We start from the raw sequence: 70,716 nt of genomic DNA on the forward strand, positions 1-70,716 counted from the left end.
TTTTTCCACATCCTCCTTGTAGTGTGGGTCCCAAAACTGGACACAGTACTCCAGATGAGGCCTCACCAATGTCAACTAGAGGGGAATGATCACGTCCCTCAATCTGCTGGTAGTGCTCCTACTTATACAGCTCAAAATGCCGTTAGCCTTCTTGGCAACAAGGGCACACTGCTGACTTATATCCAGCTTCTCCTCCACTGTAACCCCAAGGCCCTTTTCTGCAGAACTGCTGCCTAGCCATTCAGTCCCTAGTCTGTAACAGTGCATGGGATTCTTCCATCCTAAGTGCAGGACTCTGCACTTGTTCTTGTTGAATCTCATCAGGTTTCTTTTGGACCAACCCTCTAATTTGTCTAGGTCCCTCTGTATCCTATCCTTACCCTCCAGCGTATATCCTAATATGGCTGCAGGAAAAGGCCTCACCCTTTCAGCACTGGGAATAGAATTCAGGAGAGAGAGCTCCAACGAGGCAGACTTCTGCTACGTGAACCATGCAGAAACTTTATTCGCTACTTAGAATAGTAACAGGTCTAAGGATAGAGACAGGTCTAAGAACCAAAAGGGGTTTTTTGTGGATAAATCCTCTTTTTTGAGAGAGAGAGAGGGAGAGTGTGTGTGTAATTGCAAAAAGGAAGAAAAGGTCAATTTTCAACCCTGCACAGTGGAAACCATTTCAAAATAGCATGATTTTTTACAGTTACGTTTTCTTTTTTTTAATTGGGTCTGTAAAAATGGACCCTGCCCATCTGAGAAAAATCACACTGTTTAGCAAAATTTTAAATTGATCTAGCTAATCCAGTGCAAACCCTCCATGTAGACACACTTAAACCAGTTTAAACTTTGCATATATCGATTTAGCTTAAGTGGGCAAATATGGTTTAAACTCACATTTCTCAGCTCTGGTCTATGCTAAGAATTTTCTATCTATATAGCTATGTGTCTTGGGGGTGTGAAAAATACCTCAGAGAGAGAGAACTAAACCTACCTCACCCCGGTATAGACAGCGCTAGGCCAATGGAAGAATTCATCTGCCGACCTACCTACCTCCTCTGGGTGAGGTGGATTAACTACAGTGACGGGAGAACCCCTCTCGTAGGTAGTGTCTTCTCTCTGCAGCAGGAACTAAACAGCAGAGGTGACTGAGATGTTTTTTTACCCCATTTCTGGACGAAAACAAATGTCGAAATAGCAGGATTCTCATGGGCCGGCCATTCCGTCTCCCAGACAGCGCTATAAACAGGCAGAGAATGCTCAAGGCAGGTCAGATTCATGTCTGAGGCCCTGTCGCCCTTATGGGCCTTCACCGGGGGTCAGGCTGGCTGGGTTTGCCGCAGCTCAGCCAGAGGGCCTTGCCTCCTGCCAGCTGTCATTGGAGGCTCCGGTTCAGCTTTCATGTGTTTTTCAAAAGGAAGGCTCTAGCTCTCCTGGTTGCATCCTTCCAAAGGGGCTGGGCGTGTCCCCGATGTAGAGACGTCTGCCGGAGTTTGCAGACAGCCTGGAATAAAGGGAGGCCTCGGCTGCTTATGTCGTGACACTTCCCGGGCGTGCCAAGGGCTGGGATGCACCTCGCTACCGCCTGCCCTCAGCGTGAGGGAGCCTGGTCTGTGTCTGTCAGGGGGGATCAGCTCACTGACCCCCCCAGCCACAGACACACACGCACTCCCCTCTCAGCCTCCACAGGCTCCGCTGTCCCTCGGCAGGTTAGCAATAAACACACACCAACCCCTGAGCATCCGCCTGCAGCGTCCAGCCTCAGAGCCGCTGAACACTCCCAGAATTCCACAGCTCCCAATAGGGTGACCAGCTGTCCCGATTTTATAGGGACAGTCCTGATATTTGGGGCTTAATCTTATATAGGCGCCAATTACCCCCCACCCTCTGTCCTGATTTTTCACACTTGCTGTCTGGTCACCCTAGCTCCCAAAGGAGCAGCACACGCAGCTCACCGGTGGCACGGCAGGACCCCACTCTCCTTAACACGCAGCACGTAGATTGGTTCATGGTAAAAGCCTGGTGACGTTTATCTAACAAAGGAAGAAATTGGAGAAGCAGCAAAGGGAAATATTGGACTCAAAGGGATACATACAAAGTCAAACCATGACACGCATGCTAGAGCCTAAACTCTGCTAACAAGCTGCCCTCTCGTCTAATACAGGCTGCTTCCCCGAAATGCTCCATTCACCCAGGCTGGCTCATACCAGAGGCACCAACTTTCTGTAGGATTGCCCTCCCTTCCCCCACTGCTCACCTCTCACTGTTAATTTCTTCTCCAGGAGTCCCCACAATCTCTTCACTGGCATTTGACTCAGCGTTCAAATAGATTTCCATTGTAAGCCACATGGTCCACAATGGGCAGCCAGGGAGCTTGTGTTTGTCTCAACTCCTGTCTGGTGGGACCTGTCTTAAAGCATGTACCTCTAGGAGACCTGCCCTTAACTACGAGGTTCTAAGAACATGATTTCCAGTATATGTACATAGCTCCTTGCATATTATCCACACACACATCTGGCAATGAGTATGATGCCCACTGTGACACAGGCGTTTGGTAGATATCTTACATGACACTCTTTGGTGACCTAGTATGAAGATACCAGACCCAGGGGATCCCTGTAACTATTATGCAGCCCTGTGCCCTCTGCCAGCTGGCATTTTGAGGGCCTTTGGTCACATATGTCAATCATCTTTCTTGTGTGCTTTGATTAGCAGTGAAATAATTGACAAGACTGACATGTTACACAGTCATCGTTAGGTTTCAGAGTCAACGTGCTGAGTGGCACCTCATTCTGGCATCACGAGTGAATGGAATTTAAGTTGTGAGTAGAGAGTCACTGTACCATCAGTCATTTTCCAATCCAAAGCCTGTTAAAAATAGCTAGTGATTGCTTCATTATTACAGGGTCATGGGAACTTCCCAGTACTTAAGCCACAGGAGGCAGGTCTCTTGAGATGCCTATTTCACTTCCTAATAACTTTCTAAATAGAGAACTGGAGCTGTAGGGTGAGGTTTCTCCTTTGACGTTGCTGAAGTGAAGCTGTTGCCTTGGGAAAACAGCCACTGCTAATTCACATGTTCGTTCTCCAGCTCAAACCCGCTCAGGGTGGGGCTAAGACGTGATTTCAGGAATGGTGGGCTGTAATACTTCGACTGTAAGCCCCTTGGGGCAGTCTGTGTTTGTACAGCACCGAGCACAGTGGGGTTCCTGGTCCATGACTGGAGCTGCTAGCTGCTGCCACGGAATGCTGAAAATCCTCAGCCCTCTTGCCCTGGCTGTTCACGTTCAGAGGACGGTAATACACATGGCACGTTCTCCTGTGCTGCCCCTTGTGCATGGGAGGAGCGTCCGTAAAAACTCCAAAGCCTCTGCTATCCTCCTTCAAACTCACCTCTGCGGCGATGCCCAAAACACCTCAACAACGGCTAGGCAGTTGTGCGGTAGCTGCCAGTCATGGCAAACCGGCTCGTCTCCCTCTTAGCTTGTCCTCCGCCCCTTTTATGTCCACCTGTTGTTCTCTCATCATAGGCTGGGACTGTGAGCTCTTTGGGACAGGGGCGGTCTTTTTAGTTACATGAGTGTACAGCGCCTAGCGCAATGGGGCCTCAGTCCCTGACTGGGGTCTCGAGGCCCAATGGCAATACAAATCATCAATATTATAAATGCCCTATGCCGGCCTTGCAGTGAGGTTGGGGTGTGTTACTCCTTTAAGCCGTCCATGTGGTTTTTTTTTGGAAGGTCCTAACACGTGAAGCCAGTGTGACCCAAAATAATTCCTCAGAGCTTGGGGGTGTGGGCCTGAAGTGCCTCCACATTGGCAAATGCCAACATTCCCCTTTGTAAAAGGAACAGGAGTACTTGTGGCACCTTAGAGACTAACAAATTTATTAGAGCATAAGCTTTCGTGGACTACAGCTTCCGAAGAAGTGGGCTGTAGTCCACGAAAGCTTATGCTCTAATAAATTTGTTAGTCTCTAAGGTGCCACAAGTACTCCTGTTCTTCTTTTTGCGGATACAGACTAACACGGCTGCTACTCTGAAACCTGTCATTCCCCTTTGTGTTCTCAATATAATGTTCAGAAATGGCTGTTTGTACCTATGGTACTTACCTGGCACTTATCTCTGCATTAGCCAAGTGCCTCATTGCCTTGAGTGTATTTGTCCCCATAACCCGCCTGTGAGGCAGGGCAGGACTATTAACTTCATTGCTGAGATGGGAAACTGAGGCATGGACCTGCTAAGTGACTTGCCCCAGGGCACACAGGCAGCCTGCGGGAGAAGCAAAGACTTCTTCCAAGCCTTTGGTGAGTGCCTTTAATCACTGATCATTCCCATATTGTGGTCTGTGGGGCACTTGCTGGTTCTGGCTTCTCCCCCTTGTTTCACCTGCTAAAACACATTAATAGAAGCTAAAACCACACTTAATACTTTCCTAGTATCACCTTCCCCCGTCAGCAATTGCTGTACCTGTCGAAGGGATATTAGCTGGATGCAAACAGGAGAGAAGGGTCTTGTGGTTAAAGGACAGGCCCAGGCCTCAGGAGACCGGGAATCAGTCTTGGGTCTGACACCGACTTGCGGCATGACTTTGGGTAAGTCACTTAACCTCTCTGCACTGCCGTTTCCACATCTGCAGTGTGTGACTGGTAACCCTGCCCTGCCTCACAGGGGGGTTGTGAGGGTAAATTCATGAGCAAAGGTAACAGGCTCAGATACTGCAATCATGAGCATCTTAGAAATGCCTCTAAATCAAAGAGGAGCTGTCCGGGGCAATCTCGCCATTAAGATCATAGGATGGACGGGACCATGAGAGGTCACCTAGTGCAGGTGAGGCAGGACCAAGTTAAACCTAGATCATCCCTGACAGGTGTGTGTCCAACCTGTTCTTCAAAACCTCCAGTGATGGGAATTCCCCAACCTCCCTTGGACCCATATTCCAGAGCTTAACTACCCTGAGCGTTAGTTTGTTCCTCATATCTAAGATGTGGGAAGACTTAGAGGACTGCTGGCTAACATGAGCAGACACAGTTTGATGGGTTGCATCTCTTGCTATTCTAGCATGCAATGATCCTGGGGGCAAACTTCTCCAGGGAGTTATTTCAAGCGAACACGTCGAGAGCCCTGCCCAGGTCATTGCAAGAAGGTGCAAAGGCTCGGCAGAAACAAACTAAGCCGGTCCCAGTCTGCAAGGTCTCTGGCTCAAGGGGTAACGTTTGCATCGAGAAATCAAGATAAATTCAGAGAAGCAGCAACCAAGAGTCACCAGAACACCTCAGCTCGGGGCTCAACCCAGCTCTGTGACCCTGGATGTAGACTGACCTTCCCAAAGGGAATTCTATCCCCTTTGTTGCCCCCGCAGCCCATCTTCTGTGCCAAGCAATGCTGATGCCTCTCTCCCAGGGGACCCTGTTAGTTGACATGGGTGGTCATTTGTTTTGCTTTGCGAATTTGGGCTCCATAACTATTGCTCCATGCTGGTGTTCTGATGCAATGCCAGAACATCTGTCCCTTGCTGAGCACGTGTGGGGCTGGGCGTACATTAATTGCAGTGCATAGAAAACTGCCTACGGACAGCGCTTAATTAGAGATCTGTCCCTTGTGGCTTATATGATGTTTTACCTATTACCAGCTACGCCCACACGCTTCCCCCAGGGTGAGATCACACCAGTGAGTGACATGCATTTTCTTACCCACAGCACGAGGTGGGACATGTTACTCCAGTCATTTGCCTCCCCCTCTGTCTGCAGATACGTTGCGTTTCTTGCTTTTAATAGTGTCCTTGCCCTGATGCAGTCGCAACTTCCATACGGGGACCGAGTGCCGTGGAACGGTTTGTACAGAGCCATCAAAATGACACTCTAGATTCTGGAGGGATGTAGTTTGGCTCTTCAGTGGTTTGAGCCTTGGCCTGCTAAACCCAGGGTTGTGAGTTCAATCCTTGAGGGGCCACTTAGGGATCTGGGGCAAAATCAGTATTTGGTCCTGCTAGTGAAGGCAGGGGGCTGGACTCAATGACTTTTCAAGGTCCCTTCCAGTTCCAGGAGATGGGATATCTCCATTAATTTATTTATTTTATTTATTATTCAGTAGGGTGACCAGACAGCAAGTGTGAAAAATCAGGACAGAGGGTGGGAGGTAATAGGAGCCTATATAAAAAAAAAGACCCAAAAATCAGGACTGTCGCTATAAAACCAGGACATCTGGTCACCCTACTCTTCAGGGGTCAGTGTTCATCGAATTTGGATGGAATTGATGGACAGGATGCACTGATCTGGATGTCATGCTGCTCCCTCAAACAATCTCTGCTCCCGTCTTTCAGAGCGATTTTCTGCACTTCATCAGCCCGTCCCCTCCCAAGCTCTTCCCACATGTAGGGAGGCTCGACTCACTCAGTTCTTCAGCCTCCCTTTTTTGCAAAGATAGAAAAGGAGACAGCAAGCGGTAAATGGCGTTTCCAAGGTCACATGTGGAGATGGCAAAGCCCAGTTCCCGTGACTCCCAGTCGTGTGCATTAACCCCTCATCTCGTTGGTTGCCAACTGTGAAACACTAGGCACCAGATCTCCCTTGTTGTCTCGGTTACCATCTGACACAGCCATCTGGAAAGGAACCATGAGTGTTACACCATTATCACAAGAACATAAGAACGGCCCTACTGGGTCAGACCAAATGTCCATCTAGTCCAGAATCCTGACTTCTGACAGGGGCCAATGCCAAGTGCCCCAGAGAGAATGAACAGGACAGGTAATCATCAAGTGATCCATCCCCTCTCGTCCAGTCCCAGCTTCTGGCAAACAGGCTAGGGACGTCATCCCTGCCCATAGCCATTGATGGACCTATCCTCCACGAACTTATTCAGTTATTTTTTGAACCCTGTTATAGTTTTGGCCTTCACAGCATCTTCTGACAAAGAGTTCCACAGGTTGACTGTGCGTTGTGTGAAGAAAGAAAGAAATATGGAGATATACCTATCTCATAGAGCTGGAAGATCATTGAGTCCAGCCCCCTGCCTTCACTAGCAGGACCAAATACTGATTTTTGCCCCAGATTCCTAAGTGGCCCCCTCAAGGGCTGAGCTCATAACCCTGGGTTTAGCAGGCCAATGCACAAACAACTGAGCCATCGCTATCCTTCCCCCTTTGTGTTTGTTTTAACTCTGCTGCCTATTTAAAAAAAAAGTCACCTATCTGTCCCTGAGCTGTGGAGAGCTCAAAGATCTTGAACACCTCACTGGTGGACAGTATCTTCTTGTTGCTCAGGCAAATTTCCCTGACTCCGGTATCTTGACAACTTCAGAGTCCTAGCATAGTTGGGGGAGGGCGGAGATCTACAGCTATTACAACATCGCTGCTCAAGAAGTGACGTCCACACCCTCGTGCCATGTGCATTGGACTTGATCTTACAGGTGCCTCCTCCTTCTCCTTTGTTTGCTCTGTCAGACTCCCTGCATTGCTGACTTCTCTTGGCAGAATCTCTTCGTGTGTGCCTGGGCTCTGTGGGATGCCCTGGTCTGGTCCAGCACACATCGGCCCTGCACCCGGCACTTGAATGGTGAGGTTTGATCCGAACAGTTGAGTCACCACCAGACATGGTTCTGTGCCCCAGATGAAACTCCATTCTTTTTACCCCCTCACTTGGAATCAGAGGAGGAGATAAGGATTCATAATACGGATCATGAACAACAACCCTACAGAGCTGACTATGGTGCTGCATCCTTAGAAGAGGGATAGCTCAGTGGTTTGAGCATTGCCCTGTTAAACCCAGGGTTGTGAGCTCAATCCTTGAGGGGGGCCACTTAGGGATCTGGGGTGAAAATCAGTACTTGGTCCTGCTAGTGAAGGCAGGGGGCTGGACTTGATGACCTTTTAAGGTCCCTTCCAGTTCTAGGAGATGGGATATCTCCATTTATAATATAATAATAAAAAGAGGCCCCAGGTTTACAGACAGTGATGTGACCTTGCATCTGAAGAAGTGAGGTTCTTACCCACGAAAGCTTATGCTCCCAGTACTTCTGTTAGTCTCAAAGGTACCACAGGACCCTCTGTTGCTTTTTACAGATTCAGACTAACACGGCTACCCCTCTGATAAGTGATGTGACCTAATCCCTAACCTCTCCCAGCTGCCCCCAGACAGTCAGCAACCTAGAATCCAAGACCAATCCACGCTGGGGACAAGGCGGTGCATGAAAAGCCAGTACTTGGTTCCCATGAGGATTCAGTGCCCAATCAGCCACGTGAATCCGAATGTGTTGTTATTAGTGACCCAGCCCGAGTCAGACATAGACCTTTAAAATTCCTGCCTTCGTAGTCACAAGAACCCCGGGGAGGTCTATAAAGCACCCCTCTGGTGCAGGCTGAGGAATGCAAACCAAGATGAGGACTTGCCTGACTATATTGCTGGCTGCTGTCCTATGTGCTGAGTGAGGTGAGGTTTCCAGGGGTTCTCTTGGGCTGCACAGTATTACACATGCTTGGAAAGGAAGGGACATGGGGCGGTAGCTGCCATTATTCTGAAATGACCTGCGTTGTGGTTTGGAGACCAGCATTTCTGTCGAGGGTAGGATGGTCAGAGCTATTAAGCATCAGACTCTGGAAGGGGGGAATCCCAGAGTCCCTCCCCCGCTCCCAACCGTCCACCCCCGTCCCGTGATGTCTCTCAGCCGTAAGTGAAATAATTCTTTGTGGAGCCTTTCTGTATAATTTATTTCCCCCATTTCTTGCATTGTCGCCGACCTACCCTAATCCCTAAAGCTGGGTTTTCAAACATCCGTGTGCTTCACTTTGCTCATCTGTAAACTGAGACCAATTACATTTCCCTATCTCCGTGGGATGCCTTCAGCCTGATCTAGCGGAGGGTGCTCTGTCTGGGAAACCCTGCGCTCAAATGACTTCAAATTTTACCCACAAACTCTACCCCAGTCCCTGGCTTGACCTACCAATTTTCAGGCCAATCTGTCATTTCTTGGGGGGAGTGTAGAAAGGGTGCAAAATTCAGTCGTAAACAGAAACTGCAGGCTTTGCTCCGGAGAGACTACTGCCACGTTATTGTCCACAGAGTGCTCTAAAGGTGCAGAGTATTATTAAAGCCAATCTCACAGGTATAGACTTGCACAAGTTTCCCTGTTCTTTAGTTGTGGGAGGATTTTCCTGCTAGGAGGCATTAGTGTTGATCACTATTGGCGGTAAGACAGCAAAGTAGAGGGATCTGGCATAGAAACCCCTACGTCATCTTAATTATTTTCTGATGTGTGTTGAAAAGTGAGACAAATCTATTAGAAAGTGGTTTTAGCTATTGTAATGAGGGTTAGGTGTTTATCAGCAGATGGATTGGGGGATGGAGGGACGGGGGGGTATGTGTCGTGTTGCAAACCTTTGTGAGATCTCATCAGAGCATCTCTGTGATCGGCATGGCGTTTCCCTGCCTTAGCTCACTCGCTGAAATGCTACACCTGCATCACAGGCCAGCAATGACCAGTGCATGATCCCCACTGACTGCGCCAACCATGACAAATACTGTGCAACAGTCATCGGGACTGACAAATGTAGTAAGTTTCAGCATTAGTGACTAGCAGAGAGAGTCTGTCTACTGGTCTGGGCACTGGACTGAGAACAGAGAACTCCTGCTTTCTAATGCCACATGCTACATGACACTGACTCTTTCCCTGACCTTGGCCACATCACTTACACTCCCTCTGCCCCGCTTTCCCTGGATAATCAAATCCACTCAGCCTACCTCACTGGGATATTGAGAGGCTTAATTAATGTTTGTTCACAGGTATAGCCCCATAGAATGGCTAAGTATTCTCCTTATTAATAACCAGTGAACGCCGCACTCATTTGGCTTAGCCACACCAGCCTGGGGCGTCAAAAGAGTTCACCTGCTTCTTATTAAGGATCTGTCATGAAACAACGACCTGAAGCTTTCGGTTCCAACTGTTGGGTGTACACGCGTCTGTTGTGGGCAGGAGCTGTTTTGCTAAGAGAGTGAAAACACACACACACACACACACATACACATGCACACACACGCTCCCCCCAAAAAAAGGAACAAGTAAGAACTATATGAAAGTTTGTTGTTGGAAACCCTGAAAATGAGCCAAGGTGCCATAGGGGTGGGGGGCATGAGAAACACCTCGCCAGAGATAGCTCTATGGATCTCAATTGTCTATAGATGCAGTGTGCATCTAAGCCCATTCCCCCCCCTCACGCCAAACAGTCTGCATGGATCATAGTTTGACACTGGCAGTGCTGGGGCCCACCTAGAGCCTGCAAGTCACGAAAGTAAGTGCATGTTCCAAGCAGCGGACGCAGTAAGTCTGGTTTTAGCTCTGAGTTCTGGCTGCCCGAGCCTGGCTGTGTTGGAAACAGGGGAAGAAGAAATGGAGTTCCATCCTTCCCAGGGTACTCACGCAGGAGATTGTAAGAATTTTGAGCTAGCCCCCTGCCTGGGGGGCTGGCTGACATATCTGGTGGTGTTTTCCAACTCCCAGTGTTGAATGGCCAGTTGGGGGGTGAGGTAGCCGGGCATCACCCACCCAATCCCTGGCACCTGGTGGTCTCCAGAGACAGGCACTTGGGGAAAACTAGATTCTGCTCATTTCTGAAGCAGAGGTAAGAACCTGAACAGGCAGGACTGGAGGATGGCATGGACTGAACTCTCAGCAAGTTTGCAGATGACACTAAACTGGGAGGAGTGGTAGATACACTGGAGGGTAGAGATAGGATACAGAGGAACCTAGACAAATTAGAGGACTGGGCCAAAAGAAACCTGATGAGGTTCAACAAGGACAAGTGCAGAGTCCTGCACTTAGGACGGAAAACTCTCATGCACTGCTACAGACTAGGGACCGAGTGGCTAGGCAGCAGTTCTGCAGAAAAGGATCTAGGGGTTACAGTGGATGAGAAGCTGGATATGAGTCGACAGTGTGCCCTTGTTGCCAAGAAGGCTAACGGCATTTTGGGCTGTATAAGTAGAGGCATTGCCAGCAGATTGAGGGACATGATCATTCCCCTCTATTTGACATTAGTGAGGCCTCATCTGCAGTATTGTGTCCAGTTTTGGGCCCCACACTACAAGAAAGATGTGGAAAAATTGGAAAGAGTCCAGCGGAGGGCAACAAAAATGATTAGGGGGCTGGAGCACATGACTTATGAGGAGAGGCTGAGGGAACTGGGATTTTTTAGTCTGCAGAAGAGAAGAATGAGGGGGGATTTGATAGCTGCTTTCAACTACCTGAAAGGGGGTTCCAAAGAGGATGGATCTAGACTGTTCTCAGTGGTAGCAGATGACAGAACAAGGAGTAATGGTCTCATTTGCAGTGGGGGAGGTTTAGGTTGGATATTAGGAAAAACTTTTTCCACTAGGAGGGTGGTGAAGCACTGGAATGGGTTACCTAGGGAGGTGGTGGAATCTCATTCCTTTGAGGTTTTTAAGGCCTGTCTTGACAAAGCCCTGGCTGGGATGATTTATTTGGATATTGGTCCTGCTTTGAGCAGGGGCTTGGACTAGATAACCTCCTGAAGTCCCTTCCAACCCTGATATTCTGTGATTCTATGACTGGCTGCAGGAACTTCCCCGAGGTCAGTAGGACTGCGCTTTCTCAATGCTGGGGGGTGGGATTTTGACCATTTTTTTCTGTCTCCTTGTCTGGACCAGACTGTGACGTGTTGGGAAATCAGGGGCTTGTCTTGAAGAACCTGTGCTGGCCCCCTAAGCACTAGCAGTGCTGTAACAAGGGTGAGGCGAGTGAGACACTTGCCTCGGGTGCGCAAAGCAGAGGGGCGCCTGCTCCAAGTGTCCCTAAACCTCTGACTGACAGAAGCTGGCACGGGTTGACAGAGGATGGATCACTCGACAATTACCCTGTTCTGTTTATTCCCTTTGAAGCATCTGACATTGGCCACTGCCAGAAAACAGGACACTGGGCTAGATGGACTTTTGGTCTAACCCAGTATGGCCGTTCTTATGTTCTAGCCCCAGCTACATTAAAGACCAAATTTTGATCTATGAGCCGCCATGGGAACAGTGGTGCTCTGGGGCTCTGCAGACCACCAAGCCCAGGTTGAACAGCATGAGAGCTGGGGACAAAGTGTTCTCAGCTGAGGGGATGTGGCTATGAACCAATCTGCCAGAGGAGATCAGGCAGCCCCAAAGCGCGGCCATTCTTAGGAACCACTGCAAAGCCCTCCCCTTCGAAAAGGCCTTCCCACCAGCAGAATGGACACTCCCAACCCTGACATCCCTTTCCACCCCCAAATTCCCAACTAACCCCCCAAAAGCCCTAAACAAATCAACCTAGAATCAAGTAAATTAATAAAATCTACAAAATCAAACCCAGAACAGAGTTTTTACTGGGGAAAAAAGAGAAATGGCATCGACTCTGTGGACCACACTAGGGATTTGACTCTTGCTGTTGATTTTACATGGAAGGTGCCCAGATCCCACGGTGATGGGTGGATAACATAGCTGCATAGCCACCATCCCCTGGATGCCAGGCTAGGAACCGGAGAGCTGGGAAGTTGGTCTTGGCTATATAGGGGAGAGACCTGTCACTGTCCTGCCTAAAGATAATTACCCTGGAGCGGGTGGTGCTGTGGTTATATAAGGCCCAGGCCAGAGCCCATGTGGGATACTGTGTGGAGGGCTAATCACTGCTACACGGGAAAGGCAGAGCTGTGGTCAGTTATGTGCTCTTGTCTCTTATCACAGCACCTTCAGTCCCCTCCGCAGTCTTCACCCTGGGTACGTCGACTTCCACAGCAGCTTCCCAATTGCCAGCACCTCGTACATGTTGGCCATTCCTGCCCCATCAACCATATTTGGTGGCTGCAATTGCAAGACGGATGGAGTTTTTGTTCACCCATGAAAAGGAGAGTCAGAGCCTCACCCAGCACTTTGTCCTCTTGGACAATGTATTAAAAGAGGGACTAGCTGTGAGACCCGGGATCAGTCTGATGATCATACGGTAACACTGGCCTCAGCCAGGCTGCAGATGGGAGAGAGACGTGCCAGGCGTGGGAGAGCCCAAAAGGTGACTCAAAGCTGCAGAGATGTTTGCCAAGAGAAGGTCCCTCCTGCAGTATTTCAGTAGAACAGTACATTTCCTAACGGACACGTGGGCGTTCCAAGAACTAATCAGAACACGCTGCAGAAGTTTCTGCAGTGCCCGTGAGATGTAGGCGGTGGATTTAACGTTGTTATTCTCTTGATGACATCTGTAGAGAATATAAACCACAAGGGACAACACCCACTACGCTGCATGATAGATGCACCGTCCAGTTAAGCAACAGATCCTACACTGCTCAGATACCAATGCAGTGTTAAAATGGGCTAAAATCCATTCTTGCAATATTGGCTCTATTGTTCCAGCAGCCGAACCAGGAACAACAGCACCCTGCAGACCTTAGGCATCTGGGTTGGGGCTGTTCCTTCACCAACAAACTTCTCCCACGCCCAGATCAGCTCCTTGTGTTCGTGCGAAGAGCAGGATTTTCAATTACCCCATCAATAAGGGACATACGGACTAAGCACTGTCATTACCCTGCTTCTGTCCAGGTCCTTGTATGGTCTCAAAGTTATATTCATGCAATGTCTGCAGTTTTCTGATGAGCTCCCTTATTGTCCCTCCATCTGACCAGCTCCCTCCAGTGTTCCTCCTCTTTCTTGAAAGATCCTAGTGACACTAATGTCAACTAAACACAGACTCAACCCCAAAAGCCAAACAGCAGGAGCAGATCTCCCCCAGCATTGCCCTGAGCGGTTAAAGCCTGAGGGAGAAAATGGGCTTCATACCACTGAGAAAAGGACAGCAAACTTGGATTACATTGGACCACCAGGGAAGCAAATGGACACAGTATTGAAGGTGGGGGTGCACCATGGATTCATATAGTGGCATTATGATATTTTCTGTCTGATTTTCTATTTTCTATCCCTTTCCTACTAGATCCTAACATTCTGTTAGCCTTTTTGACCACAGCTGTGCACTGAGCTGAAGTTTTTGGAGAACTATCTCAGAATCATAGAATCATAGGGTTAGAAGGGACCATAAGGGTCATCTAATCTAACCCCCTGCCAAGATGCAGGATTTGTTGTGTCTAAATCATCCCAGACAGATGGCTCTCCAGCCTCCTTTTGAAAACCTCCAGTGAAGGCGCTTCCACGCTCTCCCTAGGCATTTAGGTTTTTCCTGAGATCTCATCTAAATCTGCTCTGCTGGAGTTTGAACCCATTGCCTCTTCTTGTCCTGCCTTCTCTGAAAAGAGAGAACAACTTTTCTCCATTTTTTTATGGCCGTCTTTCAAGTATTTGAAGAGCACTGTCATGTCCCCCCTTAATCTCCTCTCTTCCAAACGAAACATACCCCGTTCCTTCAGCCTTTGCTCATCTGGCTGGCATTCCATCCCTTTGATCAGCTTTGTCGCTTGCCTCTGAATCCTCTCCAGTTTCTCTACATCCTTTTTATATATTGGTGACCAAAATTGGACCCAGTACTCCAGTTGAGGCCTAACCAGCGCCAAGTAGAGCAGTACGGTCACCTCCCGTGACATGCATGCTGTGCCTCCATTAATGCAACCCAAAATTGCAATTTCTTTTTTTGCAACAGCAGCACATTCCTGACCCATGTTGAGTCATACTGACTCCCAGCTCCTCAGCGGTGCTGCTGCCAAGCCAGTTAGCCCCCCAGTCTGTATTTGTGTGTTTGGGTTTTCTTCCCTAAGTGCAGCACCTTACATTTGTCTCTGTTGAATTCCACTTTGTTGTCTGTAGCCCAATTCTCCACTTTATCAAGATCCCTTTGAATTTTAGCTCCATCCTCCAGAATGTTTGCAACCTCCCGCTGCTCCAGTTTTGTGTCATCTGCATATCTGATCAGTGTGCTCTCTGTTCCTACAGACAGGTCATTAATAAAGATGTTAAATAACATGGACCCAAAACAGATCCCTGTGGAACCCTATATGAGACCTTCTTCCAATCCGACATTATTTCATTCTGCGGTTGTTTAAGCAATTATGTATCCATTAATAGTAGTTCTGCCGAGCCCACATTTCTCCACCTTACTGATCAGAACGTCATGTGGGACTGTGTCAAAAGCCTTGCAAAAGTCTAGGTACATTAATAGTCAATTGCTGCAACCAGTTTTAATTAGGACTAAAAATTCCTTCCTGGTGGTGCAATAATTTATCATTGGAGAATCATGTAATTACTTCCAAGAGTCCCTCCCTGGTGATGTACTTGTTCTCTCCACAGACTTCAGAGCTTGGCTGCAAGATATCCCACCCTTCGTATTGCTGCTTGTCCTGAGGGCAAAGCTGCTCCCAACGTATAAGCCCCTGTTTCTCTACCTAATATGAAATCTGGGGATGGGTAAATTGTGAGACAGCCTGCTCTCGTGAGGATTCTAACTCAATATGACAGATTTAAATGGGTGGGAAAATCTCTCAGATGCATCATCTGACCCATAAGAGGTTTGTGCATTGCTAAGCCCACGTTCTGCGTGTAAGACCAGCAGGAGTCCACAGAGGTAAAAGTTTCCGGGCAGCACCTGCCTATCTCTGCTTGGAATCCTGGCAATCCCTAACGCATTCAGCTCTCTCTTCCTAAGGAACGCAGCACCTGGACAACTAACCAAGGGCTTCTTCAACCCGGGGCGGTAGCGGGGTCATGGGGTCATGTTTCTAGCCCTCCTGGCTGTGCAGAAAAGCTAGAAAACATGACCCAAGTGTAACCTCGAGGCAAAGAAAAAGACGCCCCCACCTGCTTTTTTAAAACCTCATGATTTTTAAGCCAATCTCATGATTTTGGGGGGTCTACCCCACCACCCCTGATCTTTGTACCCCTCACCTCCCTCACCTTCTCTGCCCCCTCTCCCTTTACCATTCCCCTTTCTTACTCCAGCAACCCCTTCTTTGCCCCGCTTCCACCCCGAATGGTCCACTCAAATCCCCTCCCAGCTAAGCATTTATAATACAAACAAGACCAATACGTTAGAAAGATAACACATGAAATATACGAGCCAGGAACCTGCTCTCTCCCTAATCATTCCTGGGTCTTATGCCTGCCAGACCCCTGATCACTTTGCTTGTATGGTGCATCCCTTTCCTGCACCCTTTGCCTTTTGATCTAATTAAATGGTAAGCAACATGGGGCATGGACCAGGCCTTCCTTCCTATGCATGTGTGCGGCACTCCGTCCGATGGGATCATGCTCCTGACCGGGGCAATAGAGATAAGTAATCAAGAACAATCATTCATTTCCCCCTAGTAATATCGACTAGCTTTGGTGATTGCGTCATGCTGACCATGTAAGCTCCTGCTTCTTGCCTTAGAAGCCCTGTGAGATGAGACGGCCTCCCAGCAGGACATGGTGTGGTACCTCATTGCCCCGTTTTTACACACATATCCCAAATTTTCATTGGCTACACACTAAAACACGTCCATGGTTTTTCATTGTTGGTTTTCTTTATGTGCCCAGGAATGATGATTAGTGGAATACGTAACCAAATTTTTTGTTAATTGGATTCCCACCGGTACCACTGGATATATATCAATAGTTAGACTGGGGTGTACAGTTACTACATATGAACCAAATGGCTTGTAGAACCGTCTGATTTTTATTTAGGGCCAAATTTACCAATTTCCACCACGCCATTAATTGTTTTTTCCCTTCTGTTACATTTTCTAACAACTTTTTTATTTTCAAAGGCAAATTTTCTTGCATACCTTTCCACACAGGTCGACTGTGTGTTGTGTGAAGAACTACTTCCTTTTATTTGTTTTAAACCTGCTGCCTATTAAAATATGCTACTTAATTAAAATCCTATTAGGGCTCCAAAAGGAGCCACAATAGGTTGTGTTTTCTTTTTCAGATCGCTGTGTGTTTTGGAAGCAGGAGTTGAAAGTGGACAGAAATCAGAACTCTGGTGGAAGTTGACTGTGTCCCTTTTAAGACAGAGTCTCTGAGCTCTGCTGATGGCAAGCCAGAAAGCATCCCTGTCAATGCAAATTACCTAGCTGATGGAGGAAGGAGAGAACTACCCATAAATGGCAGCACAAAGGAACTGCAGATAATGAACATACCTGGTCAGCAAACAAACTACCTGAAAGCAAAAGGCTCAAATTCTGACCCTCCAGAGGAAGGTGGAAAAAGAAGTCAAACCTAAAAATAAGAGAGGGACAAGTTAACCCTAAGTAGAAAAGAATATACTTTTTGTGTGTATATGCAGTGCTGAAATCTGAAGACAGGTACAAAAGGGGTCTACTTATATGCATGACACCCCTACCTTTTCATTCACCAAAACCCCCAGGATATAATTCAATTAAAAAGCTTATGCAAAAATTTCAAGAGAACATTGAGCACGCTGGCCTCGAAAACAAATTGTCTAAAGAAAAGCGTTGGTATAATAAGATACTTTTAATAGATTTGATGTTAATATTAAACAATGGGATAAATGTAATGTTAATAAGTACCCCTGTAACACCGTATAGTGTGTATAATGTTTAAAAAAAGCCTTTAAGGTCATATGCTAATGATGCTTCTCAGGTATTACCTGTGAATAAACTTAAAGCTTAGCACAGCAGAAAAAACGTTACAAACTTGGTCTGCTGTATAAAAAGAAAAACGCAGGTACACCACCTCATGAATTTAATAACTAAACAGTGGGATAATTTCCCCTAAACCCTTAAAAGGTAGAAGCCATTGAAACCTGGCCTGCCTATAGAACAAAAACACAGAAAAGGTAGGGGTGCCTATATTAACCGGGTTACGCCTGGAGCCCTCTGGCCTGGGAAAAGGTGGGGTGCCCTAAAGTGTGCAGGTAACACCGTCACCCCCTTGCTTTGCACAACTTCGCCTGTGGGGCTCGTTAGTGAGGTTCACAGCAATGTTGCACGCCTTTCCACACCTTCAGGGCGGGCCAGGGAGAGGTGCCGTGGAGAAGGGTGGCACGTTGCCATGGTGTTGGTAGGGCCTGATTCACCATCGTCTTATCCCAGCTGTCTGCCTGCCGGATTGCCTGCACCGAAGGTTCAAACATCATGTCTCAGACCCTCAAAATCAGGCGATTTGGGGTTCAAAAAGACTATCTGGTTTTTTTGTTGGGTCCGTCTTTTGATTTTGAACTTCCCTGCCCATCCCCAGTGAGTGTGTGTGTGTGTGTGTGTGTGTGTGAGAGAGAGAGAGAGACAATTAATGCTGCCAACACACCCACATTGATTTGGCCTCCCACTGCAGGAGCACTCACCCCACATCTGCCCGTCCCCCCACCCAGCAATTAATTCTGCCCCAATCCCAAAATCAATCCCAGCTCAGCCCCCCACAGCCTCAACTCTGCTTCTCCTGCAGCTCCCGGGATTCATCTCCCTTTCCCAGGCCTGGGGGTGGGGCTGCAGCAGGGTCCCCTCTCCCCCGTTCCAGGCTGGGTGTTGCAGGGAGGGAGAGTAGGGCCTGGGACCTCCCTAAGTTGATGGGCATGTTCTGCTCTCTCCTTCACTCCTGCAAGAATAGCTGCAGCTCCTAGGAGTTGGAACTACCTGCTTTCTGCAGCAGCCCTGATTGGCTGCTCTTCCCAAGAGGGCGAGCAAATGGGGAAGGCAACCAATCAAAGGGTCCCCCCCACAGGTAGGGTTGAAATTCCTGAGGGGGCTAAAGCTTCATCCTCCACCTGGAGACGGGCTCCAGCCAGTGATGTGACTCCTGAGAACACTGCTAATGGACATTTAATGGCTGGGACACTGAACAAGAAAACTGTGGGCCAATTCCCCACTGCTTTATTCCAGCTTTGGTAGCAATCAGTGTGGAACTTGGAGAGAGGAGCACAGGTTGCTGGAGGGAAGGGTTTGGACGAGGCACCAAGAAGTCAGTCTGTGTGCACATGGCTGGAATGCTAAGCTGCAAGTGGAGTAGCTCTGTAAATAGCTGCTTTACTGAAGAGCAGGTTCAGTTGCATAGGAATGGAGGCCTCACGTGTTATTACCCAGCATGCAGTGCATGAAACGCTTGCATCCTGGGGTCTCTCCGGTGATATCTATGGCATGACAGAACAGTGTGTTGGCCACTCCAGGTGTTCAAAAATCATGAGTCAGGCCCCAAAGATCATGAGATCAGCTTATAAAATCATATTTGTTGAAAAATAAAAAGAAGGGGTTTTTATATTTGCATTCTGGTGATTGAGACTTAAGGGTGAACTTCATTCAAGTTTCAAGCTTCTCTCTGCAGTTGCGAGGGCTAGACACTTCCTTTCCCCCCCTCCCCCAAGAAAGCAGAGACTTTCATGAAATAACATGAATCCAAGAGCAGGGGCTTTAATAAAAATACCAAATAGCACTAGATGTGCAATAAAACTGTAAGAGTTGGAGACTATATTTTTTCCTGCATTTCCTAGTGGATGGGACAATTTTGATTTTATGAATATTTAAGGCTTCTAAAATGGACCCCAAGATGGTGTATGTTAGTGAAAACATGATATTCACGCACGCAGACAGAAAAGGAAAGGCCACCAGAAAACACTAAGACCACACCCACCTTGCCCTTTTTTCTACACGCCTCAAGTCTAGCTGGTCAAGTCTAGCCCACTCAGCCAATAAAGATGGACTCTGGCTGGACCTATTGTTGGGGTGGAAACTCCTGAGCTGAGGGGTTTCTATTGAGAATGCCTTGTCTCCAGCGGCCAAATCTAGAAACTGTTCCTATTGCCATAATTTATGTGTATTATGACAGCGTCTAGAGGTTCCGGCTGAGCTCAGGGCCCCTGTGGCGGTAGGTGCAATACAGACCCATAGTGAGAGATGGTCCCTACCTACAATAGTGGCCAATCGAGGGGCCTGCTCCAAAACCACATAGAAATCAATGGAAGGAGTTCTGTTGACTTGAATCAGACCCCATACAAACCATTTAGGGTTTTGCAGAACAACACCAGCACCTTGTATTGCACTTAGAAGCAAACAGGAAGTTATTGGTCTGATACACGCCCTGGTCATACCACCAGGCACGTAGGAACAATCAGCCGCTAGCCCCTGGTAGAATGCATTGACATAACCCACGCTAGTAACAGGCACTGATCTCAGATGCTGCTCACATTCTATTTGCCATGACTTTTGCCTCGCATCGCTTCCTTTTTTTAGCATTCCCCAGCTCTAACCACAGTGCTAACAATCTGATCAGAGATAAGACTGCAAATGTCCAACCAGGCGTGTCCTGACCCCTGAGAAATGATATGTAAGCAGGGTCTGAATGAGCTCTCCCCCAACATCTACTGATAAGCTGGGGGACAAAGACCTCACGACCAGACCGTATTTGCATAGACACACCTACTCTGCCTAGATGTCCAGCAGACAGAGCTGCTTTGCCAAAGTGATTGATTTGGGCTGGTTTGGGTTAAAATTCACTTTAGTACTGAATGCAGGGTAATGACAAGTTGCTATCCTTATTGTATGAATAAAGGGAAGCACTATACTCTACATGCCCTGATTGAGGGGGTCACCCTAACTTGAACCGCACTCGCTAAGGAAGGAGTACGGATGCCAAAGCCAAGGGACAGTCAGAGAGGGGTAGGGACAGATTCTGGTACTTGGTGAAGTGGGTGTTATTTATAGAATCTCAGGTAACATTTGACCCTTCCCCCGCCCCCCCCCACCATTGTTTAAAGATGCAGCTGAGTAGATTCAATGGAGAGTCCTCGTTTCTGCTCAATGATCTCTATAAGTGAAATTACTGATGAACAGGCCTAAGGACTGAGTCTGAGACCTGGTTGGGGGACAATGCAGAGACCGCAGTGGCCAGGAGGCTCCCCACCGCCCGATGAAATTGCAAAGAGCTGCAGCGGCTACAAAGGGGGCCAAGTGGTGGAACTTCTGAATACAGCATTGCAGAGGCGGTGGTGGTGAGCAGTTGCCGAGATTACCGTGGTGAGAAGAGATAAAGGCGGCTGGCAGAGGGGCAGCAGTGGTGAGCAGCAGCAAAGGGGGCAGCAAGTGGTGGCAAAGGCAGTGGGCTTCAGCAGCACCAGAGACACTGCTCAATTCTCCCTTCGGGGCTGGGAGGTGAAGCCCGCACCCCTGAATTCTGGGACTTTGCTGACTTTGGACAAACAACGGGGAATGGGGTGCAGCGGAGGGAAAGGGGAGTGGTGTGTTAAAGGGGCATTCGTTCGTTGGACTTTCTCGCTGCAAGGTGGGAAACTGAGGCAAAAGACGCTGCCTAACATATTGTGGGTGGGTGTTTGCTTATGGTTTGCATGCTTTGGAATTGTGGTGGTGACGTTTTCTCACATTAATGCCGTATTCCCTCTGCCTTTTAATACTGTTTTCTTTTGTTATACCCAGATTCTGTGCTTGCGAGTGGGGTAAAATTGCTTCTTAAAAGCGCCTGGGGCTGGTGCTTATTTTCCCAGATTACTGGGTGCGGGCTCGACCCAATTCTCTTTTGTAATGCTCAGAGGAACCCCTACACATTGAACCCGGCCCTGGTGGCTCCTGGCAGAAGAGTGACATATGGAAACAAAAGCAATCAAGGGCCAGGACCTTTCACTCTGCACCGGGCCCATCACACCACCCTGCCAGTGCAGGGCGAGACAGAACCGAGCCTCCCACACACATTCCGCCCCTCCCAACCCCAGCGTTGTCCCAGCCCAGCGGGACCCAGCCTTCAAAATTGCTGTCTCCCTAGTCACCGAATCCAAGCAGGGAGATTTATATCCTGCCCCGGGAGAAGCTGCTCACATCAGGACGCTGCCAAGATCCAGGGAAGATGAAGGTTGTCCTGGCTGTCTTGTTGGCTATCGTCCTGTGCGCACAGCAAGGTGAGACGTCGAGAGAGGCTCCTGGGCTGCTTGACAAACAAGATCCTGAGCAACTGGGGGCCCCGGGGATGCTGCCGGCCCACCAGACCCAGCCCGGCCCAGCTAGGGGACCGGCAGCACCAGGGCAAGGAAGGGGGTGAGGCAGCTTGGTGGCAGGGCCCCACGGGTGCGCCGTGGTGAGAGCCAGTGGGTTGGAGCAGGGAGCCAGGCCAGTCCTGCAGTACAAGATACGCTGCTGTGATCTCCCACAACCCAGGGGCAGCACCCAACTCCCCCCACCTCCGTTACACTTCTGAAAGCACGAGCTGCTTCTCCAGGGGCACCCATCTCGCAGGGGCAGGACCCAAATCCCCTTCCCCTGCCCCCCCAGGTGTAACATCCCCCAGCCTAGCAAAGGGTTTTCGTGGATTTTGTGGCTCCTGTACGACCTCATCCAGAAGATGGGGAATCAGGGCCACATCAGGGGGGAGGGATAGCTCAGTGGTTTGAGCATTGGCCTGCTAAACCCAGGTTGTGAGTTCAATCCTTGAGAGGGGCATTTAGGAAGCTGGGGCAAAAATCTGTCTGGGGATTGGTCCTGCTTTGAGCAAGGGGTAGGACTAGATGACCTCCTGAGGTCCCTTCCAACCCTGAGATTCTATGATCTTCATCTCTGGGCTAGCAACAAGGATATGAGACACTGTCATAGCGCATGTGGCAGAGATGCAGCAGGCGATGGGTGGTGCTGTGGGAAAGCCCTGCTCTCAGTCTCCTGCAAGCCAACGAGGCTCGAGCTCAGCCTGGAAGTGAATGTTTTTGGTGGGGGGAAGAGGAAGACGTTGCCACCCTCATCCCCGAGAAGGGCGTTTTTCAGGGAGGTTTCTGTGCGCCGATAACTCAAACCCAGCATTGTTTAATAGCTTCTGTGGGTTAAGCGCAGGGCACAAAGCCAGGCGCTGCTGGGTATTAATTCTGGCTTGGCGGCTGACTCTATTCCTGTTCAAGTCACTGGCAAATCTCCTATTGACTTCAGTGTGTGGCCCTTGGCTAGGGTGACCAGATGTCCCAATTTTATAGGGACAGTCCCAATTTTTGGGTCTTTTTCTTATATAGGCCCCACCCCCGTCCCGATTTTTCACATTTGCTGTCTGGTCACCCTACCCTGGGTGCATGCAGCTGTCTAGTTAGTTCACATGATTTCTTTTTCCGGTCGGTATGGTGATGTTAAGGGGGTTTTTGCTGCAGCCCTGCAGGTGGTTCTAGTGGGCTTTGGTTTGGTGTCCGAGCGGGTTTGTTTTGGTATTTTGATTATTTCTATTATACAGTCGCACCTAGAGGCGCCAACCTAGGGCAGAGCCCAGGGCTGCCAAGAGGATTCTGGGGGCCTGGGGCAAAGCAATTTCTGGGCCCCTTCCATAAAAAAAAGTTGCAATACTATAGTAACATGTATTTGGAAATGTAAAAAAACCCAGTGAAATACATTCCAAAATTAATTTTTAATAATTTGAAAATACACAAAATACATTATTTAAAACCATTAAATGCTTTAATGGTAAGTATACATTTGCAATTACATAATGGGCTGTCGCTGGGTGATGGTGATGGTTGGTGCCAATGGGCTGTCGCTGCCTGGGGGTGGCGCTGCTGTTGCCCAGGGCTGGGGGGGGAGCTGGGCTCTAGGTTGGGGGGTGCCCGGCTCACAGGGACAGGGCTCAGGACTGTGGGGAGATGGGGTCAGGGGGGTGTCCGGTTTAGAGGGGCTGGACTCAGAGCTGGGGGTCAGGGCTGTGGGGGGGATGGGGTCGGGGGTGTCCAGTTCAGAGGGGCTGGACTCGGAGCTGGGGGTCAAGGCTGTGGGGGGGATGGGGTCAGGGGGTGTCCGGTTCAGAGGGGTTGGGCTCGGAGCTGGGGGTCTGGTATGTGTGGGGGATGGGGTCGAGGAGGTGCCCAGCTCAGAGGGGCTGGGCTCAGAGCTGGGGGTCAGGGCTGTCGGGAGGATGGGGTTGGGGGTGTCTGGCTCAGAGGGGCTGGGCTCGGAGCTGGGGGTCAGGGCTGTGGAGGGGATAGGGTCGGGGGGGGTCTGGCTCAGAGGGGCTGGGCTCGGAGCTGGGGGTCAGGGCTGTGAGGGATGGGGTCAGGGGGTGCCCGGCCCCGGCCCCTTACCATGCCGCTTCCCCCCTCTCCCAGAGCCTCAGCGCGCCGCGTCCAGGAGCGGCCCCGGACAGCGCTGCAGCGGCGTGTTGTCTCCAGCGGGGCCTGAGCTCCCGCCGCTTGGCTGCAGCTCGCAGCCCTGCCCCCTTACCAGCTGAGACGCCGGGGGATGGGGGAAGACGGAGGCGGGGGGAGCCTCCGACATACTCGTGGGGGCCCCTTCGGTGTCCGGGGCAAATTGCCCCACTTGCCCCCCCTCTGGGCAGCCCTGGCAGAGCCCCCTCATGCCAGGCATTGCACAGGTACATAGTGAGAGCGTGGAGGGGGTCGCTCACCCTTGTGGCTAGGTGGGGATGTGGCAGCCTCTTTGATTCAGTCCCCCCTGTTGAAAGCCCCTCAGAGCCTGCAGTGATTTGCCCCGTCTCATGACTCAGCCCTCTGGCCAGGTCACTGTATTCCTCACCTCCCTCCAGCCCACTTTCGCAGAGCAGCTCCTCCTTGAGCTGCTGCCGGCCGGTTTGAGCCGATACAGTGTCCCCTCAGACTTCCTGGCAGGCCCCTTCTGCCTGGGCCGCGGGCTCTTACCAGCTGTTGGTGGCCTGCCAATAATTCACAGCTGAGGAGGTGTCTACTCCGTCTCTTAATCCCTTATTGCTGTGGCAGGATGGGGCTTATAAACCTCCTCACACAGAGCTTACAATCTAAACAGGCAAGCCAGGCAATAGATGGGTGAAAACGAGCATTATTAGCCTCATTTTACAGCCGGCCAACTGAGAGGCAGAGAAATGAAAGGCCTGATCCAAAGCCCGCAGGCGTCAATGGAAAGACGACCATGGTCCTCACTGAGCTTCCAATCAGTTCTTAGTGCTTCAGCGATGGTCACCAACAAAGTTCATGGAAGAACCTGTCTCTCCTGGCTTCCTCTGCCTTTAACCACAAGGACACCTTTTCTCTCTCAGTTTTGCTCTGGTGGTACGACGCACTGAACGCTTTCCCTACCCCCAGATCCAGTGTGAGAGGGAAGTTTTACTGCAGTTTGGGAGCACGGCTGAAGGGCAGTTGTTGCAGGGTGGGTGGATCGATTTAGAACCGTGGTTCTCCTCTCACCTCATGGGTGTCAGTGGGCTAACTCCTGGCCGACACTACAGTCAATGAGAGAGCTGGGCTGCTGGAGTGGCCACACCACTATCCATGTCTAACTCCTCCGTGTCTCCCTTCCACAGCTGACTCGCTGTGGTGCTTCATATGCGAAAACCAATCCAGCAACTGGAGCTGTTTGAAGATCACAAAGTGCTCGGCTGCGGACAAGTACTGCCTGACGACTGTTGGTTATGCTGGGATTGGTACGTGCCAGGATCGCTGACTGGGAACTAGGGAATAACTCCCGGAGAGTGGAGAACAATGGGGTTTTGTACACATTTTTCACAGTGGCTTTTGCTAGGGGACGGGTCTAGGATTTATTGACCTCGCAGGAGACGCATGTTAGGAAGGTGGAGAACTTTACGGGACTGAATGCGCACCCCTGGTTCAAACACTCCAACCTTTGTGGGGTATGAAATCCAGATCCCAATGAGAGAGGGGGATGGGAAGGTTGAGAGAGAGGTGAATGGAAAGATAAGGTTACTGTAGTCTCCTAGAGACTCCTGGAGATCAGATCTAAATCCTTTCCTGCATTGGCTCTCAGACCTCAGGGAGAGACCTCTTAATAATAGTTTTCTGTTTCTTCTCCTTGGTTAAGGCATGTGGACAGCCAGGAGGCGAATCACCAAGAAATGCTCCCCAACCTGCCCGGAGTTCAATATCAACCTGGGCTTAGCCTCCTACTCCACTACCTGCTGCAAGAGCTCCTTGTGCAACCTGAGTGGGAAGCCGGCACCCAAGCCAGGTTCTCCTCAGTGATGGGGTAAGAGGATCGGGGCCTTTCTTAGAGCTGGACTGTGATGTGCTGGGAAAAGAGGGGCTTTAACCCTGAAGAACCTGCTCTGATTTCCCCAGCAAGAGACCGACACCTTCTGTGCATTGGGGTTAACGAAGTATCCTATCAGCCAGGCTTTGCCTCAAAACTTCTGAACAAATAGCTTCTCTGTTGCCTTTCACACTGGGGTTCTGTTACCTGGCCCAGCTCTTGGAAGATGTGCCATCTTCTACTGTGCGGTCTTAGGTGCTGGACCGGGCTGAACGGCGCTGCCACCTATGGCCAGGCGAGGCAGGAGGACACTGAGTGATATTCTGCAGAAAGGGGTTCTGGTGCAATGCCAGACAGTTTCTATAATATTTCCTTTCCTACAGACATTTCTAGTCAGTGTTACACTCGGAAAACACAGGCCAAGGACCTGCCCCCCAAATAATTCCTAGAGCAGAGCTTTTAGAATAACCTCCCCTCACGATTTAAAACTTGCCAGTGATGGAAAATCCACCGTGACCCTTGTTAAATTGATCCAATGACTAATTACTCTCACTGTTAAAAATGGACACCTGCTCTCCAGTCTGAATGGGTCTAGCTTCAACTTCCAGCCACCGGATCGTGTTAGACCCTTCTCTGCTAGAGCGAAGATCCCGTTATTAAATATTTGCTCCCCAGGCAGGAACTTTTAGACTGTGATCAAGTCAGCCCCGAACCTTCTCTTTGTTACGCTACCTCGTTTGAGCTCTTTGAGTTTATCACGATGGGGCATGTCACATTGGTTGCAATCTCAATGGTGAAAAAGGAATTAAAATTCGTAGGCAAAATTATGAGACTCTCCCCAGCCCTTCACTGTCTGCTTCTGGTGAAGGGAGCATCCCCTCACCCCGATTTTCAAATCCTAGCCCCAGGTTCATTGTAGCAGGAGAGGCAGTGTGGCCTGCTAGAAGGTTCTGGACTGGGACTTAGAAGCCCTGGCTTCTGTTCCCAGCACTGCCCCTGGCCTGCTGGGTGACTCTGGGCAAGTTGCTTCCATGTCTGTAAACAGGGGACAATAGGACTGAGCTCCTTTGCAAGGCGCTTGAGATCGACGGATGGAAAGCGTGGGAGAAGCACTAGGGAGGGTTATTATTATTACAACCAAGTGTCTGGGCCTCAGACTTCACCTCCGGGCAGCTTCCAGCCCTGTAGATCATTCTACCTCTTCCGACCCCATTGCCTTAGCCAGGCAGCCATCCCTGGCTCTCTTCTGTCAGAGCGCCTCTGCCCGCAATCACACCTCTCTCTCCACATCCAGTTACGCCTCTTCCTCTTGGCCAAGCTCCCGCTTCCCTCTCAGCCACTTCCTGTTTAGCTGTGGTGACACTTTTTATATAGATGCACTTCTCTGCATGCATTTTTAACCCCTCCGTCGTCCCCCTCTCTGCGTGCCTTGAGCGGGCAGACTCCCAGATTCAGCACCATCTCCTGGACAGACAGGGCCTCCAAGACAGCTGTGCTCCCCCTTGGGCAAGAGCTGCATTGCCAAGCCAAGCTCTGCCCCTCTCGCTCCTTCTTTGACCCACCCTTCTCTTTTGTCTCTCCTGTTCATATCCACGATCCTAGACCCTTGGCCCTCCTTCTCTTCCCACATCTGCAGATCTTCCCACTGCCACCCAGGTGCTGCCTCGGCCCCTGTTCTGCTGAAATCCCACCTCCTCTTTTGCCTGGACATGTACAATTCCCTCCCTTCCCAAATCCGAGCCGCCGGGACTCCAGGAGATGCTGGCTTCTCCTCTGCAAGATGTGTGAACTCACCGTCTGCATTCTCCAACAACTCCCTGGGCTCCCCATTAATTTCAGGACCCAGTTCAAAACTGCCCTCCTGGTGGGTAAAAACTCCCCCATCTGTAACATGTTTTCCTCCAATAAGTTATTCTGCCACTAGATGTCTCTCTGTGTTGTGCAGAGTTGCAAACTGAGGGAGGGCCCCTGGTAAACAAGGGAGACAAAGAGAGGACCTGAGTTGAGTGGAAGCCTATTTCTTTGTGTCTGGGATTGTAGCTGTCTACTTTAATAAATGATTCCTGGTTAAGCTGGATTATGATTCTGTATAGCAGGAATCTTCCGGGATTCGCTCTCTCTCATCAGTCTGCTCCCCTTTTGGCTCCCTCCACTCCCCTAACACTGGCCTTTCTGGCCCTTGTCACCATCACCCAGCTGTTGGCGTGAGTGGCTTCTTCTCCACACATTCTGCTATGTGGCACAGCCGTCTTTTATCTGTGCATCAGCCCATAATCTCTTTGAAACATCATCTAATAATGCACGTTTTTCTCCCTTCCCTGAAGCAGTTAACCTCCCGCTCCCTCTGGCATTGCGCTTTATGATTGAATGCTTTAATTTACTCACCATACAATGTTTGTGCGCCAGGTGTTTTCTGTACCTTTTACAGCATACCAGTTGGAGCCTTGCACTGTGCCGCTCTGCAAAAACTCTGTGGAATCCCATGTGTGTGACAGATAATAAATGCAACCAACATTTGATAGCCCTGGAGGATACTTGTCCTAGAACTATGAACTGGTCAGGTTTTGTTTGGTAGATCGTAATTAAAAATAATTTTTTCTTCGCTGAAAAGAAGTTTCTCTGTGATTCTTTTAAGCAGTCATCAGTATCACATAAAGAAAACAGGTATGGGCCTATTTAAAGACAAAAGGCCAGGTTCTCTTCTGAATATTGGCTCCTATATAATAGGAATAATTAATGGAGATATCCCATCTTGTAGAAGTGGAAGGGACCTTGATAGGTCATTGAGTCCAGCCTGCTGCCTTCACTAGCAGGACCAAGTACTTATTTTGCCCCAGATCCCCAAGTGGCCCCCTCAAGGACTGAACTCACAACCCTGGGTTTAGCAGGCCAATGCTCAAACCACTGAGCTATCCCTCCCCCCTGCTTATGCTGTTAGAATCTGACTGTGATGGTCCAGCTGAAAAGTCCCCTAGTTGGGGAAACACAGCTGACATAAAGCCATCATTGGCAGCTCTTACATTGCCTGCCCCTCTCCAGTGTAACTGGTGTGTTGGGGGCAAGAAGGGGCAACTAGAGTCCACCAATCTTCACCTGGTGTATGATCCCGTAGGCTCCACTGCTAGCTGGCATAAATTAGAGCAGCCACTAAGCTGCTGTAGTTCACACAAAGGCCCAGGCCAATGCCAGTGCAGATTGGTCCATGAAATCAGAGAACTGTAACTGGCTCCTTGCCAGTATATCCCTCCCACGTCACACCGTCTGCAACAAGTGGCTCTCAGCATAGGAGAGACACTAGCTTTAACTACTGAATTTCAACTGGGATCAAAGAGACTTTGGTGGTGAAGGAACAGGCGTAGGGGCCAGGAGATCTGGGTTCTGTTATAGGGTAAAGCTCTGTGCGTCAGTTTCCCCATTTATAAAATGCCTATTTTGAAGGCTTAAGTGGGACTGAAGTGGTGCCGAGGCTTTTTGCCGGCTTCCTGCACAAGGCTGAATTCGCCCTGACATTTGCAAAGTGCTTGGAGATCACAAGATGGAAAGTAGCTGTCCACTGAATGGAAAAGTACAAGGTATTGTTCTTCTAGCCTGCGAGGGCTGGGACAGAATGGGGATCAAGAACCCCCAGGCATATTAGAAAGTCGGCGCCTCTGGGCTGGAGGATGGGTCAGATGAGGAGTGAAGTTCTGAAGCAGCTGTCCAAGGGGAGCTGGGGGGGCAAAAAAACCGAACGTGTTTCAAGACTGTGTTTGATAAGTTTATGGAGAGGAGGGTATGATGGGACTGCCTACAATGGCGACTGCTAGCAGCAAGTATCCTCAACGGCCGGTGATGGGACACTAGATGGGCAAGGCTCTGAGTTACTCTAGAGAATTCTTTCCCAGGTGTCTGGCTGGTGGGTCTTGTGCACATGCTCAGGGTCTAACAGATCGCCATATTTGGGGTCAGGAAGGAATTTTCCCCGTGTCAGTTTGCTAGACACCCTGGAGGGGGCTTTCCCTTCCTCTGCAGCATGGGGCATGGGCCATTTGCTGGTTTGAACTGGAGTAAATGGTGAACTCTCTGGAACTTGAAGTCTTTAAATCAAGCTTTGAGGACGTCAGTAACTCAGCCAGAGGTTCTGGGCCAATTACAGGAGTGGGTGGGTGAGGTCCTGTGATGTGCAGGAGGTCAGACTAGCTGATCACAATGGTCCCTTGTGGTCTTAAAGTCTATGAGAAAGATGGCTTTAAAGGCCACACTGCATCTGACATGCAATGGAAACGCAGATTGAAGGACCTGTCTGATCAGGGAAGAGAGACTTTCCCCTCCAGAGCAGAACTGGTCCAGAACCGGAGTTTCTGTTCTGCGGGATATCCTGACATCTTGAAAAAAAATTAATTCCAAACTGGAACGAAAAACCGAGATGTCCCACTAAACGGAATTTTTCAAAAAAATTAGTTTGGGATCAGTTGAAAGGTTTCATTTTGATACGGTCAAAAGGGCTGGATTTTGATCTTTAAAAATATTTCTATTTTTATAAACAAATTTCTGACCGAAAAGCCAAATATTCCATTCCAAAAATGCCAACAATGGAATGGTTTGATATTCCCCGAATGCTATGTTTCCATTTCCCCCCCTCGAAATGAAATGTGGCCAAAATCGACATGTTCCCGCAGAAAGTTTCGATTTCAACCAAGTGGCATTTTTCAGGAGAAAAACCTTCCCCTTGAAAATTGAGATTAGCTGGAGCCAAAGGAGTGTAACTAAAAACCAAGAAGAACTCCACGAGGGGGAGCTGATGTTACCAAATAGTGACTGGTTTGTAAAACAAAGCTTCTTAATACGGGCTGTTTGCAGACGGAATCCTACACTGACTCGTGGGGCGTTCAGCAAGGCATAGGCAGTAGGGGAACAGAGTAGCAGAAATGGCACAAGGAAAGGTTCCTGGAACAGGCGTGAAGCCAGCAGAGACCTGCGCAGCCAGAAGAAGGCCAGCCAGGCTAGGAGAAGCATTTGATCCATTTGTGTGGCAGTCCTGAGGCTGATGTTTGTTATGTTCACACAGGAGCGGTGGAAGCTCCCTTAAAGTTTGGGGGGATGGCATAGGCGTCCGAACCACGGCCCTGCCTTCCTGTGCCGCTCCTTCTCCCGCAGCCCCCACCTTCACGCTGCCCCTTCTCCCAGAGCGCCTACCCTTGTGCCCTTTTAAAAGTGATGGGGCCATGGCTTCCTGCCCCCGTGCCCCCATTCCTGCATGTTCACATCATACACACAGACAGTTAGACAACCCCTCTCCCCAAAGTGCCTCTTCCTGTAAGTACCTACATGGTAAACAAATATTTAATAATTGACTCTACAATCTAGCAGAGAAAGATCTAACACAATCCAATGACTGGAAATTGAAGCTAAACCTATTCAGATTGGAAATAAGGGGCAAATTTTTTTTAACAGCGAGGGTAATTAACCATTGGAACAATTTACCACGGATTCCCCATCACTGACAATTTTTCAATCACGTTTGGATGTCTTTCTAAAGGGTCTGCTCCAGGAATTGTTTTGGGGAAGTTCTTTGGACTCTGTTATAGAGGAGATCAGGGCCCCTTCTGGCCTCGGAATCGATAGGGCTGTCGATTAATCGCAGTTAACTCACGCTATTAACTCAAAAAAATTTAATTGTGATTTAAAAACTTAATCGCGATTAATTGCAGTTTTAATCACACTGTTAAACAATAGAATACCAATTGAAATTTATTAAATATTTTTGATGTTTTTCTATATTTTCAAATATATTGATTTCAATTACAACACAGAATACAGAGTATACAGTGCTCACTTTATATTATTTTTATTACAAATATTTGCACTGTAAAAATGCAATACATTTGAAAATGTGGAAAACATCCAAAAATATTTATATAAATGGTATTTTATTCTTGTTTAACAGCGCAATTAATCGCGATTAATCTTTTTAATCACTGGACAGCCCGAGTTGCAATGCAACACTACTTTATTTCTTAGAATCCAGGAATCTAACACACTGCAACCAAATACAGAGAGAGACAAAGCAGGCTGCTCCCTAATGCAGCAAGGCACAACTCCCCCCACTTTGCTCCAGACTGCTGTTTCGCAGACTCTTGAGGACCCAGATCGCATGCTTCCCTCGGAGAACCCTAGCCTACAAGCAAGACCAGGAAACACTTTCCAATATAAAGCGATTGCTTGTAATTTTAACACGGTTTTCAATACAGCACAATGATGAACATGTGCCTGCCCCCTTGAAGATGCCACCTGACCACAGTGGTACCCCATGCTGCACTTGCGGGAGAGCCCGTGGCCTTGCATAGGCCTGCCGCAGGGGGCACAACTGGCTGAGTGGATCAGGAGAGGAGTTTACTAAAGGCCACGTGGCCAAATGGTCCATTTTCCCTGCTCTTTGGGGCCATTTGGTTATTGAAGCAGAGCGCGGTAGGATGGCCTGGTGGCTAAGGCACTGCACCAGGACCTGGAAGCAGGCAGCAGATTCCGCCGCTAAAACACGGGATTCCAGCAAAGTGCTCAACTCTGCTAAGTAGAACGGCAGAACGCACAGGGCCCAGCCTCCAGGCTGGAGCTCGGGCGGGTCTCCGATGCCTGCACACTCGCACGTCTTTTAGGGAAAGGGATCTTTTACTGCGGCTGGTGGAAAACCCTCGTGGTCTGGCTGCACGGCCAGCTTTGCTGATCTACTCTGGGGGCTGGGGAGCTCTCCATGCAGCTGCACAATATGGTGCTCTGTCAGTACATAGGCCTGTTTGCTTGCCCGAGATAGAAGTTTGGGTTTGACTCTTACATAGGGTTACCATACGTCCGGTTTTTCCCGGACATGTCCGGCTTTTCGGCAATCAAACCCCCGTCCGGGGGGAATTGCCAAAAAGCCGAACATGTCCAGGAAAATGCCGGCCGGGCACTTCCCCTCCCGCGGCGGCTCTGCTCCTCCCCTGACTCTTCGGCTCTGTTTAAGAGCCGGGCTGCCCGAGCGCTACCGGCTTTGGGCAGCCCCCTTGCCTCCGGACCCTGCGCCGCCGGAGCCCGGGAGGGGAAGTGCCTGGCTAGGGGCGCAGGGTCTGGAGGCATAGGGGCTGCCTGAAGCCCAAGCGCTACCAGCTTCACGGTTTGCCGGGCAGCCTCCAGACCCTGCGCCCCCGGCTGGGCGCTTCCCCTCCCGGGCTCCAGCTGTGCTGGGGAAGCGCCAGCCGGGGGCGCAGGGTCTGGGGGCTGCCCGGTAAACCGTGAAGCCGGTAGCACTCGGGCAGCCCTTTCCGCGTGGCTGGGAGTGGGAGGGAGGAGGGGGCGGGGTTAGGGTGGGGTTGGGCGGAGTTGGGGCGGGGCTGGGGGGTGGGAAATGGGCGGGGCCAGGGCCCCGTGGAGGGTCCTCTTTTTTTATTTGTTAAATATGGTAACCCTACTCTTACATCCCTACTAACACGTGTGAATGAAGAACAAAGACACCGTGTGTTGCTTCTGCCCAGCCAGATGGGTTTGTTAGTACAATGAGAAGAGCTAAGGGATTGAGTTAAAAGTGTCACAGGGTATGGTGGGGGTGTAATATACGAGCATACACTGAAAGGCGGCCTGGCTCTTTTCTCAAGCCATGGTCAAGCAACCAGTCAGGAGGGGCAACGGGAGGCGGGGGAAGGCGTAAGAAACACTAAGAGCCAAAGAAAAGCCGGGCCTTGGCCAATACATAACAACATTCCTTACCGCTCCCATGGGATACAAAAGAGGTGGTACCAAGACCCCAGGCTCATGACCCTCCAAAACGGAACATGACCATAAGTTGTAAGCGGTTGGACCAGGGGTGTGCACTACATATATATTTTGGCCTGCTAGGAAGGAGGAGGTGGGACTAGGGAACGGGGACATGGGTAAAGGCTTTGCAGTGTCAGAGCCATGGATATGGTTGCTTGAAACTAACCCCAATAAACATTGCATTGCCTGCACTTCGGATTTCCAGTCTGCTTTCTATCTGCGTGAAAAGAACCAGGGGAGGGGGTGAAGGGAAAGCCCCTAACATGCTACTGCCCCTGTAAGAGCAGAGTGCTTGCAGGCGGTTGCTCCAGAGATCTGGTTCCAGGCCCTCAGCTTTCCAGCCAGGATGCCAGATTGCAACCACGTGGCTGTTCCAAAGTGGGGCATGGACCCTCTCCACTGCAACCACCAAGATGGATACTTGCCTGTTTCTTGCATCCAAGCCGCAGGCCAACATGGGGTTCTTGGGATCTGCTAACTGCCCCGGCCTGAGGATCAAAGGCTCGTACCAGATACCTTCACACCTTTCACCAATCCTTTTACACATGAAGAGAGTCTCTCCTCTCCCAGCCACCTGGCAACCACAGTTCTCGCTCTTTAAAACTCACTTCTTTCCTCTAGCGTCCCGCCACTGAATTCCACCAACTCCAGCGGCGCCCTCTGTCAGCCAGTGCACGTAAGTTATATACCCTCTCACACACAGGAATAGGTGTTATGGGTAGGGTACTAATATGGAATAGATTATATTGAACACGGGCATTGGGTAGCCATGCTAAATTGTAATTTGTTCACGCTTGCTCTCTTAGGCTAAGGTATAAATCCCTGAATACCAGCATTGCACAACTCAGCATTTGGCATAGGCAGATACGAAACCTGTCAAAGGCAAGACACATGGATGTTCTGCCCTGGTACAAGCTAGGGAGGGACTTTCACAGGCAACTGGTTTGGAATGTAGTATGCAAATCCGAGAGAAGGACTGGGAAACAAGCTAAAAAGCTGATGGATAAATATCAGTCGTAGGTGGCGGACAGAGCACTTTTAGTTCATCAACAGCTGATATAAATCTAGGGCCTGGTAATTTTGGGGGCGTACTTTGAAGCTCCCCTGGGTAAGAGGAACTGCACACTGCAAACACAAGCTTCCCAGAAGGGTTGGTATGGCGTTCACGCTTTCTTTTCTGCGTTGTGCTACTTTGTCTTTAGACAACACGTTGACTGAATTTGGTTATTTGGTCTCTTGAATATTTTTCATATCAAATCACAAGCGTAGGCAAAACCAACCGGCTATGCTTTTAGCAGTTCCTCCATTGCTGCGTCTGCACCTGGCCATTGTAGCGAACAAAAGCCAGTTAACAAGTAATGCAACAAGGCAAATTTAAAAAAGGGGTGGGGAGGAAATCCCTAGCACGTTTCCGCCTGGCCCCCTGGGGGTGGATCCCTGCTCGCTATTCCCTCTGGTCCCCAATGGTCTGGTGCATTTATTGGTTGTGTTTCCTTTCTTAGCCAGAATGGGGCAGTGGTTTTGTTTTCTTATATCTATGAAACACCTAGAGGGGAAGGATGATCTTTTGATTACAGCACTGGGCGGGGACTCAGTGCTGGGTTCAATTCCTGACTCTGCCACAGACTCCCTGGCTGACCTTGGGCAAGTCACTTAGGTCTAGATCAGTGGTCCCCAAATTTTTCAGGGTCACGCCCCTCTTACCCCTGTCTGCACTCCCTGTGGGGCTGGAGTGGGCATGTGGCTCCGGGGAGGGGGGATGGACAGGAGTAAAGGGGCCGAAGCTGGGGCCACAGCTGGGGGTAGGGGCGGGGCTGGGAGTGGAGTCCTGACTGGGGGCCGAGGCTGACAGCTGGAGCCCCGGGAGTGGAGTCATGGGTGCGGGGCTGGTAGCTGGGACCCTGGGAGCATAGACCCTGGGCGTGGGGCTGGCAGCTGGGACTAAGGCCAGGAGTGTAGCCTGTGGGGGCTGGCCCAGGCCTTAGCTGTGCCCCCCGAACATTCCTCCACACTCCCCAGGGGGGAGCACCCCACAATATTTAGGCACCTGAGTCCCATTGAAATCAATGGGGGTGAAATACCTAAATATCTTTGAGGGTCTGGGCCTTAGCCTCTCTGGGCCTCATTTCCCCATCTATAAAATGAGGATTACAATACATCCTTGGTCTGTTGTACTGATTTCGTTTGTAAGCTTTTCAGGGTAGGGACTGTGGCTCACTACAATGTATTTGTACAGTACCTAGCACAATGATGCCTTGAGGCATTAGAGTTATATAAATGAGCATCACTTTGCACCCTCTGTGGTGAAATACAAAGGGACTTGTGTGACTGGAACGCTGTTGTGGTAAGATCTAGGCCATTCTGGCAGTTGAGGGGACTCCCTCAATATTGACTCAGCCAGAGCGGGCGGATGGAATTGCTTCTGTTCCTGTTTTCGGTGCTATGGCTTCAGCCTGGAGGAATTATTGTTTGTTAGCTAATGCAAATACAATAATCACAAGCAAATAGGTTGTGCTACCTTCACAACCTTGGGCCGGATCCTGGGCCCCGCTACAGTTGACTTGTGCTGCTTCGGGTGGTGCAAAGCAGCTGGAAAGCCAGTGGATCTGTCCCATGGAGGATTCCTTCTGGGCGTGGGGAGGGGGATTGTGGGTGACTCAGAGATGCCATAGTGACTTGTATGGCCCTTCCCTCCTGGTTTCCAGGTGATCCCAGGGGGAGAGGAGTGTGGCTGGGGAGGGCCTAAGTGGCTATGTGGAACATCCCCTTAAGGCCATTGACAGTCAGGCATAATCTAGAGCAGCTCTGAGGCTGCTCTAACTCACAGGCAGATGAGCCCAGCCCCAGGGGAGCCGAGTGCGGTGAGTTGTGCAGTGGTAGCGGTGGAAAATGGCTTATTTGCAGCATGAGGGGACGCGCAGCGGGCACTACGGGCAGCAGAGCGACGCAAAGCAATTGACACAATGCTGATGAGCCGCCCCTCAGACCTGCTGGGATACCTCAGACTTGCCCGCAGGCCCCAGGAGACCAGGCCAGAGTGATGCTGCTTCCCTCGCCCTGGGATGATGATCTGTGTTCAGCTTCCGGGGTGGAACGATCCTGTCATTAGCCCTCCCTCTGCCGGTAGACAGAACTTCCAATCAAGGTCCTTCCACCTGCTCTTGGGCCCCTGAACGTGTGTATGGGGCGGGGTGTTTGAATGAGACTGGCTTAGGGCCCAATCCTGAGTGGTACTGAGCACTTACTAAGAGGTTCTGAGTCTCCTCGGCTGCCATGGAAATCACCAAAGGTAGCAGGCCTCATGCTAACTGCTGAAGCTAATGTCTGACAGGATACAGGCCTGTAGGTTCCTTGGATTACTGCTGAATATAATGAAGGCAAGGTAGTCCTACGGGCTACACAGAAGCTCTCCCCAGGCTGTATAGAATTGGTCCCACTTTGGGAAAGGAGCTACTTGTGTAACAAATCACAGCTCTGTATGGTATCTATAGACACCAGGGGGCTTGAACCTGGGACCTTCTGCATTCAAAGTACAAGCCCCTTCAACTGTGTTAAATAGCAGGTGGTTATTGTCACCAGGAAGCCAAACACCACGGGGACACATGACAGGACATACTAAGCCAAGCTATTATACTTAGTGTACTGATCCACACCCTTTGCCCTTATTATAGACAATGGCCTTCTATCTATTTCGGGGGGGGGGGGGGGGGGGGCAAACTTTTTGGCCTGAGGGCCACATCGGGGTTCCGAAACTGTATGGAGGGCCGGGTAGGGAAGGCTGTGCCTCCCCAAACAGCCTGGTTCCCGCCCCCTATCCGCCCCCTCCCACTTCCCACCCGCCTCAGAACCCCCGACCCATCCAACTCCTCCCGCTCCTTTTCCCCTGACTGCCCCCTCCCGGGACTCCCTGCCCCTAACTGCCCCCCAGGACCCTCTGCCCTATCCAACCCCCACCCGCTCCCTGTCCCCTGACTGCCCCGACCCCTATCCACACCCCCGCCCTCTGACAGGCCCCCCAGGATTCCCACGCCTATCCAACCCCCTCATTCCCTGTCTCCTGACCGGACCCCTCTGAACCTCTGCCCCATCCAACCACCCTCTGCTCCCTGTCCACTGACTGCCCCCCCCGGAACCTTCTGCCCCTTATCCAACCCCGACACTCCCCACCCTCTTACCATGCCGCTCATAGCACCAGGACTGGCAGCCATGCCGCCTGGCTGGAGCCAGCCACGCCGCCGCGCAGTCTAAAGCACCAGGGCAGGCCAGCAGCTCTCGCAGCCCTGCTTTTCCTGAGCACTGGTGGCACGGCAAGCTGAGGCTGCGGGGGGCAGCAAGGGGAGGAGCCAGGGTCTAGCCTCCTCAGCCAGGAGCTCAAGGGACGGGCAAGATGGTCCTGTGGGCCGGATGTGACCCATGGGCTATAGTTTGCCCACCTCTCATCTGTTTATTGGCTGGCTAATTCCTCAGTCCCCCAGCGCATCTCTATTGCTTTGGAACATATTCAGTTATCTATGATTTCAGTTCCTCTGAAAAACTCTTCAAGATACTGTTCTCTGCCCATTGTTTCCCTTCCTGCCCAAGTTTTTGCCCAAACTTGCCATGCTCAGCTCAAATCCCGGTAACAAAAGAGGTGTAAACCTGTGGTAACTCATAGCGACATGGCATGATGGCTTGCTGTAGTCAAAGGTTTCAGGCCCCAGGGAGGGTACAATGGGGAAACACTGAGATGGCCGATGTTGTCCCTGACCTGCCAGATGTCACCCTTTGGAAAGGGCTTCCCAGCCTGATGACAGCGTAATCACATATAGAAATACTCTGAAGGCACCTACCACCCATCAGAATTAGGTCCAGCTGAAACTCAGGAACAGCCACGGTCTACAAATTAATCCATCGGGGCTTCAGGGAAATGGAACGAAGTGGCTGGGGTAGCAGTGCAGGGTCATTACACTAGAGGGCCCTGCTGTTGCTCAGAAAGGGAAGAAATGCAAAGGAGCGGCCAGGGCCCTGTACGTTGAACGGTTGGTTTCCTAGGTGAAGAATCCTGCCCAGGTGGAAACAGCAGCCATTTTGTCTCCAGAGTTGCTGCCGCCTGTTCCAGAGGTGACGCACACCGTGCTCTCTCCTGGAGAAGCCCTTCCTGTTGTGATTTCCTCCCTCTTAAACGCATCTCAGACTGAAGTCAGATGGATTTTGCGCTGTGTGAAGAAACACAACAGCCAGCTGACACTGTGCTGGGTGGCTTGTTTACCACAATGGAAAAGAGAGGACATTCCTTTGGGTCTAGTTTGGACCCAGGAAGGAGGAGGAGAACTTTGTGGGCTGCTCTCTCCATCAGAGAGAGAAATTCCCCATCCATCCCCCCAACGCCCTGCCTCCCCGGTGACAATAGGGAACTTAAAAAACCCCTTCTAGAAATAAACTTTTAGGGCTCCATCTACATTACAAATACAAATGCAGTTGTCTCCAACATGGCTTAAACATTTCAGTCCTGTACAGCGTGACCAGATGTCCCGATTTTATAAGGATAGTCCCAATATTCGGGGCTTTTTCTTATATGGGCCTCTATTACCCCCCCACCTCTGTCCCGATTTTTCATACTTGCTGTCTGGTCACCCTAGTCCTGTAGCAGGTCAGCCAGGGTCAAACCATGGCCCTGTCTCATGCTAACATCCTGCATGTATCTGAGGTCAGATTTAGGTAAACAGTTCACAACTCCTCCTTCATTGGGTGAGTTCAGAGTTGTTTGCACACAGACTGTGTGTTTGTTTTTACTCATTCTTCTGCTGTTCGCAGTGGCTCAGTGAATCTCTGTGGGGGATTTCAGCCCATGGGCCACGCCGTCCCACACTGTCTGCCTCTACTATTCAAACTTGGCGCTTGTGTTGAGTGATTGGTCACCTAAAATCACATTGTATTATTTCTGGCCCCTGATTGGACAGCCGTCTAGCTCGCAACCGACTCTCAAGATAACCACATGCTATGTGGATTCATCTGCACGAATATTCGCAACAACTTCACTTTCTGCGAACATTCTTGAGAAATAAATTGTATGAATAGTCACAGAAAGTGAATGAAAGGGCTGTAAATCCATCAGCGCAGACCTGAGGGGGAATTTTCTACAGGATATTTGGGAATATATGACTCAGGCCCTGCTGTATAAGGAGGGCTTTTGGATGTGCGACCACTGGGAGGCATTCACAGACAGAGGACTGTTCTCATGGGATGGATCCCATCTGAGTGGGGAGCGAAAGAGACTTCTTGGATACACGTTGGTACAATCAATTAAAAGAGCTTTAAACTAGGAATTCGGGGGAGATGGCTGGGAGATGTTCATGCAATTTCCATGCCTGATTCTAATATTGAGAGGGAGGAAAACCAAGGAAAAGAGGCTACAGCAATGGAGAAAGGAACAACAGAGAGTAGAAGAATGGACAATGGGAGGAAAGATAGCGTCAATACCAATGACACTAACCCTCAGGGAGGTGATACAGGCAGTAAATCTGGTGAGAAATTGCAGCAAGGCCAAGCAGAAACAACTAAAATGTCTGCACATCAGTGCAAGGAGCCTGGGTAACAAACTGGAGGAACTGGAAGTACTGGTGGAGGCGGTGAAACCAGATATTATTGGGATAATGGAAACATGATGGAATAGTAGTCATGACTGGAGTACAGGGAGTGAAGGGTATGTGCTGCTCAGAAAAGACAGAAGGAAAGCTAAAAGGCAGCAAAGTAGCATGGTACATTAATGACGAGGTCAATTAAAGAAATTAGAAGGGATGGAATGGATAAAATGGAGTCTGTCTGGGGCGAAAACGCTTTGGGGAACAATGGTAACAGCAGCTCCATTGGGATAGTGCTTGGGGTTTGCTACAGACCACCAAGAGCCGATCTGGCTATTTTTAATTAAATAAATACTGCTGGGAATTGTGGGCTTATGGGAGACCTTAATTTCCCAGCTATAGACTGGAGGACAAGTGCTACTAATAATGGTAGGGCCCAGATATCCCTGGATGTGATCGCTGACAGATTTCTTCACTAAATAGTCACTAAATCAACAAGAGGTGATACCATTTTAGATTTAGTATTGGTAAGTAGCGCAGACCTCATAGAAGAACTGGCTGTAGAGATCACCCTTGGTTCAAGTGATCATGAACTAATTCAGTTTAAAATAAATGGAAGGATAATCAAAAACAGGTCACAAACTAGGGTCCTTGATTTCAAAAGGGTGTACTTAAAAAATTAGCTAGGGGAAGCTGAACTGAAGAAGTCAAGGATCTGAAAGTGGAGGAGACTTGGAATTACTTTAAGTCAAAATTACAGAAATGAACTGGACCCCAGATTCCAAGCAAAGGGAAATACTCACAGAGAAGTGTTGCAGACCAAACGGGATGAACAAGCAGCTCAAACAGGCTATTAAGAGAAAGCAAAAAGCCTACAAGGAATGGGAGAAGGGATGGATCCACAGAAAAAGCTCCCTCTTGGATGTCAGAAAGTGTAGGGAAAAAGTGAGAACTGCCAGAAGCCAAGCAGAGCTGGACCTTGCAAAAGAAATTAAAACCAATAGTAGAAGGTTCTTTGGCCACATAAATAAAAGAAAACAGGGAAAGAAGAAGTGGGACCACTAAATACTGAGGACAAGGGTGGAGCTGAAATATAATCTAGGTGTGGCCCAACACCTAAATGAATACTTTGCCTCAGTTTTTAATAAGGCTAATGAGGAGACTGGGGCTGTGGCAGGGTGTTCTGTTCAGGTCCGAGTCCTCCCAGTTTGTTGGGTTGAAGCCTCTCTTTTAAAGATGTACTTTCAGTACGTCTTTGAAACGCTTCCGCTGGCCTCTGCGAGCCCTTCTTCCCTGACTTAACTGAGAGAAGAGAACTTGCTTTGGGAGGCGAGTGTGAGGCTTATGTACACCATGGCCAGCCCAGCGGAGTTGGTGTTTCATGACCTGCGCTCCCGTACTGCTGATGTTGGCTGCAGAGAGAACGCTGATAGTGTGTCTGTCTTCCCAGCTGATCCTGAGAATCTCCCTGAGGCAGCGCTGCTGGAACCATTCCAGGTGCTTGAGATGTCTGTGGGTTACCCAGGGCTCACACCCATAGAGAAGGGTGGGGATGACAACTGCCTTGTAAACCAAGATCTGGCGGCCTGTTTGCAGATCCCTATCATTGCAGACTCATTTGAGTAGTCTTCCAAACAACGTGCTGGCACAGCAGATCCTATAATCAATTTCTGTGTCAGTGCTGGCTGTCTGGGAGAGGTGGCTGCCAAGGTAGGGCAAATGGTCCACATTTTCCAGGGGTTCTCCACTGATGGTGATTTGTGGAGTACGTTTGTGCAGGTGAGGGCTGGTAGAGTACCTTGGTTTTTCCCGATGTTGAGAGAGAGTCCCAGGCTGTGATAGGCATCTGCAGAAAGATTTAGGGTATTTTGCAGGTTGGCCTCTGTGTGTGCAAGAATGACGCAGTCATCTGCATGCTGAAGGTTGGTGATGCCAATTCTTGTGATCTTAGATTTTGTTTGGAAACATCAGAGATTGAGGAGTTGACCATCCATACGATACTCAATCCCAATTCCATCAGGAAGGCAGTCACGGATGAGAATCAGAATCACGGACAGGTAAATGGAGAAGAGTGTTGGAGCAATGGAGTGGGAGAGCAATACAGCGGTGCACAGGCAATCCAGGAAATTTTTGGAAAGTGTAGGGGACAATTTCCTGGTGCAAGTGCTGGAGGAACCAACTAGGGGCAAAGCTTTTCTTGACCTGCTGCTCACAAACAGGGAAGAACTAGTAGGGGAAGCAAAAGTGGATGGGAACCTGGGAGGCAGTGACCATGAGATGGTCGAGTTCAGGATCCTGACACAAGGAAGAAAGGAGAGCAGCAGAATACGGACCCTGGACTTCAGAAAAGCAGACTTTGACTCCCTCAGGGAACAGATGGGCAGGATCCCCTGGGAGAATAACATGAAGGGCAAAGGGGTCCAGGAGAGCTGGCTGTATTTTAAAGAATCCTTATTGAGGTTGCAGGAACAAACCATCCCGATGTGTAGAAAGAATAGTAAATATGGCAGGCGACCAGCTTGGCTAAACAGTGAAATCCTTGCTGATCTTAAACGCAAAAAAGAGGCTTATAAGGAGTGGAAGATTGGACAAATGACCAGGGAGGAGTATAAAAATATTGCTCAGGCATGCAGGAGTGAAATCAGGAAGGCCAAATCACACTTGGAGTTGCAGTTAGCAAGAGATGTTAAGAGTAACAAGAAGGGTTTCTTCAGGTATGTTAGCAACAAGAAGAAAATCAAGGAAAGTGTGGGCCCCTTACTGAATGAGGGAGGCAACCTAGTGACCGAGGATGTGGAAAAAGCTAATGTACTCAATGATTTTTTTGCCTCTGTCTTCACGCACAAGGTCAGCTCCCAGATTGCTGCACTGGGCAGTACAGCATGGGGAGAAGGTGGCCAACCCTCTGTGGAGAAAGAAGTGGTTCGGGACTATTTAGAAAAACTGGACGTGCACAAGTCCATGGGGCCGGATGCGCTGCATCCGAGGGTGCTAAAGGAGTTGGCGGGTGAGATTGCAGAGCCATTAGCCATTATTTTTGAAAACTCATGGCGATCGGGGGAGGTCCCAGATGACTGGAAAAAGGCTAATGTAGTGCCCATCTTTAAAAAAGGGAAGAAGGAGGATCCGGGGAACTACAGGCCAGTCAGCCTCACCTCAGTCCCTGGAAAAATCATGGAGCAGGTCCTCAAGGAATCAATTATGAAACATTTAGAGGAGAGGAAAGTGATCAGGAACAGTCAGCATGGATTCACGAAGGGGAAGTCGTGCCTGACTAACCTAATTGCCTTCTATGATGAGATAACTGGCTCTGTGGATGAGGGGAAAGCAGTGGATGTGTTATTTCTTGACTTTAGCAAAGCTTTTGATACTGTCTCCCACAGTATTCTTGCCACCAAGTTAAAGAAGTATGGGCTGGATGAATGGACTGTAAGGTGGATAGAAAGCTGGCTAGATCGTCGGGCTCAACGGGTAGTGATCAATGGCTCCATGTCTAGTTGGCAGCCGGTTTCAAGTGGAGTGCCCCAAGGGTCGGTCCTGGGGCCGGTTTTGTTTAATATCTTTATTAATGATCTGGAGGATGGTGTGGACTGCACTCTCAGCAAGTTTGCAGATGACACTAAACTAGGAGGCGTGGTAGATACACTAGAGGGTAGGGATCGGATACAGAGGGACCTAGACAAATTAGAGGATTGGGCAGAAAAAAACCTGATGAGGTTCAACAAGGACAAGTGCAGAGTCCTGCACTTAGGACGGAAGAATCCCATGCACTGCTACAGACTAGGGACCGAATGGCTAGGTAGCAGTTCTGCTGAAAAGGACCTAGGGGTCACAGTGGACGAGAAGCTGGATATGAGTCAACAGTGTGCTCTTGTTGCCAAGAAGGCTAACGGCATTTTGGGCTGTATAAGTAGGGCATTGCCAGCAGATCGAGGAACGTGATCGTTCCCCTTTATTCGACATTGGTGAGGCCTCAACTGGAATACTGTGTCCAGTTTTGGTCCCCACACTACAAGAAGGATGTGGAAAAATTGGAAAGAGTCCAGCGGAGGGCAACAAAAATGATTAGGGGTCTGGAGCACATGACTTATGAGGAGAGGCTGAGAGAACTGGGATTGTTTAGTCTCCAGAAGAGAAGAATGAGGGGGGATTTGATAGCAGCCTTCAACTACCTGAAGGGGGGTTCCAAAGAGGATGGAGCTCGGCTGTTCTCAGTGGTGGCAGATGACAGAACAAGGAGCAATGGTCTCAAGTTGCAGTGGGGGAGGTCCAGGTTGGATATCAGGAAAAACTATTTCACTAGGAGGGTGGTGAAACACTGGAATGCGTTACCTAGGGAGGTGGTGGAGTCTCCTTCCTTGGAGGTTTTTAAGGCCCGGCTTGACAAAGCCCTGGCTGGGATGATTTAGCTGGGAATTGGTCCTGCTTTGAGCAGGGGGTTGGACTAGATGACCTCTTGAGGTCCCTTCCAACTCTGATATTCTATGATTCTATGATTCTATAATGACACAGCCCTGCTTGACACTGGTGCGAATGATGAGTGGTTTGGTCTCTGAGCTATTGCACAGAATGGTAGCAGTCATCTCTTCATGGAATAGTCTGATGATGGAAATGAATTTCTGTGGATAGCCAAACCTCATGGCACCTTCCATAGAGCATCACGATCGATAGTGAAAGCCTTTGGTTAGGTCATGAATGCCATGAACATTTCCTGGTGTTGCTCTCTGCACTTCTCCTGAAATTGTCGTGCCACAAACATCATGTCAGTTGTGCCTCAGGCCGGCCTGAACCCACACTGTGATTCGGGGAGAAGTTCTTCGGCAAGGGGGAAAGGGCAGTTTAGTAGGATTCGAGCAAGGATCTTCCCTGCGATGGAGAGATTATTAGTCAGGTGGAATTTCTTCACAGATCCAGATTTTGTCGAGGAGTTGGTAAAGTCAACTCAGGGAGAGATAACTCAGTGGTTTGAGCATTGGCCTGCTAAACCCAGGGTTGTGAGTTCAATCCTTGAGGGGGTCACTTAGGGATCTGGGGCAAAAATCAGTACTTGGTCCTGCTAGTGAAGGCAGGGGGCTGGACTCGATGACCTTTTAAGGTCCCTTCCAGTTCTAGAAGATAGGATATCTCCATTATTTAAAAAAAAAAAAAAAAAGTTTGTGCTGGAGCATTGTTCCACCAGCTTTACAAACCTCAGCTGGGATGCCGTCTGGGCCTGGTGCCTTGTAATTTTTTTTTTCTGGCTGATGGCATGCCGGACTTCCTCAGAAAATGGGGGATCAGCACGGTGTTCTATTGCTGAGCATTGTGGAGTAGAGTCGGTGTTTTCAGAGACTGTGGATTCGCGGTTTAGTAGGATCTCAAAGTGTTCCTTCTAGTATTGTTTAATGGCTGCATTGTCCTTGAGGAGGGTGGAGGGAATAGTATGGTGAGGTTGTCCATAATGGCATATCCACATCTGCTATTAGCAAATATCCCCAACGGCCAGTGACGGGACACTAGATGGGGAGGGCTCTGAATTACTACAGATAATTATTTCCCAGGTGTCTGGCTGGTGGATCTCACCCACATGCTCAGGGTCTAACTGATCACCATATTTGAGGTCAGAAAGGAATTTTTCCCTACGTTAGGTTGGCAGAGACCCTGGGTTTTTTGGCTTCTTCTGCAGCATGGGGCATGGGTCACTTGCTGGTTTGAATTGGAGTAAATGGTGAATTCTCTAAAAAGTGAGAAAGAGTCCTGTGGCACCTCATAGACTAACAGACGTATTGGAGCATAAGCTTTCGTGGGTGAATACCCACTTCATCAGATGCATGTAGTGGAAATTTCCAGAGGCAGGTTTAAATATGCAGGCAAGAATCGGTCTAGAGATAATGAGGTTAGTTCAATCAGGGAGGATGAGGCCCTCTTCTAGCAGTTGAGGTGTGAACACCAAGGGAGGAGATTGTAGTTGGCTAGCCATTCACAGTCTTTGTTTAATCCTGAGCTGATGGTGTCAAATTTGCAAATGAACTGAAGCCAGCAGTTTCTCTTTGGAGTCTGGTCCTGAAGTTTTTTTGCAGCAGGATGGCTACCTTTACATCTGCTATTGTGTGTCCAGGGAGATTGAAGTGTTCTCCTACAGGTTTTTGTATATTGCCATTCCTAATATCTGACTTGTGTCCATTTATCCTTTTACGTAGGGATTGTCCAGTTTGGCCAATGTACATAGCAGAGGGGCATTGCTGGCACATGACGGCATATATCACATTGGAGGACGTGCAGGTGAATGATCTGGTGATGTTGTGGCTGGTCTGGTTAGGTTCTGTGATGGTGTCGCTGGTGTAGATATGTGGGCAGAGTTGGCCTCGAGGTTTGTTGCATGGATTGGTTCCTGAGTTAGAGTTACTATGGTGTGGTGTGTGGTTGCTGGTGAATTCTCTGTAACTTAAAGTCTTTAAATCAAGAGTTGAGGATGTCAGTAACTCAGCCAGAGGTGAGGGGTCTATTACAGGAGTGGGTGGGTGAGGTTCTGTGACCTGCGATGTGCAGGAGGTCAGACTAGATGATCATGATGGTCCCTTCTGGCCTTAAAGTCCGCTCAGTGCCAAGTCCCATTATGCTTTCTGAGATCCTCCTTCATTCATTAACTGTGCCGACTGTGGGAAATTCACTGCCTAGGAACACCCATCAGAAATTATTCAGTAGGGCTGGGATGGTTTCAACCTAGAAGTTACTGGACTGCCCACCTCTTCCACACCTTATGGGCTTGTGCATCGAAGCACAACAAAGTCCTACGCAACCAGACCAAACTAACACCCATGTCTTGTGCGGAGGTTTGTTCCACACCTCAGGATTGAGATTTCATTACTCTTCCTCCCCTCCCGAGGGCTTTGTTCATGCTATTGCTCTGATCTTGGGATGTCTATTGCTGTACGTGTGACAGGTTTCTGGATGCAAACAGGGCAGGTCCCAGGTTCCACCAGGACACATCCAGCTCCCTCCCCATTTGCAACCAGGTTCTGACTTGTTATTCCAACATGAGTCATGGGTGGGGTGGGGGAGGCATGAATAGTCATAGAGGGCATATGGCCAGGTGTGAGTTTCACCCACTCTCATCTAGGGACAAGGCCGTAATTATTACAGCCCATGCTCATAAAAATCAGCCACAGAGACTACAAAGATGGAAACTGAACAGCTTAGTTAGATGAACTATCACAACTTCTCTACCGTAAAGGTTGAAGCTAGCTTCTCATTATAAAGCCAACTGTCCCTCCTGAAAATTCACCTACCATGTCTCATCCCATAGCACAGGTTTCAGCTGTGCTGCCAACCCCAAGTATTCAAAAACATCATGAGTCAGGCACCCTAACAAATCTTGAGACTGGCTTAAAAATCATGAGATTGTACAAATAATAAATGCTGGGATGTTTTCATTTGGCCTCTGTTTTTTGAGATGTTAGGGAATCACCATTTCAAGCTTTTCTCCATAACCATGGGGGTGAGAAACTTACTTTTTTTCCAGATCAAAGCTGAGATTGTCCCACAATCACATGCCTCCAGGAGTTGGGGCTTGAAGAAAAGTACCAACCATTGCAAAACTCATGATAAACTTGTGTTGGCTACACTGAATGTTTCTGGGAAGGTGGGGCAGGACCTCTTTTGGCAAAGCTAAAATTTTGATTTTAGCGAGCCTTTATGCTGGTATTATTCATATGTGGACAAACTGGAGAAATGGTCTGAAGAAAATAAGATGAAATTCAATACGGACAAATGCAAAGTACTCTACTTGGGAAGGAACAATTAGTTGCACACATACAAAATGGGAAATGACTGCCTAGGAAGGAGTACTGTAGAAAGGGATCTGGGGGTCATAGTGGATCACAAGCTAAATATGTGGCAACAGTGTAATGCTGTTTCAAAAAAATCGAACATCATTCTGGGATGTATTGGCAGGAGCATTGTAAGCAAGACACAAGAAGTAATTCTTCCGCTCTACTCTGCGCTGATTAGGCCAAGGGAGGTTGCGGAATCCCCGTCATTGGAGGTTTTTAAGAACAGGTTGGACAAACACCTGTCCAAGGCTGGTCTAGGTTTACTTGGTCCTGCCTCAGCACCACAGGCTGAACTAGATGTCCTCCCGAGGTTCTTTGCAATCCTGCATTTCCATGATTCTAAGATTCAAAGGGACAGATTCGCTGGGATGCAAATGAACCTTAAACCTGACCTAACTGGGTTCACCCGAATAGTGCAAAACAGCTGCAGAATCCTGGTGAATGGGACCCCGAAACCTTGCCTTGTGAGTGACATGCGTGCAAAACTGTATTCTACAGCCTCTTTGCACTCCAGTTGCACAGGGATAAGCAACAACACAAGGTGACAAGCAGAGGGGAATCAGGCCTCTGATCTGATTGTTTTTGCCAACTTTGCCTGTTGGGCTAGTTTGATTGATTTTTTCCTTTGCCTTGTTCTTTCTTAACTCCTGCCCATTCTCTTTCTGACCACTATTGGTTAGCAACCCTGGCTGATTTTTAATCATTTCCCTGATTTATTTTTAGACATTTGAATCTTTTCTCACCTTTCTATTACATTTGTAAGATCTGTTCTCATCATTCTATTTGCAATCTCCCATTTCCTGGTTTTAAAGCCTCTATTTAGTTAGATTTTGTTCCATTTTTTTTTTTTTAATTTTGCAACACCTTTGACGCCTACAACTGCGTGGAGCTTAAAGAAAATAAAATTCTTTGCTTCCCCTCCTCTGTGTTTTATTTTCCTTTGGCTGTGCTCTGTGTTTTGTCAGTTTGATTTCATCGCTAATGGTAAATTTCATTTCTCAGATTAGCTGGCAGGAGAATCAGTTTCAGTTCTGTACTGAAGTTAAAGTTTTGTTTCCTGGACTCAGCTGCAGTGGGGAGTTGGTTTCACTTTCCAGTCTTCGGGGCAAGGCGGTTCTGTTATTGTGTGTCAGTAAAGCCTCTGGACAATGGGGCTTTGATCTGATTAGGGCATCTTTGCAATCCAGACAAATAACAGCCAAGGTCCAGGGCTTTCTCACACATTCCTCCGGCAGCTCCCATGCCCTGCCTGTGGTTGTTTGTGCCCTGCAGCCAGGGCCCTGCTTGCACGGCTAGTTCTCATTTTGACAGTACCACCCTTCTGCAGAGTAATTCTGAAGGCTGATCACTGCATTCATTGTGGAGGGGAGCCTGTTTGTCTCTTAAAATCCTGAATGGGATTTTAGGGGGAATGGGAATTTAGCTCACACTCTCTTTGTTTGTTACGGATCAGGACGACTAAACTGATCAGACAGGGGATGTGAGTTATCCCCAGGGTTTTGATTCACGCGGAGTGCAAACAGTGGCAGATTTCAGGCCCTTGTCAGGGAGAAGGGAAGTCTCTGGTGTTATGTGCAGACATACCCGTAGAGAAGTTAGATTAAAAACCACAAAATCCCCTTGCTGGACTGTTTCAGTGCAAGACACCTTTATTTCTTAGAATCCAAAGCCCTAACACACAAGAACCGAAGACAAACAAACAAACAGAGAAAGATGAAGCAGGCTGCTCCATAAGATAGTGAGGCACTAATCTGGCCCCTTGCAAGCTGGTTGTTAGACTCTATGCTTCCCTGCAAAGCCCCCTAGCCTACAAGCATGAGCAGGAAACCTCTTACTCTTAAAGTGGTAGCTTCTCATTTTAACACAGTTTTCAATACAGCACAACTGGGAGCTAGGAAAAGCGGGGGAGCCGGGCTCGGAAAGGAATGTGTGTGGGTGAGGGGGTCAGTGCTGAGAGCAGGTGCACGGTGTCTGGGGACGGAGTGATGGAAGGAAACAGGTGGGAGATCTCTGGGCATGGGCTGAGGGTGGAGGCAGGCAGTAGGAAGGAAGGAGGCTGGGAGGAGCGTGGCAGGAAGGAAGCCAGGGTGATGGGCAGAGCGGGAGGGGAGAGAACTGTGGCAGGGCACGGTGATGCAAGTGAAATGGTGGGGCCCAAAGCCCTCCCTTGGCCCTTATTTCTAGAATGAGGTAGGGAAAAGGAACAGCAGCAACAGACCCTCCCTCTCTGACCCCTACAAACAGCCACGGAGGGGACCAGGGGATCAACAGGGAGGGCACCTCTTTCCTCCAGAGCACGGCAGGAGCTAAAGGGACATGGAAGGCAGCCTGCAGGCCCTAGGAAGGGAAGTGGGGGGCAGCGGGGAAGAGCCCTCTATGGGGCAGGAGGAAGGAGGCTAGGCTGACCAGATAGCAAGTGTCAAAAATCGGGACAGGAGGTGGGAGGTAATAGGTGCCTATGTGAGAAAAAGACACCAAAATCGGGACTGTCCCTATAAAATCAGAACAGCTGGTCACCCTAAAGGAGGCGGGGGGTGGGGTGGGTGGGTGTTGTGCACTGGCTTCCCTAGGGACTGACAGAAGCAGTGGCTGGGAATAGGAGATCCTCTCATGGGCACATCCCAAATGCAATTCAGCTCCCTTCCTGCAGCAATTAGAGGCTAGGTTACATGAAATCCACATGGGTCAGCGGAGCTGCCGGGCTTCCACCCACCCTTTAAGTGCTGGGTGGTTCCTTTCCTCTCCTTGAATGGCAGGATTTGCCTCCCTTGGTGCTGATTGTCCCCGCTGCCCCTCCACTCTCATCTCCTCAGGTCCCTGCGCCGTTTGGTTCCTGCCTCTTGTACAGTTCCTCCCTCGCCAGTCTGGGCTTCAGCAGCAAATCTGATCACATTTGAATTCATGCCCATGAAACACCTGACCAAGCCAGAGGCGAAGCAGCTACTCGGGGAGCCAAGGGCAGCTTGGATGGGCATGAAAGGCTGGAAAACCCTTCGAGAGTCCACACTGGGCCACAGCCGATCACAAGTACCAGTCTTTGGAGCATGATAGATGCTTCTCCCTTGAGACAGAAGCAGGTCTGGGGAGCACAAGCAGCCTCGCTGCCCAGTCCACAGGTTCACACTCACCAACCAAAAGTAGGTTTATAATTTTTCAGCGTATGTTTAATTTAAACCACTTTCAATCGGGAACTATTTTTCTTGGTGTAATATGAATATAAGAATGGCCATACTGGGTCAGACCAAAGGTCCATCTAACCCAGTGTCCTGTCTTCCAACAGTGGCCAATGCCAGGTGCCCCAGAGGGAATGAACAGAACAGGGAATCATCAAGAGATCCATCCCTTGTCACCCATTCCCAGCTTCTGGCAAACAGAGGCTAGGGACACCATCCCTGCCCATCCTGGCTAATAGCCATTGATGGACCTATCCTCCATGAACTTATCTAGTTGTTTTTTGAACTCTATTATAGTCTTGGTCTTCACAACATCCTCTGGCAAGGAGTTCCACAGGTTGACTGTGCATTGTGTGAAGAAATACTTCTTTCTGTTTGTTTTAAACCTGCTGCCTATTCATTTCATTTATAAGTTCTTGTGGTATGAGAAGGAGTACATAACAGAAGGAGAAGGAGTATGTTGAACAGCACTGATATGATCTCTTCTGATCAGCAGTAAGACACCCAGTAAAGAACGCCTTTCTTCTGATTCTACCCACACCTCTAATAATATTGACATGGGGCTGTTTTGTAATCCCAGCATGACAAGACAGGACATGGCTTGACATGTCAACTCATTGCCTTCTGCCTCGTGCTTGATATCACGCTGAAGCCCTGGAAGGTTTTCAGACTGACACACCCTTGTGAGGTTTGGTTGTTTAATTGTTGCCTCTGTTTGCTTCAAGTTTCATCGCTTGACCCGATGGAAAAGCAGAGACGCTCATGCTTGAGTCACACAGGGCTCCGAATTAGCAAGATTTATGTGCCTAAGAAGAGTGGGTGCTGGAAAAATAACATTGTCTGTGAATGACATCTGACTGGGGACACCACAGAGCAAGCAAAACCACATTCTTCTTGGTGCTTGCTTCAGGGAAAAAACTGACCGTGAAATCCTTAACAAACATCACATCCACCACAATCTCTCCACTGCTGAGAGGCCAGCTGTATAGTCCCGAAAATCTGGGACCTTGGCTACACCGGCGCTGTACAGGGCTGCAACTTGCCGTGCTCAGGGGTGTGAAAACGCCCCCCCCCTCCCCCGAGTGCAGCGAGTGCAGAGCTGTAAAGCACCAGTGCAATCAGCATCTGCAGCGCTGCACGCTCACTCACAGCGCTGCAAGCTATTCCCCTCGGAGAGGTGGAGTATTACAGCGCTGCGAGAGAGCTCTCGCAGCGCTGGCGGCGCGACTACACTCGCGCTTCACAGCGCTGCCACGGCCTAAACATCAGATAGCAATCAAATCAGCAGACAAAGGGAGCACCATCGTAATCCTCAATTGTGATGACAACGTTAATGAGGCCAGCCGACAACTCTCCAACACCACCTACTATAAAGAACTCAAAGATGACTCCACACCACTATTTACCCAGGAAAAGAAGTTGGTCCCATAAAAGATATTACCTCAGCCACCTTATCTCTTTAATCGCCTCTAAGTGACAAGAATATTTTCCAAGTGAGCTAATGGCTCTATGTGGAAAATCATCAGAAACATGGCTATTCGGTGGGAGAGAGAAATAGGTGATGATGGAGAACAGCAACTTAGATGGTCATTTGCAAAGGAACAGGGCATGAAAATTTGCCAGAGCATTTTTGGGCTGTATGTGCCTTGGCATCTGGTGAAACTACTGTTGGGATCATGATTCCATTTCAGAAAGATAGAGCAGAAACCGAAGGGTGAAGGGACCGGGGGAAAAAATTATTAGCAGTGTGTGATGACTGAGGAACTGCTCCTCAGCTGGCGTAAACTGGTGTAGCTCCATTGACCTTACTGGAGTTATGACAATTTACACCTATGGAGGATCTGGCCCTTGGGCGTTGCTGTTCATTGAGAAGAGGTGATATGATAGTGCTATACAAAAGAATAAAAAAGACATAGAAAGTCAGTCGAGAACTTCTATTTACCGTCTGGCATAATTGGAGCTGGTGAATATTTTGCCAATAAAAATGTGTTTTGTCTAAATCTGGTACTTTTTTTGCAAACACGTTTCATTTTTTTGACATTTGCAAACAAAAATGTATCCGGTCACTGTTCTCCGAAGAAGTGGGCTGTAGCCCACGAAAGCTTATGCTCTAATAAATTTGTTAGTCTCTAAGGTGCCACAAGTACTCCTGTTCTTTTGTTCTCCAGAAGTGATTTCTTTTGATTTCAAATTGTTGGCATTCAGTTTTGACTGGCCAGTTTAGTCACAAGGCAGGATTATCTTTTTTTAATCAAAACAATTTAGTCTTCAAAAGTTGAACTAGAAACACGTAGTGATTGAAAATGTCGGCTTGGGAAAGCAAGGTTTTTCATTAAAAACAAAAGTCAGCTGAAAAGTCAGAAAATGCAACAATCAGACTGTTAGATACCCAATGGGAAAATGCATGCTTTCAAATTGTCCCCCTTTCTTTAAAAAAAAAAAAAAATCTGTATAAAATTTTTTTAATCTGTATTAAAAAAAAAAAAATTATTTTCAACTTAATTCCTTCACTCCTTGCATTTCCCTCAATGGCTGTGAGGATGCTGACACAAGAATGTTTTGAAGAAAATATAAAAAAAGAATGAAACCCTAAAACTCCCGCATAATTAAATACAAATTCTCATGGGCATTCCCTAGTCTGAGATCCAACCCTTTCATGTTGTAGGACAAAAGCCAAACACTGACTGAAGGGATCAGGCAGAAACTTCCCATCGGGGGAGGTTACTTTTGTCTGCTACAGGTTGATTTGCACCACCCTCTGAAGCAATTAGCAGCGACCACTGTTGGACACAGGAGGATGTTGGATACGCCACTGGGCCGAGCCAGTCTGGCAGTTCTCATGCTCCTTTGTAAAACAGGAACATCAGGGAGTGGAAACTCCAGCTGGATTCTTACCAAACTCCCTCCCACACACCCATACCCATCAGCCTGGGGTTGTGCTCCATGTGACACCCCGAACCCTAAAATTACCATCGTCATAGTAACCTAAAACAAACACCACAGAGCTATAAAAACTGCCCCGGAGCTGGCGGAGCAGCTGCCCTTGTGCGAAGACTGTAGCGAAGATGAAGGCTTTTCTTTTCACCCTGCTGGCTGCCGTCCTGTGCGTGGAGCGAGGTGAGCTAATAATTCCTCTATGCTAGAGAAAGAACATGCAGATGAGAGAGAACCCAGTTTAGACATGGCAGGGACACAGGGAGATTTTACAGAAGCGGTGGCAAAGATTCTACAGTTAATGCACTGACACGGCCTTATCTCTTGGGTGGGATCCCTCCTATCTCCCAAGGTGCTCCGTCCATCCCCCTTGCAGGACTGAGCCATTACACAGGAACAGCCAATTTAATAAACTAAAAAATAAATGCATGCAATGATTAAGCAGATTTATTCCAGCAGCTGAAGATGAGAATTTTACACAATCAACTGTAAGTTCTAGCTGCATGGCTAAAGGTTGGATGCTTTCAAGGGGACGGTCGTTCTGCACCAGCTGTTCTGATCTCATCTGCTTTTAAAAGCTAAAGCCCTGACCCTGCAAACAAGTGCACATGTGAGACGCTGTATGCGTGTGAGTCAACCCATTGCAATCATCAGGACAATTTACACACTGAGGTTACTCAACGTAGTAGATTTGCAGAATGGGAACCAAGGCAGGGCTGAATCTGCTCAATGCCTGGATAGGAGACCTCAGGGGGAAAGGGGGCCTCTGGGACATGTATATATGCTATAGCCCCTCTGGAGCAACCTGTGAAGAAGATGCTTTGGCGGCTGCTAACCCAAGAGTGTTGCAATTTAAAGGGACGGCGTCAACGAAAATGGTCTGACCTGTTTCTACAGTGTTATCGGTGACCCCTGGGGTTACTGTAGCTGCAATTAGAGGAAAAAAAAAAACCTTTGTCCCTATTTTTTGCAGTTTGTTTACTTTGTACCTTTGACAGCACTTTATGTAGAGCCAGATTCACTCTTTCACTATGGGGTCAGCCAGTTTTCCCTGTTCTATTGTGAGTCTTTCACATGACAGGGAGAGAAAATGTTAAAAGATCGCAAAATGTCATTATAAACCCACAGATTTTGATAGATGGATTCAGGTACAGGGATAGGACCAGAAATGAATTTTAATTCCCTTTTAAAAATGGGCTCTGGGCTTGTCTTCAGAGAAAACTGCACTGGTTTAATTGAAGGTGTGAATTTCAACCAATTTATTTAAACTGCTGCAAACCCCTATGTGGCTGCTTTCATTTTGGTATAAGAAGGGCTTATATTTCAATGCAGCTTAGGTCGATTAGGAACAGGTTTAAACTAACCTGAAATAAGTCCCTCTTAAACCAAAAATAAAAGCACCCACACAGGGGTTTGCAACTGGCTTAAATAATTCAGTTTAAAACCAATTTAAGTTAAACGGTGCAGCTTTCTCATGTAGACAAGCCGCTATGGTTCAGCTTAATGATGCCCCTTAAACTAACTCACTAAGAACATCATGTGTATTGTCGCAGGCACAGAAGATGATCCTCTCTAATGGGTTACAGAGATGGGTCACTACAAATGCCTCTACTTGCACACGGTAGCAAACATTTAGAAAATGTCTTACCATTCTTGCCCCCAGCCCTTCACCTGATGAGATGAGAATGCAGAACAGGCTAAGACAACGGGTCCCTCAAGTTGCTCTCAGTCAGTTGAGGTTCTGGCCCAGAAATCAGGAGCAGTTCCAGTCTCCTGGGATGCTCAGTGGGAGGCAGCCAGATGGTGTCTCTCCAGTATGAATTCACTTGCAGGCAAATAGGTGGCTCTTAACCAAGCCCCAGTGTCTATTTCAGCAGATTCCTGGCCAGGCTGTGAGTTGAATGTGTTGTTACCAGGGCTTAAATTCAGCCAGAGCTGTCCGGAGCAGAACTCCAGTAAATATTTTCAAATATTGAGTCCAGCCTGATGCTGTGGTGATTCTCAACCAGAGGTCCGCAGCCCTCTGGTGGTCCGCGAGACAGTTTCAGGGGGTCGATGGGACCCTGTGGCTGAAGCCTGGAGCCCCGAGTTCCAGCGCTCTCCACAGTGCAGAAATCCCGAGCCCCGGCGTGCCTCGTGGAGAATGGGGTGGGGGCATGGTGGGTTCTGGAAAATACTCTATGACAGCGTTTCTCAAACGGGGGTCTGTGGACCCCTGGGGGTCCATGAGGTTACTCCAGGGGCCACGTGGGCCCTGTTGATCAGCTCCTCCCTCTCCCTCCCTCAACTCCTCCCCCTCCCTCCCACTGCCTCCTGCATACCGGGCAACAGCTGTTCAGCGGTGTGCAGGAGGCGCTGGGAGGGAGTGGGAGGAGCGGGGTGGGGGCGTGCTTGGGGGAGGGGGCAGAAAGAGGCAGGGAAGAGGAGGGATGGGGCGGAGTGGGGACGGGAAGAGATGGGGCGGGGTGGGACCTTGGGGGAAGGGGTGGAGAGGGGCCTGGGCCTGGGGCTTAGAGGAGGGCTTGGGGGTCCCTGAAAAATTTTAAATCAAAATAGGGGTCCTCGGGTTGCTACAGTTTGAGAACCGCTTCTCTATGAGAATTTAAGCCCTGGTTGTTACCCTTGCCTGGCCACACACACTGCAAATGCCCTTTGGTCTCACATTAAGTCTCCCTTAATCCTTTTCATGGGATTGTTGCAAGACTGCCTTGTTCCAGACAGCACTAGGAATATTCCTTTTATCCTCTAGTGACTCTTCTCCCAAGGAACTCCCTTCAGTTTGATTCTCTAATCACACGTCTAATTCTCTGGGCTGTATTAAGAGTCGTTCATGTCTGTGCAATGCTTTGCAGATGCACTGCACTGTGAAATGCTAAACGTGATGCTCTCACAGGAGAACAAAGCTAATCCGTTTTCCCCAAGGAAAGACAATTAATAACCGGCAGGGATCTGGCAAATAAGGGCCTCACTGAGCTCTGCTTTCGGCAGACTTGGGAGCTGCACTTGGGAGCTCAGTCATGACTCATTCCTGGCAGAGAAAGAGAGATGGTTGTGGGATGGAGGCAGAGATGGGTCAGGTGAGAGTCCTGCTCAGCATGACACTGAGATGCAGAGTTACATCATTGGCTTGTGTGAGTCAAGGAAGTAGATGGGAGAAGCCAGGGCTGGTCGAAACATGGGAAGTAATGGCTACATATATTTGCAAATTTTCCTTCTGGTTGAAATTGTTCCTAGAATTCTCTGTCCAGACAAATTAAAACTAAAATTTCGGTGGCATTTAATTTCAAATAGAAAATGTTTGCTCTGTTTTGGTCCCTCTCCCCCCGCCCCTTTTCTCTTTCCCTTTTCCAAAAATGGAAACATTTTGGATCCTCTCCTCTGAAGAGGACGTTTCCACAAGCGGCTAAGCTGGGTTGTGTGCTCCTTTTTCAGCGGCCTCCTTCTGGTGCTACACCTGTAATGACGAGCCCTCCAACTGGAATTGTGTGAAAGGGACTAAGTGTGCCGACACTGACAAATACTGCCTCACAATATATGCGTCTGGAGGGATTGGTGAGTACCCACAATTATCTCAATGAGGTTTTCCTAAGCCCCTGCTCGCCATGGTGTCTGAGTGACAGGTATCCATTTATTTAGGATGCAGGAGGTCACTCAGTCTCACCCCCATGCCAGCCAGTTGGATTCTTTTGTCCTCCTTCTGAAAGAACGAATAATCACTCAGGAGTGCTGAGCATAGCACATGGAGAGCAAAGCGCTGGGCCTTAGGAAACTGCAAACAATCCAAGAGGCTAATTCCTCACTTATGTTGTCATGGAGTGTGGGGGAGTCAGGGCTCTGCACCCCGCACTTCCTGAGATTCATCATGACTCTCAGCCAGTAAAACAGAAGGTTTACTAGACGACAGGAACACCATCCAAAATAGAGCTTGTAGGTACAGAGAACAGGACCCCCTCAGTCAGGTCCATCTTGGGGGGCAGAGAGCTTAGAACCCAGCCCTGGGGCTCCCTCTGTTTCCCCGGCCAGTTCCAAACTGAAACTCTCCAGCCCCTCCTCTGGCCTTTGTCTCGTTCCCGGGCCAGGAGGTCACCTGATCCCTTTGTTCTCCAACACCTTCAGTTGGCACCTTTGCAGGGGAGGGGCCCAGGCCATTAGTTGATAGGAGACAGGGTGTCGGCCAGTCTCTGTGCAGACAGCATCACACTGGCCCTCTAAGGCTTTGCAACAATCACACACTCTTATCCCACCACCTAGATACTTAAGAAATGCATGGGGGAAACTGAGGCACCCACACAGTATTCAGAAAAAACATTGAGAACATTTCCACTTTGTCACATATGTGCACTCCGGGGAGGGACCCATTCGGAGAACAGGATTTACAGGCACAAATCCAATCCCCTCATCTTGATGCTCAAGAAAAAGAAGTGTCTGTAGGGTGCATGCACAAAAGCCTTGAGGGGTGGTGTCCCTTTAATCCTACCAGGACTTTGCCAAGGAATCATAGAGTAGAATGTCAGGGTTGGAAAGGACCTTAGGAGATCATCTAGTCCAACCCCCTGCTCAAAGCAGGACCAATCCCCAACAGATTTTTGCCCCATATCCCTAAATAGCCCCCTCAAGGATTGAGCTCACAACCCTGAGTTTAGCAGGCCAATGCTCAAACCACTGAGCTATCCCTAATCCTTGCTTGCTGTATTGCTACAGGTGCTGTGCCTTGTCTCAGCCACACTTCAAACCTACGGTAGTGAGGCACATGACTGGTCAGCTCTACTGACCAGCTTCACACTGCCCCGGTGTCCACACAACGGGCCTCAAACCCCTGTTCCCCAGCATGCAATGGGCTCAGTTTGAATCCCAGGAAGGGGTCTCTGCCTTGGGGAGGGTCTTTCTTTTGGCTGTTCCGCAGCCATAGTCAGGGCTCTGGTGAGGATGTTCCCAGGCAGGTCGGTGAATACTAGCAAGAGACGGGCGATTGCTGTGCTGAGTGTCCCCAGGGCACGGAATAGCAGATAAACACTGGCTGGGTTAAAAGCCTGAGGCAAAACTACCAATCATGCCGTCTCCATTGGCCCTTGTTGCTTAGCTACTTTAAGACCATTCTCTCCTCTACAGAGAGGGCTGCTGGACCCGTGGGGGGCTCTTTGATAACAAATCTCTTCTCTGTTTTTTCTTTCCCCCTTCAGGGGATAAAAAGGGGCACCGCATCACCAAGAAATGCTCTCCGGTGTGTCCCCAAACAAACCTGAACCTCGGCGTAGCCGCCATTTCTACCTCCTGCTGTGAGCATTCCTTCTGCAACCTCAGTGGGGCCAGCAGTGTGAAAACCAGCTACCTGGTGATGGCCACGGGGATCTTGGCCAGTCTCATCCACGTCCTCAGAACGGGACTGTGATGGGGCCAGGAAAAGAGGACTTGCCATCCCAAAGAACCAACTTGGGCTTTCCCAGAGAGATACCAAAACTTCTGTGTAAAGTTGCCATCCGGGTTAACACTGCTCTGTCTCTTCTGTGTCACCTCAGATCCCCTCAGCAAGGAGTTTCTCTGTAATTTTCTATGCTGTTGTTCTTTCTCTGAGGGACAGGAGCTGTACCCTGGGGATAAGAGCACTGCCCTCCCTCACCGGGGGGTTGTGAGGATAAATGCATTAAAGACATTACGCTGATGGAGGCTAGATACGCACCTCAGATTTTATCTATCAATATATAGTTAATAGCTCCGCCTCCACCTTTGTTTTAGCAGAGCCAGAGTCGCCTCCCACCTGCTTGGTGTCGGTGACCTGGGATGCTCAGCAGAATGGTGCTGCCTGGATGAATGTGCCGGCTCAGGGGAAAGTCACCATATAGCACAAAGTACTAACACATGTTCCACCCTCTGTCACAGACCCTGTGTCATTCCCCTCTTCATTCCCCCTAACACTGTCTCTTCTTTGCCTCTCCTCACACTCGCGCCACTGACAGCTCAAGAGCCTTCTCCTCCGCAGCTCGCTCACCAGAGCAGCCTCTCTGTGTCTCTGAACAGACCTTTACTCCCAAGTCTGTCCCCTTACTATCCCTCTAATATTAACCCCGATGAATGAATGAGTGAATGAACGCACGCTCGACTGATTTCATCAACACTTTGTTCCCATTTCTTGTTCCTGTTATTTTTCCCAGATAAGCATTTGCGGTCTTGTATTGCTTCACCCTTTGAAAGCCCATTTCGATACGTTTTGTAGGACAAATGCTGGACAAAATAAAGTGTTTTTTTTATTCTATTGTGGAAGCATCAGTTGTGTTAACTCTGGGATAGCTGGAGAAAACAGCCCTGCCAGGTTGGGAACAAAAAGATTGGTGGTCTAAATCTGTGCGTTACATTTAGGCTTGGAAGGATTCGATTTTTATTGAGCAATGTGGGTAAACATCTATTGCACCATCCATACACAAACCGACAAAAATAATTTCCATTGATAATAGACATTTACAGACAGGCAAAGCAAGAAAAATGCTGCTTGAGAATTAGGGCTATTTACGTTGTATATTTTGACAGGGGATGTTGACAATTTGTGTTCTAATGGTTATAAAGCTTTAATTTTTCTGAATCTCAGCATCTCCTGTCGTTAAATAATTGTTCTCTGAACCCGTCCCATTACCTGACCCTCCCCACCATAATTCCCTGCAACCGTGAACATGTAAATAGATAAAAATTGGGAAAAAATGCTTAAAAATAAACATGGATATCATCCATCCAAATGATAAAAAACAAAAATCCAAATGATTCTAGCTAGCCGGACTAAAAACAGCAGTGAACATGAGAACGTAGCCACAGGTTCTGGGCAGGCTAGTACAATTTGTGCTGATCCCTGGGATATCGCATCTTCATTGCTATTTTTAGCTCTGCTAGCTAGAGTAAATGAAGTGCAGGTCTGCCTAGCCGAGCGGCAATCACACGTTCACTTGCAGCAAAGCCATGTCCAAAGAGTCATGGGTGGAAGTAGGAAGGATGGTTTTGTGACTGAAGCACGGGCCTGGGAGTTTGCACATCTAGGCACTATTCCTGGCTCTGCCACAAACTCCCTCTGGGACCTCAGGCAAATCACTGAACCGCGCCGAGCCTCCATTTCCCCATCTGCAAAATGGGAATGTTGATACTTCCCTACCTCACAAGGGGGCAGTGAGGCATAATTCATCACTGTGTGTAAAGGGAGTTCAGAGCCTCCAGTGGAAGTTCCTGAATAAGCAGAAAGGATCATTGTAAGGAGGAAAAAGGGCCTTTCCTTGCACTTAAAGGACAAGAAGTCAGGAATGTTTGAGTGCACCTTGTAGGCTGCCCTGTGTTTTCAGTGGCAATGGAATTACCCACAGAATCCATCCCTTGCAGCAGAAGTTTGCTCCAGAACTTTAAGCTTCCATTAAAAATAATTAAAATTTTAGACTACATTGTGGTGGAGAAGGTCTTGAAAACATGAACTGACTGGATGTGAATTGATGCAGGGAAGTCTGCCGGAGTCTGCAGACAGCCTGACAAAAACTGCTCGCAGAGGCTGTGAGCTTCAGGGTGTGGACTCGGAAATGTAGGAATCACTGTGTAAATGTCAGAACACTGCCATCATATAAATGTCCAGTGCCTTCCATGTAGGGCCCTCCATGAATATACACCATCACTGACTTAGGTCCCCCACTGGCCCGAATGTCTTCATCTTCAGCACCGTCATTATCACCTAAATCATCTGTCTGTTTCTTTGTAAGGGGACCAAGTACACCAAGGTGATAGTTGACTGTGATGACTATCACACTGCAACACTGTTAACACTTTCACTGCTGATGACTTTACCAGAAACTGTGCTTATCCACATTCCTCTCTAAGTGCCAGGTTCCCTGAGAGCTGACTGACTCGCCTCTCACTGGGGAAACTGCCCAAGGCGCTGCAGAGACATGGCCCAGCTCCTATTACAGGGCCAGGTAGGAGGTAACCGGCCCCCAGTTCTATACAGCAGTGGATGGTGAACTCTCTCCTACTGCAGAGGATATACGCACACACATACCTTTCAGGCCACCTTTTCGCTTCATAAAGACGTAAACAGGGCACAGTGCTATTTTTCCATTGTTGGCCTCTGTTAATTCCTCATGTTTCCCCCAATGCTTGTGCTCTCCTGGGGTGAGATCCTGTCCGAACTGGGGGTCTGGGAGGAGTTTGTGGCCAAATTCACCCCTAATGAAGAAAATCTCTTGTGTGGATCAGGAGGGGGGACACAGCAAGCGGGCGGGAGATTGGGGTCTCTTGATTTCTTGAATGAGAAGTTTTTTTACTGGAAGCCTAGATCGGGTTTTTGGAGGCAGCGCACAGGAGATGGGCCTACAGAAGTCTCTAGATCCTAATGAAGGAGGAGCTGGGACCCACGAACAGAAGAAGGGGTCGAGTGCTTCCCATCATGGGTTCTACTCTTGTAGGGTTACCATATTTCAACAATCAAAAAAGAGGATGGGAGGAGCCCTGCCCTAGCCCCGCCCCTTCCCCTTCCACTCCCTCCCACTTCCCGCCCCCCTCAGAACCTCCAACCCTCCCCCCGCTCCTTGTCCCCTGACTGCCCCCTCCTGAGACCTTCCCCCCATCCTAACTGCCCCCCAGGACTCCACCCCCTACCTGTCCCTTGACTGCCCCAACCCTTATCCACACCCCCACCCCCAGACAGACCCCCGGGACTCCCACGCCCCATCCAACCACCCCACCCCCTGACAGCCCCCACCCCAGAACGCCCGACCCATCTAACCCCCCCTGCTCCCTGACTGCTCCAATCCCTCCCCACCCCTGCCCCCTGACAGCACCCCCCAGAACTCCCAACCCCCCCCCCGCTCCTTGTCCCCTGACTACCCCTCCTGGGACCCCTGCTCCTAACTGCCCTCCAGAACCCCACCCCCTACCTAAGCCTCCCTGTTCCTTATCCCCTAACTGCCCCTTCCTGAGACCCTCCCCCCTACCTGTACCCTGACTGCCCAAAACCTTCTCCACACCCCCAGACAGCCCCCCCCGAACTCCTGACCCATCCAACCCTCCCCCTGCTCCCTGTCTCTTGACTGCCCCCTCCAGAACCCCCCTGCCCCTTCTCCGACCCCCTGACCCCCTTACCGTGCTGCTCAGAACAGCGTGTCGGGCTCCGCACGGATCTCAACACGCTGCCACGCTCCCCAGCGGAGCGCACAGCCCGGTCCCCGCCCCCGCAGAGTGCTGCGGAGCGGCGCGCTGGGCAGCGGAGGGGTGTGTGTGTGGGGGGGGGCAGGGGTAGGAGCTCCAGACTGCCGGAGGCCCGTTGCGAACACGTGGCGATCTGCGAATGCAGGGAGGGGGAGGGAGGGAGAGAGAGGAGGGGAGTGATCTCAAGCAGCGGGGAGAGGAGGGGGAAGCGGAGGAGGGGCTCTCTCTGGCTGCCGGAGCACCATGCAAGTGGCACGATCCGGACGGCTGCCCGGTCAGCCGTGCACGCTCTGCATGGGGGGAGGGGGGAGAATCCGGACATTTACAAATTCTCCCCGGACGCTATTTTTAACTCAGAGAAGCCGGACATATCCGGGAGAATCCGGACAAATGGTAACCCTAACTCTTGGCACTGCCCTTGCTGGCTCTTTGAGTTCACAAGCAGCAGCGTGGGGGATGGGAAGAAGAAACCATTACCAAAAAAAAAAAAAAACCACACAAACAGGCCAGGAGACTTCCCCCAAAATCAAGGGCAATGTGAGCAGCATTGTCAACCCCAAATGCTGGAAACTCATGAGTTAGTCCCACGAAATAATGAAAAGGGCTTAAAAATAATGGATTCTTTTTATTTATTATCTGGTTCTGAGTCTGTAGGGTTATGTTTTCAAGCTTTTCTCCACAGCCATGAGGGCTGGAAACTTCCCTGAACAACAAACAGACAAAGAAAACCTGCCCGAGCTCAGATTCTCTTGTAATCCCCTGACTCCAGGAGCTGGGGTTTTAAGCAACAGATAAAGTATATCAACAAAAACAGGATAGCTGGTGTGTATCACCGCTCAGAGGCAGGGGGAGCTTAGATGTGGCCCCCTAGTGGTGATCGGTGAAACGGGCTCTCTTTGGAGACACTGCTGCTTTCAGCAAGAGACGTCTCAGCCCTGATGCAGCATCTAGAGCGGCAGCTCCCAAACTTTTAACCATCAAGCTTCCCTTTGCATCAAAGCCAGTAAGCGCCGCAGCCCCACCTTGCCTGTGCACTGAGACAACAGTCCGATGAAATCAACAGAAACTAGGCCCCAAAAGACCTTTGAGGATGAGGGCCAGTATTCCTACAGCGGAGTGCTTAATGAAACACCAGAGGGCCATGGTATCTGCTGTTGTAACAGCCTTTTCCTTGGTGTGTTTCAGGGGGATGGAGGAGATGGTTTCCATGCCCGGGCCTTTATCCAGGTGCGGAAAGAGCAACCAAGGAGTGACCTGCCAACTCCCCAACTCCCTGCCCCCAGAACAGGGTCTCAAGAGGCTGGTAGGGACACAATATGGCTCAAGGAGGAGGACAAGGGGTATGTTGTGGCAATTGGGCCTATGAATATTACCCTAATTGGGAGCTTAACTGTGAAAAGTGAGTGTCAATGCATAAAACATCACAATAAGCTATGACAAGAAGTGTGGATGGGAACAGGGGCAAGAAAACCAGGCAGAGAAACTGGATTAGCCTAAACCAAAAAGGCCACATTGATCTAATCCAAGGAGTGTTGAAATTACGGTTGTTCAAAACAGAAAGTGGAACTGGAAATTAATGAACCAAAAGAGCTGTGTTGGATATGAGGCCTAGTAGGTGGACAAAATAGTGAGGGGGTGGGCTCTGCCGCCCATCACTCCCTTTATGAGTCCATAAAGAAAGAGACTTTGGGAGGGCAGGGGGGAAATATGGAAGAACAGACAGAGACGATTGAAGCCAGCTTCACTATCATGGCTGCCACTCCCACTATCTCCTGGGCCTTCCTCAGCCTGAGAGGTGTCCTGACCAGATCGGGCTAGAGAGAGGGACCAGACAGCCTACAGGTGATACATCCAAAAATCCAGTTGATAAAGTTTCAGTTGATACATTTTAAACAGCTCTAGTGTCAAGGAGCACGTAGAGCAAGTGATGGCCACTTCTTTCTACTCACTGAGTGTCTACAATGAAACAGATACATAAATAGCTTCCCCCTTTCTCTAACTCCTCCCATTTTCCCTATTTAAACCCCATTTTTCTCCCTAATTAATTCCACCCTCCTGGACGTACATATCTTCCACATATTTGTAGACTGGTATCATTCCCACCCCTTCTGCTCATACATCCCCTAGTCTCTTTAACTAGCCTTGTTAGGCCTTGGCTACACTTGCAAGTTACAGCGCTGTAAAGCCTCCCGTAGTGCTGTAACTCACTCCCCGTCCACACTGGCAGGGCACTTGTATCTCCCTGGGTACACCGCTGCAGGTACTCCACATCTCCTAGAGGAATAACAGCTGCAGCGGAGTGGCTACGACTCACGGGTGTGAGTGTAAACGCTTGCAGCGCTGTACTAATCACCTTGTCAAGTGGCCAATCCTCTCCATTGTTGTGGCCGGCTGCAGGAATGCGGAAGTGCCGGTTTCGAAGCTCGTACCACAGAGAAAAGCAAACAGTTTGCAGTTTGCTTTGAGTGAGTGAATGAATGAGCAGGGGGCCGGGAGTTCGGAACTGGCAAAACAGAGAGCTGATATGCTCCAAAAAGCACTCTCTCTCCCCCCACACTCCCTGTCACAATCCACCCCACCCCCCCGTTTTGAAAAGCACGTTGCAGCCACATGAATGCTGGGATAGCTGCCCATAATGCACCGCTCCCAACACAGCTGCAAATGTTACAAGTGTGGCCACACCACTGCGCTGGCAGCTGTCAGTGTGGACAGACTGCAGCGCTTTTCCCTACTCAGCGGTACGAAGACAGGTTTACCTCACAGCGCTGTACAGCTGCAAGTGTAGCCAAGGCCTTAGCCTTTTCGATTTTCCCTCCTTGATCAACCCCCCATCCCCCGATCATTTGTGTCCCTCTTTCCTGAATTCCTTCCAATGTATCTACATCGTTCTGGTGTTGAGGTGCTGAAAAGTGAAGCTAATATTAAGATCACAGAAACATGCAGGAATTGCCAGATGAGACCAGACCAATTTAGCGGTATATATCCTGAGTCTGCCCGAAATCCAGCTAAGAATCAGTTACACACAGCAAAGTTGTCATCTCTAAACTCCCACAGCCTGCAGGAGAGAAAAGCTGTCTAATGGGTATGTTAAGTTTTAACTCCTGAGCTGAGTTTGCCAAATGGCGCCTGCTATTTCTGTAACTGACAATGGATGATGCTAACTGAATGAAATGTGCAATGCGCCATCATCAGAGTGTTGGCTGGTTTTGCATGGCAACATATGGACTGCAGAATGGCAGTGGGTGGCGATTTGACCTTCTTTTTTGATTTCTTGCTCGGAATAGCGAGCAATGAAAGTAGAATTTAATTTGTTGTCGGTGTGGAGGCCCGAGGGCTTTGTCTTTGGCGATCCCGAATATACTGTCCCTGGGTGGAGGAATCTGCATTCATTGACATTAACTGTCCCCTTGCTACCTGCAGCCCTCACCCCTCATCTCCCCAGGTCACTGTGCAGTTTGGTTCTTTCCACTTGTGTGTTTCCTCCTGCAGCAAATTTGAACACGTTTATCCCCAAGAAATGCCTGACCAAACAAGAGGTGAAACAGCCAAGAAGGGAGCAGAAGGCAACTTGGATTGGAATTAATTAATAGGCAGCAGGTTTAAAACAAACAAAAGGAAGCATTTTTTCACACAATGCACAGTCAGCCTGGGGAACTCATTGCCAGAGGATGTTGTGAAGGCCGAGACTATAACAGGGTTTAAAAAAGAACTCGATAAATTCATAGAGGATAGATCCATCAATGGCTATTAGCCAGGATGGGCTGGGATGGTGTCCCTAGCCTCTGTTTGCCGGAAGCTGGGAATGAGTGACAGGGGATGGATCACGTGATGATTCCCTGTTCTGTTCATTCCCTCTGGGGCACCTGGCACTGGCCACTGTCAGAGACAGGATACTGGGCTAGATGGACCTTTGGTCTGACCCAGGATGGCTGTTCTTATGTTCTTATGGATGGGCATGAAAGGCTGGAAAAACCCTCCCAGAGTCCAGTGCTGGGCCACAGCCAACCACACGCATCATTCTTTGGAGACTGATAGATGTTTCTCCCTTGAGACAGATGTGGGTCTGAGGAGCACAAGCAGCCTTGCTGTCCCATCCCCAAAAGCCACTGGTTCACACTCACCAACAATTATTATTTTTCAGTGAATATTTAGTTTAATTTAAATAGCTTTCCATCAGGAACTATTTTTCTAGGTGTAATGATATGTTTCTGATCAGCAGGGAAATACCCAATAAAGACTTCTTTTTTTATACCCACTCCCAATAATATTGACACGGGGCTGTTTCATAATCCCATCAAAACAAGACAGGACATTGCATGCTGGGTCAGAGGACCTGCTACCTTCTGCCTCGTGCCTGATACCACCCTGGAGGCCTGGAAGTTTTCCCAACACACATACTCTTGTGAGGTTTGGCTGTTTAATTGGTACCTATCCTTGCTCCCAGTTTCACAATCGGAGCTGTTGGGAAACAAGCGATATCCAGGACTGAGTCACACAGGGCCCAAATTTGACATTATTAATTAATGTAAGAGTGGGTGCTGGAAAAATGGCATCACTGCTAAATGACTTTCAGAATAGCCTTCAATTACCTGAAGGGGGGTTCCAAAGAGGATGGAGCTGGGCTGTTCTCAGTGGTGGCAGGTGACAGAACAAGGAGCAATGGTCTCAAGTTGCAGTGGGGGAGGTCTAAGTTGGATATTAGGAAACACTATTTCACTAGGAGGGTGGTGAAGCACTGGAATGGGTTACCTAGGGAGGTGATGGAATCTCCATCCTTAGAGGTTTTTAAGGCCCGGCTTGACAAAGCCCTGGCTGGGATGATTTAGTTGGTGTTGGTCCTGCTTTGAGCAGGGGATTGGACTAGATGACCTCCTGAGGTCTCTTCCAACCCTAATATTCTATGACTTACTCACATATTCTGTAAGTGAGCTCATGGCTGGTGGAAAATATTCAGAAATGTGAATATTCAGTGGGAGAGAGAAACCTGAGGTCAAGACTTAATAGAGACATTGGGAATGATGGAGAACAGCAAGTTAGATAGTCATTTGCAAAAGCATGAAAAATTGCCAGTGCAATTTTGGGTTGTGTGTGCTTTGGCATTTCGACCATGGGACCATGACTCCACCTCAAAGAAGAGATAAAAGAATCAGAAGAGTGAAGGGGCAAGCAAAGAAAATCATTCGAGTCCCAGAAAGATTCAGACTTTTTAGTTTAGAGAGCAGAGACAAGAGGGGCTATAACGGGGTGAACACAATATTGAACTACTCATAGACTGTCAGTCAAGTGCTTCCATTTACTCTGTCGCAAATATTTTCCCTGTGTAATTGTTCTTCTAAATCTTGTTTTTATTTTCATGTTGACTGGTCAGCTTAATCACATGGCAGGATGTTTTAAAAATCAAACCAATTGCATCTTCAAAATTACCAGTTTTGAAACTGAAAAATTTCATTGATGAAAATGAGACCATGGGACAATAAATGCTTTTAGATCAGACAACATTTCAGAAAAGTTTTCTTTCCCGGTGGTTTTAAACCTAATTCTCTCATTCCTACTTGCATTTCCCTCACTGGCTGTGTGGTGTGGATGCTATCAGCAGAAATTTTTGAACAAAATGCAAAAAACAAGACCAGCCATTTCCCCCAAAGGCACCTTATTATACAAAGCATAAGAAAAAAAACATTCTCACAGGAATTCCCTACTCTGAAACCAAATTTTTCGTGCTTTGGGGCATAAGCCAAACACGAACTGAAAGAATGAGGCAGAAACTTTCCATAGGGAGAGGTTATTTCCATAGGGAGACGTCACACAGACACACACCCATCAATCTTGTGACCTATGCTATGGCACACCCCCACCCCCTCAAATCACCATCATCCTCGTAATGACAAGCAAACACCACACGGCTATAAAACCTGCCCTGGATGGAGCTGCCCTTACTGCAAAGGCTGCGAAGACGTAGCGAAGATGAAGGCTCTTCTTTTCGCCCTGCTGGCTGCAGTCCTGTGCGCGGAGCGAGGTGAGGTGCTAATGATTCTTCTCTGCTAGACAAAGAATGTGCAGATGAGAGAGAACCAGCGTAGAAATGGCAGGGACACAGGGAGATTTGACAGCATGAGTGGTGAAGATGCGACAGTCAACAGCGAGTTGACACTGGTGCTGTCCCCTTGGCTGTCTTTGAGCCCCAGTTTGTGACTGGGCTATTTCAGAGCGCCTTCAGCTAGTTAGTTTCATCCCGTTCTCTTCAGAAAGCCATGCAAAGCTTTGAACTCTTGCATATTGGATTGTACAAAGGACCACAGTCCCATGCCCATAACCTAGGTGCCCAGTCTACGAGCTGCATGTTATGAGGGCCTGAGGGACAGGACAATACAGGACGAGGCTAGTTCTGGGGACCTACCTAGATATTTGACAAGGATCATTTATACACTCTGCAATCTTGAGCCTGTTGCTCAGATGAGCAGTGCTTCACAGCACCATTTTCTTACAGAAATAACCTTCCTCCACTATCCTGTTGCAGGGTCTTTGATTCGCCCAGTGCTGTTCATGCTGCTTCCTAGCCCGCAAAGCACGGAATCACATTCTTAGCTGTAAGCCTGTGAATACTCTCATTGAAGTCAGTAGGATCACTCCCAGGTAGAAAGTTCAGCAGGTGCTAAAGTGTTTTGCTGGCTGAGGACTGGCGTGCTCAGCACCGGGCAGGGTTGTGCCCTCGGGCAAGAGTTTAACAAACGTGATCAAATACAAAATAAAATCGTACAATGAGATAGCTGATATTTGCTAGAGGATCTAACAATACACAATCGGAGCAATAAGTTCTAGCCGAAAGGCCAGCGGCTGGATCCTTTCAAGGAGATAGTTGTTCTGCTGCAAGGATTCCTGATCTCATCTGCTTTTCAAAACTACCTCCCTGACCTTGTAAACAATTGCACAGGTGAGTCATTGTCTGCATATGAGTAATCCTGTCGAACTCATTGGGACTATTTACATGTGTAAGGTTAGAGAAGTATTTGCAGCATTGGAGCCAAGGTAGGTCTGAGTTTGCTCAGTGCATGGTGGGGAGACAGTCAGAGAGAAAAGCTGTGTGTGCTCTATGCTTATCTTGTGTTCCCTGTTTGGAGCCGTCTATGAAGGAGAAGTTCTGGCTATTAACCAATGAGCATTACTGTTCCATAGTCAAGTAAAGGGACATCAGCAATCATTGTCTGAAATGTTTCTACTGCTGTTAGACGTAATATCTGCGGTTACTGTACCTGAGATTAGAGAAAAAGCATCTGTACCTATTTTTCCAGTTTGTTCAACTCCGTACATTTGATAGCACTTTATGCAGCGCCAGCTGTACTATGGGGGGAAGGATAGCTCAGTGGTTTGAGCATGGGCCTGCTAAACCCAGGGTTGTGAGTTTAATCCTTGAGGGGGCCATGTAGGGAGCTGGGGCAAAAATCTGTCTGGGGTTTGATCCTGCTTGGAGCAGGGGGTTGGCCT

At 49.1% G+C, this 70,716-nt stretch overlaps 3 protein-coding genes across 3 annotated transcripts in view; all 3 read left to right on the forward strand.

Annotated features, from left to right (window-relative positions):
• Positions 1-21,674: 21,674 nt before the first annotated feature.
• On the forward strand, positions 21,675-28,420 carry LOC128831888 (lymphocyte antigen 6E-like). The gene is made up of 3 exons (XM_054018745.1): positions 21,675-21,785; positions 25,139-25,258; positions 25,654-28,420. The coding sequence occupies exons 1-3, from the start codon at positions 21,734-21,736 to the stop codon at positions 25,812-25,814; spliced, it is 333 nt and encodes a 110-aa protein (XP_053874720.1). The 5' UTR covers positions 21,675-21,733; the 3' UTR covers positions 25,815-28,420.
• A 25,648-nt stretch (positions 28,421-54,068) lies between these two features.
• On the forward strand, positions 54,069-60,319 carry LOC128832024 (lymphocyte antigen 6E-like). The gene is made up of 3 exons (XM_054019039.1): positions 54,069-54,252; positions 57,502-57,621; positions 59,250-60,319. The coding sequence occupies exons 1-3, from the start codon at positions 54,201-54,203 to the stop codon at positions 59,456-59,458; spliced, it is 381 nt and encodes a 126-aa protein (XP_053875014.1). The 5' UTR covers positions 54,069-54,200; the 3' UTR covers positions 59,459-60,319.
• An 8,852-nt stretch (positions 60,320-69,171) lies between these two features.
• Positions 69,172-70,716, forward strand: part of LOC128832075 (lymphocyte antigen 6E-like) — a 4,659-nt gene continuing 3,114 nt past the window's right edge. The window contains exon 1 of the mRNA XM_054019126.1: positions 69,172-69,250. Within this exon, the coding sequence (XP_053875101.1) occupies positions 69,199-69,250 (52 nt within the window). The 5' untranslated portion in view covers positions 69,172-69,198. The remainder of the gene's footprint in view (positions 69,251-70,716) is intronic.

Source organism: Malaclemys terrapin, chromosome 2, assembly GCF_027887155.1.
Source record: "Malaclemys terrapin pileata isolate rMalTer1 chromosome 2, rMalTer1.hap1, whole genome shotgun sequence".
Taxonomy (NCBI): domain Eukaryota; kingdom Metazoa; phylum Chordata; order Testudines; family Emydidae; genus Malaclemys; species Malaclemys terrapin.

Coding starts and splice junctions, on each gene's coding strand:
- LOC128832024 (XM_054019039.1), top strand. CDS start 54,201: ATGAAGGCTTTTCTTTTCACCCTGCTGGCTGCCGTCCTGTGCGTGGAG. Junction 54,253..57,501: donor CGTCCTGTGCGTGGAGCGAG/GTGAGCTAATAA, acceptor CTCCTTTTTCAG/CGGCCTCCTTCTGGTGCTAC. Junction 57,622..59,249: donor ATATGCGTCTGGAGGGATTG/GTGAGTACCCAC, acceptor TTCCCCCTTCAG/GGGATAAAAAGGGGCACCGC.
- LOC128831888 (XM_054018745.1), top strand. CDS start 21,734: ATGAAGGTTGTCCTGGCTGTCTTGTTGGCTATCGTCCTGTGCGCACAG. Junction 21,786..25,138: donor CGTCCTGTGCGCACAGCAAG/GTGAGACGTCGA, acceptor TCCCTTCCACAG/CTGACTCGCTGTGGTGCTTC. Junction 25,259..25,653: donor TGTTGGTTATGCTGGGATTG/GTACGTGCCAGG, acceptor TCCTTGGTTAAG/GCATGTGGACAGCCAGGAGG.